The sequence below is a fragment of the Carya illinoinensis genome, chromosome 12 (assembly GCF_018687715.1).
Source record: "Carya illinoinensis cultivar Pawnee chromosome 12, C.illinoinensisPawnee_v1, whole genome shotgun sequence".
Classification (NCBI taxonomy): domain Eukaryota; kingdom Viridiplantae; phylum Streptophyta; class Magnoliopsida; order Fagales; family Juglandaceae; genus Carya; species Carya illinoinensis.
In genome coordinates, this window is record NC_056763.1 from 23443660 (window position 1) to 23515748 (window position 72089).

General features: G+C 33.0%; 5 protein-coding genes and 1 non-coding gene across 9 annotated transcripts; 3 read left to right on the forward strand and 3 right to left on the reverse strand.

The window, feature by feature from the left end:
* The first annotated feature begins 3915 nt into the window (after nucleotides 1-3915).
* On the forward strand, nucleotides 3916-17071 carry LOC122289831 (pyruvate kinase isozyme G, chloroplastic). 4 transcript variants are annotated; one of them, XM_043097158.1, is made up of 12 exons: nucleotides 3916-4276; nucleotides 6666-6947; nucleotides 7896-8061; nucleotides 8973-9107; nucleotides 9240-9350; nucleotides 9449-9537; nucleotides 11120-11182; nucleotides 14724-14899; nucleotides 15125-15227; nucleotides 15489-15637; nucleotides 16505-16609; nucleotides 16699-17071. In XM_043097158.1, the coding sequence occupies exons 1-12, from the start codon at nucleotides 4052-4054 to the stop codon at nucleotides 16712-16714; spliced, it is 1620 nt and encodes a 539-aa protein (XP_042953092.1). In that variant the 5' UTR covers nucleotides 3916-4051; the 3' UTR covers nucleotides 16715-17071. The 4 variants fall into 4 exon arrangements, with proteins under 4 accessions (XP_042953092.1, XP_042953090.1, XP_042953093.1 ...); XM_043097156.1 differs by having other exon boundaries at nucleotides 3918-4276; nucleotides 16505-16616; XM_043097159.1 differs by having other exon boundaries at nucleotides 3919-4276; nucleotides 16508-16609.
* Nucleotides 17072-18965: 1894 nt separating this feature from the next.
* Nucleotides 18966-24479, reverse strand: LOC122289830 (protein NRT1/ PTR FAMILY 7.3). Its single transcript, XM_043097155.1, has 5 exons — nucleotides 24332-24479; nucleotides 23985-24099; nucleotides 21173-21390; nucleotides 20456-21018; nucleotides 18966-20253 (listed from the first exon to the last, which is right to left on the reverse strand). The coding sequence occupies exons 1-5, from the start codon at nucleotides 24356-24358 to the stop codon at nucleotides 19383-19385; spliced, it is 1794 nt and encodes a 597-aa protein (XP_042953089.1). The 5' UTR covers nucleotides 24359-24479; the 3' UTR covers nucleotides 18966-19382.
* Nucleotides 24480-44956: 20477 nt separating this feature from the next.
* Nucleotides 44957-46456, reverse strand: LOC122289078 (glycine cleavage system H protein, mitochondrial-like). Its single transcript, XM_043096000.1, has 4 exons — nucleotides 46211-46456; nucleotides 45904-45992; nucleotides 45507-45677; nucleotides 44957-45346 (listed from the first exon to the last, which is right to left on the reverse strand). The coding sequence occupies exons 1-4, from the start codon at nucleotides 46317-46319 to the stop codon at nucleotides 45218-45220; spliced, it is 498 nt and encodes a 165-aa protein (XP_042951934.1). The 5' UTR covers nucleotides 46320-46456; the 3' UTR covers nucleotides 44957-45217.
* A 9485-nt stretch (nucleotides 46457-55941) lies between these two features.
* LOC122289991 (protein phosphatase 2C 29-like) lies at nucleotides 55942-60817 on the forward strand. The gene is made up of 4 exons (XM_043097488.1): nucleotides 55942-58022; nucleotides 59117-59230; nucleotides 59385-59649; nucleotides 60061-60817. The coding sequence occupies exons 1-4, from the start codon at nucleotides 56070-56072 to the stop codon at nucleotides 60183-60185; spliced, it is 2457 nt and encodes an 818-aa protein (XP_042953422.1). The 5' UTR covers nucleotides 55942-56069; the 3' UTR covers nucleotides 60186-60817.
* Nucleotides 60818-61609: 792 nt separating this feature from the next.
* LOC122290637 lies at nucleotides 61610-61737 on the reverse strand. The gene has a single exon (XR_006236497.1). It is a non-coding gene; the product is annotated as a U6atac minor spliceosomal RNA (small nuclear RNA).
* A 6359-nt stretch (nucleotides 61738-68096) lies between these two features.
* Nucleotides 68097-71095, forward strand: LOC122290473 (NAC domain-containing protein 71-like). The gene is made up of 4 exons (XM_043098202.1): nucleotides 68097-68838; nucleotides 69427-69704; nucleotides 69832-70152; nucleotides 70241-71095. The coding sequence occupies exons 1-4, from the start codon at nucleotides 68682-68684 to the stop codon at nucleotides 70520-70522; spliced, it is 1038 nt and encodes a 345-aa protein (XP_042954136.1). The 5' UTR covers nucleotides 68097-68681; the 3' UTR covers nucleotides 70523-71095.
* Nucleotides 71096-72089: the final 994 nt, after the last annotated feature.

The window sequence follows — 72089 nt, forward strand, 5'->3', positions numbered from 1 at the left end:
CAAATACAACATTATTCATTTTTTCAAAAAATTCAAATAAAAGGTTATTCTTTTTCAATTGTCAAAGACAACATCATTCACTTTTTCAAAAAAAAATCAAACCTAATCTTTTACTTTTGGCATATGACAAAATGAGCATACTTTCCTTTTCAAAAAATTCAAACCTAATCTTTTACTTTTTGCATATGACAAAAGGAGCACACTTTCCTTTTCAAAAAATTCAAACCTAATCTTTTATTTTTTGTATAAGTCTAAAAAAACATCAATCACTTTTGAAAATATTCAAATAAAACATGCACATGTGAAAGATGACAATCAATCATCTTTAATATTTTCAAAGTTCAACCCTTTAATCAAGGCATGCACATGCAAAAAATGACAATCAATCATCTTTCAAAATTTTCAAATTTAATTTTCAAAAATATTCATGCACATGTGGAAAATGTATTTTAATGCTTTATGATAAAATATTAATTTTGAGCATTAATCCTAATTTCGAATTTTGAAGAGATTTACAACATTACTCTATAATTTTAATGTGAACTTATTCCATTCTTGCTCATGCTTGTTTTCTTGATGTACTTGACTCCATTGTGTAGACAACTTGAGTTTGAGACTTCTTTATTTTTTGAATTCATTTGTTATCATCAAAATCTATGTGTAAATATATAATTACATAAAACTTGAAATCTTGGATTCAACAAAATGTAATTACATTAGGGGGCATATTTAGACATTAGGGTGCACACATTATAGTCATTATAAGCATTGTCGTTATTTATTTTTACCAAACAAATGTCAGTTAGTCCCACGTGTCCAAGTTTATTGTTTTACATCGTTAGTTATATATTTCATATGAGATGAGATAAAATGTTTTGTTGAAAGTTGAATAAAATATTGTTATAATATAATTTTTTAATATTAATTTTATTTTAAAATTTGAAAAAATTAAATTATTTATTTTATTTTATATGAAAATTTGAAAAAGTTGTAATGATGAGATAATTTAAGTTTGAGTAAACAAATGAGATTTAGTTCCGTGAGTTTGCTCTTTCAAAGTTACTATTTGGATATTTTATTTTATTTTTTATTTTTCCTTAATAGTTAATGAAGTGATTAATAGTAAAATTGTGTATTTTTTTATTTTTAAAAGATGTTTGGAAGAAAAAAAAAATAAAAAAAAGGTGTAATTTGAACTAATGGTAAATTTGAGGAGGTAAAATCATGGGATTGACTAGTAGCACTCTTAATAATTATAGAGTATTGTTGTTCTAAAATCTCAACATCACACATTATTTATGTGCATAATTTGATTCGAAAGATAAATTTTAAATTTTAAATCTTACAAATTAAATCTTACAATTTAAGTGATGTAAATTGTATGCATTACATATCGAATTGATAATATAATTATTTTAAGATAAAATATAATTATTATGTGGTTAATTTAAAATAAGAAGAGCATTGTTTTATTACACATTCATTTGATATAAATGATTTTATTCTAGAATGCTAAATCACATTAATACTCAATTATTCTTAAGCGATGTCAAGACGATGCAAGTTATAAGTCATCTTATCCATGACTCAAGATTGTTACCTGACGTGTACTCTAATATTATATACGAATTCGATTAAACCTTTATGTTTATTATATGAAATAACGCCATTGTGATAATGATAACATGTATTGGATAAGGATTAGTCCATTCAGCACCAAACTAATTTGTTGTGCACAAGCAAAACATGACCATAATATAAAGAAAAATAAGGTAAAATATATAGGAGTTATTATATTTTTAAGCCGGTATGTAGAGAAATAGAATAAATTATCTATATAAAAAATGATAAGATTTGATTTATACGATTTTATTTGATCATAAAATAATAATATTAAAATTTATCTTTCAAATCAAATTATATTATATAAGTATTTTATTAGATATACTATACACACTGACTCGAGAATAAAATAAATCAATAGATAGATAATTAGACTATATTACATAGTCCCGAACTCATTTTTGATTTAGAAAACGAGTTTTAGTAATTTTTCGTATAATCGTGAAATGTATAAATACTATATAATTATTTTAAAAAAAGTAAAATTTAATATTAAAAATTAATTTTTTTTATATAAATTATATATATATATTTTTAAAAATTATGTAATGTTTATATATTTTATAACTATAAATATATGCTATACATTAAGAATAAATTAAAGAGAGTCATATTTCTTTTTGTACTTTTTTTTTTCTTCCTCCCTTTTTTACTTCATTTCAGGAACTATTTATTTTTTCTTAAAAGTTTTAATAATTCTATTTGGAAGTTTCGAAAATATCGGATGAAAACCGGAGAATATTCAACATGCCGACGGGAAGCGATATGTTCCAAGGAAACAGAGAACATGCCCACGTGCTGTATTATCCACGTGTCACTTTGCCGGTGGGGGTTGTAGGACGAGGTTCTGGTTAATTGGTCTGAGAGGGGTGTCTATAGGCCGTTGGATGACATGCCAATGTACGTGGCGGGATCTAAAGGAAACATAGGCTGAGGTTGACTGATTATTCATTTTTTAATACTTCATGGGTGAATCAAAACACACGGCTGCTTAAATGCAATAAAATTCGAATCACAACCCATAATTGTTGTTGAATCTGAAAGTCTGACTCTTATGCGTATTATTTAAATTTTTAATAAAGCAATGCTACAATGTCTCTTGAAGTATATCTTTGGAGTTGCCTCATCGATGTGTCACCACCGTGGTCTTATGTAATTTATTAAAAAATATAATAATGTTAGATATATATTCAAAATAAACAACTTCATTTTGTAAAAATGTGAGTTTTACTAAAAAAATTAAAAGTTTTTATTTATTTATTTTTTTATTCCACGTAGTGTGATTATGTGAGACTTGTTTATTGAGAATTTCGACTAATTATTCCTTTTAAAGAAATTAAAAATACAAATATAAAAGGAATATAGGAATTTTTAATTTCTTTCAAGTCTTTATTTTTATGTGTTTTTTTACTCTATTTCATTTTGAATATATTTTTTTTTTACCTTTTTTTAACAAATTACGTGGCACCGGTATTGGTGCCCCGTCAATGGGATAACTCCAACCATATAATTCAGATAGGAGAGTGGAAAGATTCGTTTTAATAAGAGAATTATTATAATTATAAAGAGATTATATAAAAGTAATTTTATAATCTGATATGTAACATCAAATGATATCAATTTGTGAGTTTAGTTTTGTATAATATTTATGTGGCTAAAATATTTCCCTTTTAATAATAATTAAAATTAATATTGCATGCAATAATCTTTTCTGGATATTTTAGCAATAATTATAGGTACTATATTGCATGCAACGTAAACTTAGTAGTTTCTCAGAAAATATATAAATGCAGGAAAATGATAGAATTACAACCCTCTTATTATTTATTTATTACTTTTTTTTATTTGGTTTTTTTTTTAATTTTTTGTTTTACTTAATAATTTAGGAAGTGATTATTAATAAAATTATATATTTTTTTAATTTTTTTTTAGTGATTAAGGATGTTAAAAAAATACTTAAAAGAAAATAATAAGAAAATAAAAAATTTCAAGTCCTTTATAAGCAGTAAATAGATAGTGACAAGGTAGTAAATCTATCACTACCCATAAATGTATTAAATTTAATAATTTAATAATTTAATAATTTAAAATTGATGAACTCAGTTTGTAGAAATTTCTATATAAAATTTATTTTCTATTTTGAATATTGTTTTTAAGTGAAGATTTTTCGATGTAGATATTGTAAGTAATTATTGTTCAGAATGAGAGCCAGCAAACCGACGAAGGGCATGAAATCCAACCGTTCTAACGAGATTGTCTCTCGTCCTTGCATTCTCCTCTCTCTCTCTCTCTCTCTCTCTCGCACGAATGCGAGCGGCCACACGCGCGCGCGCGCATACAAACACAATTTCTCTACGCCAGTTTAGAAGTCTCCGCCACCTTCTGGTATATCTGTCTCTCTCGCTCGCTTTCTCTTACGCTCTCTCCGATGGCGACCATTAATCTTCATTCGAGAACGTCCCTGACGAATCTCGACTCCTCCAGGGCCTCTGACCGCCTCGCGGCTACCAAGCACTTTAGCGACTTTGTCTTCCAGTCGAAACTACTCAGAAGGAAATGCGTTCAGAAGCAAATATTTGCCGTCAGATCGATGGCGATCACGGAACCAAGCCAGCTTGGACGGCTCACTTCCCTAAATGGTCCTCCGGGTGTTGTAGGTTTCTCTCTCTCTGTCTTCTACCTGGATTTATTTATTTATTTATTATTATTATTATTTTTAAGTTGGAAGTGTCATTGATTTTTACTGGTGTTTTCTGTTTTGTTCTTGGGAAGGTGTGGAAAAAGGGGAAGAATGGAAGGTTTGAATTTTGGGTCTTTTGTTTTCTGTTTCTGGTAATTGGGGAACTAAAAAAAGCGGCATATGGTTACTCTATAGAACTGTTTTGCTCTGTTCTCTTACTGTGGAACTGTGGTAAATAAAGCATTTCGAATCGTGTGGCTTTATTATGAAAAATGCTAGTTGTACCTAAGAAAAATTTATAAAAAATTTACTTCTTCACTTGTCAGCTGTTGGGGCTGAAAATTATAAAACTTAAAATTCAAAATTTGAATCTAAACAGGACTGATAAAATGAGTCCTTGTAAGTTTTTTTGTAAGTACACGTAGCACTACTCCTTTCTTATTTTTTATATAGGCGAGCTAGCGAAGCCCAATTACAAGGATTTTATTGATAAGAAAAATGGGCATAGCCCAATTACATGAGACTAATACAAGACCAACACCTATGTATGGTTTTTTTTTTTAAGGGAAAACATAGTAGACTTTTAAACTGAGCAAAGGACATTACAATGTGTTCGATACTATATGGAACACGAACCAGATTTACTACATCATAGTGAATAGCCTCTTTTGCTAGAACACGAGCCTCTTGATTAATACACCTAGGAAACACACATACTCAAATAATAATAGAGATTTTACCATATGGAACCTGAAATTATAAAGGCCTTACCTTTTGAGAAAATCCCAATAAAACTCTTCTGGCTCATTTAGGCGATCCTAATGACATTAGATTTAGAATTTTCCTTTATTTTCTTTTCACTTTTTGGTAAAAATATGGAGGGTGAATTTATTGATATAGCTTTAATGAACAACGTACTCTACCCTTACAGACATGTTCACAAGTAATTCTAGAAAAAGTTTTGAACTTTTTTTTTTTTTTAATTTTTTATAATTAATTAGAGTTTTATTACCATAAATAGGCATATCCCAGGTACACATGAAGTATACAAGAGGAAATATCTACAAATAGCAACTAAAAAGATAGGAAAAACTAGAAAAACTCCAACACATCATCACCATTCATTACATTAGCCTTAGCCCAAAGAGATAGAGTTTTAAAGAAAAATTCCTTAATTTCGTCCAATGATTGCTCTTTGTCTTCAAAACATCTCCCGTTCCTTTCTAGCCATAGACACAACATCAAGCATGAAGGAATCATTTTTCAAATGGCTGCAAAAGGTTGACTCCGCCCAGCACCCAGCATACCTCCAACAAGCTAGTAAATTCACCACATACTTTGGCATCACCCAAGAAATACCCATCCTTCCAAAAATGGCATTCCACAAACTTTTAGACACCTCACAATGGAGGAACAAGTGATTAACTGATTCGCTATCTTTCTTGCACGTAGAACACCAATCAACAATACAAAGACCACACTTTCTTAGATTTTCAGTGGTCAGAATTTTATCATGAGACACCATCCAACAGAAGAATGCTACCTTATTAGGCACTTTAACTTTCCAAATACTTCTCCAGGGGTAATCACATACACCTTGGCAGTTTAAAGCATTATAAAAGGAGTGAACTGAGAAGCTGAAATTTCTTTCATGAATCCACAACAAGCTGTCTACACTTTGAACGTTTTTTTTTGTGATGCATTTTCATTGAAAGCTGTTTAATTTGCCTGGCTATTATAGGTCTCTCTTTTCTCTTATGTAAGAATGGCCAATTGTTTAGAGAAATTACATTTTTTTTTTTTTTTAATTTTTTGTGTGGAGAGGAATGTATAGGTGCAAAGCCTAGCTTTTATATTTTGAAGTGGCACAAGATTTTTTCTCCTGTTAGCTGAGGATGGTTTGTGGGTGTGGAATTTGATCTTTTTAATTGTGTTCTTATTGAAGAAGTGGTTAAGACATTATGCTTATGAGAGAGTTACTGGTGGGTATTAGCTGTTATCACGTATGAGAACTTGGGAGGTGGTTGGTGTTCTCATGAAGTTTTTGGGTCTTTTTGGGTTTGCCTTTTGAAGAACATTATTAGGGATTACTTACAAAAAGAATATTATGAGGGAATACTAGGTTGGTGCAGCCTAGTGGTCTAATGGTGGGCTGGAGATGAGCATTAGACTCAGACAAACTCTGTTTGATTTTACACTAGGAGTTATAGAACTAACCTTTTGGTCTTGATGGAAGCTTAAAATTGTTTCTCAATCCATGTGTTTTTCTTTCTTGTGCAATTAACTGAATATGGAATCATGTAATTCTATAACCTTCTCGTGCTCATTCTTCATTTTCTTTCATTTTTTTTTTTTTCTGCAGGGAAAGCTGAGCTCTCAGCTTGAGCATCAGTCGAGTGATAGCATCCTTGGGCAGGAAGGGTTAACCTCAAATTTTCCGAGAAAAACTAAGATAGTATGTACAATTGGTCCTTCCACGAGCACACGAGAAATGATATGGAAACTGGCAGAAACTGGAATGAATGTGGCACGTTTAAATATGTCACATGGAGATCATGCATCACACCAGAAGACCATTGACCTGGTAAAAGAATACAATGCTCAATTTGAAGACAAGGTTATAGCCATAATGCTGGACACAAAGGTCTGTTAGCCACTTTACTTATAAAATATATTAATTCTTTACCAAACAGTTTCATGTAGGAAATTAATCTATTGATGCAATTTTTTTTTAAACTAGATTATATTCACAGAGGATCAGTGTTGAGAGAATATATGAATAAAAAATGTCATTAAATCATAAGTTTTTTTATTCCTTTTCTTTTCAAAGTATCTCCTCCTTTATTTATGGTGGAGAAATTATTGTTTGGACACAGAACTTGAATTTATTTTTCTTTTTAAAGAATACATTTTTAGTTTTTTGAATTGTACTTCTTGGCTTAGAGATTGCTACTTTTTTTTTTGCTGAATTAAAAAGGTAAGAGGGTGCAACCGGAGGTGGCTTTCCTACCTGGGGTGACCATAGTAACACCCTACCCGCTAGGAACTGGATTGGAGGAGCCTAGAATTCTCCAAGCCGTAGGCGCTCTCAAGTTGGGTTTGAGCTATAACTTAGACCACAGCCCCCTAGGGAATTCATGAATCCTTAGGCGGATGATACTAATAGTCTAAGGTGAATCCATATTCGGATTTGAACCCAAGACATATTACATGTCATACCACTTGGGAGTAACCCAAGGATCATTGAGCCGCCACCCTTGGTGGTCAGGAGTGTTATTGAAGCTTATGGTGAATGTCAAAATATTGTGCCTCTATAACTCAACGTTTATATGATGTGTTAATTTATATTGTCATTCTGAAGTAGAATTAATAGATTATGCATAATTTTGATTTCATAGCAAATATCCTTTCTTACAATTTCTTGTATCTACATATCCCGCATCCAGTCAATTTTTTTAATTTTGACATCTTTTTCAAATTTTCGATTTCTTGTATCTACATATGCATACTGATTTTTTCCTTTTTTTTTTTTTTTTGTGTCCTTAGGATAAACATAAATGGAATTTTTTGATGCATCATTTTTTATATGCAGGGTCCTGAGGTTAGAAGTGGAGATGTACCTCAACCAATTATGCTTAAGGAGGGACAAGAATTTAACTTCACTATCAAAAGAGGAGTCAGCACAGATGACACCGTCAGTGTAAATTATGATGACTTTGTGAGTGATGTAGAGGTTGGAGACATACTGCTGGTTGATGGTAAGTATGGATGCGTGTCATGGAAGTTAAGTTGGTGCAAGAATTAATGGAATGTCAAGTTGTTGTCCGAACTGATAGAGAGGTTGTTATGCATATATGGTTTAAATTATTAGATATGGAAAATAGCCCTCCACTCATCAGAGTTTTACTGGATATAGGACAAAAGATGTTTCATGTATTTGAACTCACTAAACTATTAATTTTTCTGATGGGATGGTTAAGAATTCAGACTGCTTGTAGATTATATCCACTTTGTCCAATGTTTTAGTCAATTTAATGTTTTGGCCAATATTTTATGTGGATTAGAAATCTTGACCCATATTTATATTTTGCTGGCTTCAAGTTAAACTCAATTTTTTAAAGTAGAATTCATGGAGTTGAGTTACATGTGAGACCTTTTACTTTGTAGATATGGGCAAGACCTATTAATTGTATACAGGCTTTTCCTTTTAAGTGTCTTTAAAATATTTTTCCCAGAATAAATAAAATATCTTCTTACTTAAAAGAAAAAACCATTTTTTCCCAGAATAGATGACATTTTGTCCTTCACTGGTTTGGCAGATGGCTACTCTTGCCTCATTTTTATGTTGCAAGTCTTTATTTCATATATATATATATATATATATATATATTTTTTTTTTTTTTATGGATTTGAGCCAATCTCAAAAATATGTTGCATCTCATACTCTGTGATTGTGTTACCATTAATTGAAAATTTTCTTGTCATTTGTTATGACATAAATCTTCCCACTGAAATTAATATTCACTTGTGTTCAAACTTTATATATGTAAGCTTTAAGTTTGATGATCTGTTCATTAGACCTGATGAATTATCTTTTTGTCCATGAGACCTGATGAGTTTTATTCTTGTCTATGAGACCTGGTGAGATTTGTTTTTGTCCATGTGCTAGGTGGAATGATGTCTTTAGCTGTTAAGTCAAAGACGGAAGATCAAGTTAAATGCATGGTAGTTGATGGTGGAGAACTCAAATCAAGGCGTCATCTAAATGTGCGTGGAAAAAGTGCAAATCTACCTTCCATAACAGGTGAACCCTGATTTAAAAAAATGTTTCTTCAATCACTCATATACAAGGTTGTTCTATCTTGATTTGGGGCGTTAATCCTTTATCTGTATTTACAGTCACCATTTTGATCTGCTTTATGTCTCATGTCCTCAGATAAAGACTGGGAAGATATCAAATTTGGGGTGGACAACCAAGTTGATTTCTATGCCGTCTCATTTGTGAAGGATGCTAGAGTGGTCAATGAGTTGAAAGATTACCTAAAAGGTAATTCTTGTTTTAATTTTTAATCTTTAATTGTTTATGGGGGTTTTTTTACTCTTATTTATTCTTTTTAATTGGAAGTATTGCAAAACCTTCTGTAGGTTGCAATGCCGATATTCATGTGGTTGTCAAAATTGAAAGTGCAGACTCCATACCAAATCTTCATTCAATACTTTCAGCATCCGATGGGGTTAGTTATAAGTTTCCTGATTATTTGTGTTTGATTTACCAGATATGTTTGACATCCGAAATTAATGAGGGGGGAAAATTTACTGATCTATTTTGTGCCTACCCTTGTTACCTCATTGCTATGTTTATTTTTTGTCTGGATATGCTTTGGAAGCGATATATTTTAAAATAAATATATTTATATATATCAATTAGGCATAGATTTTCTTTTAGGAAAAAAACCTCTGATTAGGCAAGGAAATGAGTATTGCCTTAAGTATACAAAGGCCACGGAAAGAGAAAATTCCTTTGCTTAGCTTGAGAATATTCAAAGAGCTCTAGGAATTAGAGTTCTCTTGTAGGTGGACTCGCAATTGGGCTAATAGATTTTTGTATTCTGTAGCTTGCTAAAGGCTTATTGGTTCTCAAATTCATTGAGAAAGCTCTCACTGTTGCTATTCAAATCAGAAATTTGATGAAACAGAAATAATTTATTTTTATAAGATTTTGAAATTTCTCCTACAGTAAATTGATATGGGTTAAATTATCAAAATAGATGAGAACAAAGAAAAACAAGTCAGATGTTAGCCACCAAATTAACTCCATGAAAGCTGTGCTCGAGATGTTTTGGAGAATGTCATCGCCATTTCTGTGGTGGATGTATAGGAGAAGGCTTAAGGGTAGAATGAAGAGGCTAAGTGTAGCCTCATTAGACTGTACATCTTTCTTGGCAATTCCAGATTATAGGTAGGGGCATAACCTGGAACAATCTGGAGCTACAAAGACAGTTATTAAACCGTAAGTGCCGTCGCTAACCCTAGTTAGATTCCGGCATGATACACTTATTAGTTATTGGGAGAACCCACGTATTATAGATTCCTTCTTTTCATGGGTGAAATAGGTGGGGGCGGGGTTGGGAGTGCCAGCCATCTATTAAGTACTAAGCAGATTATTATAGGTTTTTACCTATCAAAAAAGATTATAATAGGTTGTGGAGTTCAGCGGATCAAGATGAACTGTAACAGTGATATTGGTCTCATGACCCAATCTGTTTCTGCAGTTGGTACTGTTATGGGAAGTGAAATTGACTCACTCATCTCTTGTGCTTACTCTCTTCAATTTCTTTTTCTGTTTTGTGGAATAATTTTTTTCTGGGTAGGAAATGAATATTCTAGAGTGTAATTATTTTCATTAAGAGCTAAATTTATGAGGAAAAGTGAGCTGAAGGGTGTGGTTCGCTTGTTAAAAGTTAAGAAGTGTTTCACAGGTGATCCCTAATCTCAGATTATACTGCTGTGGAAGTTTTGAATTAAGTTCATTGCCTGCTTAATATTCTCAAAGAATTAATTTCAGATGATTATTTTAAAACAAAATTCTCACAGAATTTATGGCCAAAATTTTTTATAATAGCATTGACAGTAATATCATTTCTATGGTCACCAACACCCCCCCCCCCGGGGCGGCTGCAAAAAAAAAAAAAAAGAAAAAGAAAAAAGAAAAATAACATGCTTGTACTCACTGTTTGTAAAGTAACAATCTTTTTGTGATCTTCAATCAATATCGTCCTTCCTAATGCTTCTGAACTAGTTTTCTTGACTTTGCAGGCAATGGTTGCCCGTGGAGACCTTGGAGCGGAACTGCCAATCGAGGAAGTTCCTTTATTACAGGTGAATTGATGTTAGCGATATGCATCACATCTTTGCTCAATGTATGTCAAGTTTGAGACAAAGTTGCTTGACATAAATAGCTTTGGTGTATGATCTATTCTTTTGGTGTGAGTTAAAAATGTTTGGGAAGAATAGATTTAACAATCATATGCATGTCCAATTAAACAAGTTAAAGGAAGAACCCCCATACATCTTGATCCAAAATTTGTTGTCAGTTTTGCACTTTTACTTTAGTTTATAATAATTATATAAGAGAATAAAAATTTACTCTTTTTATTTTTATTTAAAACATATTTAATACATGTGCACTAAATTTTAGCAAAGAGATTTACTTTAGCCAGGTAGTTTTTTACTCAAAACTGTGAAAGGAGAAGTAGAAGGTGGCTGATAAGTTTGAGGGATGTCAGGACATCCCTATGGGCGTCCCCCTCCCTCACAGCTGGGGTTTCATTTGAAGTGCTGATGGTGTTTAGCTCCAGGGTTTCACAAATGAATTTGTTCTAGTATAGTTTATGGGCTTCTAAAAGCTCCTTATGGAATCATAAAATGCATGGAATATTTTTCTGAACCTAGCTTTGATCCAAATAGAAGGTTTATCAGTGCTTTCCAAGGGTCAAAGAAAATGTTTTTATTTTTTTTTGATAAGTAAAATCAAAGTATATTAATGAAAAGAATAGGCAAAGCCATGTTCAGTACAATGAATGCCCTACTTCGTAGGCTCAATAGATACAAGAAAATCATGGAAATTTTGGCCATTAAAATTAACTGCAGTGGCCAATGTACAAAGAGTTCTAAAAAAGAAAGCTTTTAGTTCCTCCATAGATCTCTCTGTCCTCAAAGGTCCATTCATTACGCTCTTGCCATACACACCACATTATACAAATGGGGATCATCTTCCACATAGCCTTGATCTGTTGAAAGCCTCTCAAATCTGTCCAACAAGCCAATACCGCCACCATCGTCTCCGGCATTACCCAGCCCAAATCTAGTCTACTCAATATCTCATTCCATAATCCTCGAGCTACCTCACAGTGTGGTAAAAGATGGTCTACGGATTCCCCCCATTTCCTACACATGCAACACCAATCTACGATGATCACCCTCATTTTCCTCAAGTTGTTTGTTGTGAGAATCTTACCCAAGGACGCGGTCCACACAAAGAACGCTGCTTTGGGAGGCGCCTTATGTCTCCAAACCTTTTTCCAAGGGAACTGAATGGGGGACCCTTGCGAAAGAGATTTATAGAACGAGCGAACCGAGAACAAACCTTTACTTGTAGGCTTCCACCATAGTAAATCAGCAAGCTGGTTGCTCCGTTTGATGAGTACAAGAGGCTGTAAAATGCTGCAAAACTGTCCAATTCCCAATCATGTGCCGCCAGGCTGAAATTGATGTTCCACTGAATTTGTTCCCCAACCATCCCCATGACATCCGCTATTGAAACCTCCTTATCCCTTGCGACCCTGAAGAGGGCCGGGAATTGGTCCTTTAGGGCACTATTTCCACACCAAATATCATGTCAAAATTTAATCTTAGTCCCATCTCCTAGACGAAAATTTGTATGGCGAGAGAAAACCACCCATCCTCCTCTTATATATTTCCACAGTCCCACTCCATATGCCCCTCTCATCTCATTGGTACACCATCCCCCCCAAATGTTACCATATTTGCTCTCAATTACCAACTTCCATAGTGCATCTGATTCTTTATGGTATCTCCACAACCATTTTCCGAGTAGCACCCGATTAAAGGTTTTCAAATTTCTGATGCCCAAAGAAAATGTTCATAGCCAGGTTTTTCTATTCATTTTTGTTTGTATCTTATTTCAAATTCTTTTCTCAGCCCAAGAGCATTTTACACACCCGAGGTTCTGACCCAACTTCTGAACTATGATAGTCATGGTCTCCTGGCCTGTGTATGTCATCTTTCATTGGGCATAGTTCGTTCATTTAACCGAAAAAGGAGAAAAAAAGTCAGATATTTAGACTCCAAATACCAATTCCAATATAAATTGGATTATCAATTATTTGGGCTTAGTTATGATGGATGGGATATGTTGCAGCGTACAATTTGGTCTGTCTTCTTTGTTGAAGTCCTGATCTTATCATACTTGCATGATTAACCATACTTATGTTATCTTGACACATCTGTTGCCTCTTTTTTTCATATGATTATATATTTATCTTTGAATAAATATTGGGAGCAGCCCCTGTTTGGGAGCAGCCGGAGGCACACCTACGTGTCAGTTGTGTAATGACCAAATTGACCCCACTTTCCTTTCCCTCCCTCAGTAGTACTGTGCTCGATTTGAGTTCAAAAAAACCTCTCGAGCTCTCCTCTCCCCGGCTTTCTCCCTCCCCGTCGTCGGCATCCCCCCACCAACAGCACTCGCTCCCTCGTCTCGCTCAACCTCTCCCACTCCCGAATCTCCTCATTCTTTCGTTTCGTCTTCTTCGATCTCCCTCCCGAGTTCCGTCGTCAACATCCCCCTCTTAGCCCCTGTCTCCCCCACCAGTAAAATAATCGAATCCTTCTGTTGTTAAGAAAACAGAGGAAGCTAATAGAGAAGACGGATTCAAAGTTTGGTAGATTTTGTTCTTTTTTACGACGTATGAAAGGCTTAGTTTAAATCATCTAAAAACCTTTTCAATAGCCTTACGGAGTATACAATTTGAAAAATCCAACAAGAATGATTCAACCATCTAATTGCTAAGAGGATGAATTCCTCGTTCTCCCAAGTCCTAAATATTTAAACTTGTAGAACATAATATCTTTCCCGTCTTAGCACAGAAAAATAAAATTCTTCACCCTTTTTCCCATTTTCTCAGCAACCAAACAATAGATACAGTACTGAGAGCAAAGGTAAAGTAACGTTTTGATAAGGACTTGGGCAAGTTACAATATTTGGCTGCCATCTCCACTTGGTGTAAAAAAAAAATCAGGTCTCCCATTCTCAGAGCACCGAAATCCTTCGTCTAGAAATCTGCAGTTTCTTTTTTCTAATTAAAGTTCTGGTTCAAGGGTTTTTTTGGGTTGTGAGAGTAGGTTTTCAGGCCCAAACAGGCACTTGGGAAAGAACTAAAAATAGAAAGGGTAAGATAAAGCATAAGGAGATGATGGAGTTTTTTTTTTTTTTTACAAGGAGATGATGGAGTTGATGAGATGATGTGCGTTAATGGGTGCTCAAGATCTAAGATCTGGGATAATATTGAAGCTAAACAAGTTTTGGGAATCACTGTTTTCGAAGAAACGGAACATCCAAAACAACTTTGATCACTTGTAAATTTCAGCTGGATTAGATTTCAATCCTGTCATGGGAGAGGTAAAGAGAAACAGGAGGCCAGCACAGAGAGAGAGAGATTTCGGTGTAGGGGAAGATCATGATTAAAAAAATAATATTTAAGGTGTGCTACGGATCAGCCGTGAACAGTGGCTGATCCGTAGCAAAACTCTTTATCTTTTCCTAACTCTGAAGTTCAGCAGGTATGATTAATGTGTATTCTAAATCACCATCGATCTGAATCCTAAGTTTGTGTAACAGGAGGACATCATTCAGAGATGTCATAGCATGCGGAAACCAGTGATCGTAGCAACAAACATGCTGGAAAGTATGATAAATCATCCTACGCCAACAAGGGCAGAGGTATCTGACATTGCAATTGCAGTACGAGAAGGTGCTGATGCTATCATGCTTTCAGGAGAAACTGCCCATGGAAAGTAAGTTTACAGGTTTACAATTGGCTGCTCTCGTAATTAGTTTTGGTCAATATAATAATAGCAGTTCAAATTACAATTCACACCTGCAAACAACATCAATGGCGTTTTCTTTCCAGGCATGCACTGTTTCATGTTTGAGTTTGTTGTTTCCCTCTTCTTTTAAACGACATTTTATCTTTGTATCTGATATTGTTTATTACTGTTTATTAATAACACTGTCTCAAGGTATCCTTTAAAAGCTGTCAAAGTAATGCATACTGTGGCCTTGAGGACCGAGTCAAGTCTACCAATTAGCTCAACTCCTGCAAATCAACTGACTGCTTATAAGGTATGCATTCATTACAATGAGATGTCACAGCCTGTTTCTTATGTTATTTAAGTTGGTTTGAGTTCACATCTTACCTTTTTAAGTACTTGGGAATTAGCACATTTTACCTTTTTTAAGTACTTTGAAATTATCATGTTTGGTTCGACATAACTGGAAAAAAGGATTTCTGTTCAATGTTGCAGTGGCTTAATAACTGTTTATCAAAATCCATCTTTAGCTTCTTATTCAATATCCGATGATGTTGTGGACGTTATTTTGCAGAGCAATATGGGCGAAATGTTTGCCTTCCATGCCACGACTATGGCTAACACTCTCAATACTCCAATCATTGTTTTCACAAGAACGGGATCCATGGCCGTAGTTTTAAGTCACTATCGCCCATGCTCAACAATCTTTGCCTTCACAAACGAGTGAGTTCAGTTTCAGTATTGTGTATAATATTCTTTCAAGTCACATGTCTTGATTTCTTTTCTGATTTATAACCTGGACAACAAAATTTATATATTTTTTATAAGTAAGAAGTAATTTTATTAGAAACAAATGTATAGGCGAAGCCCACAACAGAATTTATATTAGTAAATAATCATGGTATTTGGACCGGAAATTTTTTTTTTCTTTGGTAATATGTCTACCAATATTTTACTTTGGAATGATTGACATGCATCTTTAGATTTATAAGGTTCATTCAAATATGATTGTAGTTTGATTAAACCACAGCTCATCCATACTCAATCAGATGGTGGATCTGAATATTCCCGCCCCCACCCCAAAAAAAAAAAAAAAAAAAAAGAAGAAGCATGAAGTATAGAAGAAGAAAAAAAGACGTCACTTGGATATGTCTGCCTTTTTTTTTATTTTTTTTCTTTTTCTTTTCTCTTTTCAAGTTTTTAAATAGCTGTATGACAATCAGAGATCGTTTGGTATTCTGGGCTTGCTTTCTCACTGGAAACCAACACATTCCTTCCTCTTTCCACCCCTCCCTTTCTAACTAGAATTTGAAACCATTTGGAAGCAATGAAGTTTTATGAAACTTTAGGGCATACAAGATCAATATTTTTGTGTTGAAAGAGGTAAGGGGTTTTTCATATTTATTTAACTGCATGATGGTGGCATCCATGTTGGGAAAATAAACAGAGATGCAAAGTTCTGGAGTTCCTTTTAGAGAAAACCTGCACAAAATCTATATACTTATAACTGCACAGTTTTATTGCATTATCGGCTTGAAATGTCTGCAGTCATCATTGAGAAAAACTTGTCTGACATGATTTCATGCATAGCAGAGAGAGGATTAAGCAGAGGCTGGCGCTTTACCATGGTGTCATGCCCATATATATGCAGTTTTCAGATGACGCAGAGGATACCTTCTCCAGAGCACTGAAGTTGTTAGTGGTCAGAGATTTTTCAAAAAGATATTACCTTTTATACTTGGAATTACCATCTCAAGCTAAAATATTTTAATTCTATGCTTCAGGATAAGGGTCTGTTGAAGGAGGGAGAGCATGTTACTCTTGTCCAAAGTGGTGCACAACCAATCTGGCGTGTAGAATCGACTCATCACATTCAAGTTCGAAAGGTCCAAGGTTGATTTTCACAAGTGAAGAGGCTTTTACTTCAATATACATATTTTTTTTTATAGGTAGATACTGTGAACTAATATTATTAGTTCACAGCATCTAATATTAAATAATAGTATCTTTTAGTTGTGACTTCTAACAATCTTGTGATTTCTTGATCCTAGTTTGAACCAGGGTCAATGCTAACAAATTTGGTAATCACAAAGTTTCTAATTAGTTCACAGCATCTAATATTAAATAATAGTATCTTTTAGTTGTGACTTCTAACAATCTTGTGATTTCTTGTTCCTAGTTTGAACCAGGGTCAATTCTAAAAAATTTGATAACCACGAAGTCTGCTATTTATTGGGATTTGAGTGGAGAATGGTTATCTCACTGATTTGGTTCTGCTTGGCCACTGAGAATTTTCAGATGAGAATTTTGAGTTTTAAGATTAAATATTAAAATATTATATTTTAATATTATTATTGTATTGGGATTTGAAAAAGTTAAGAAAAAGTTAAATTGTTTATTATATTTTGTATGGGGATTTGAAAAAGTTGTAATGATGAGATGAGAATTTTATGTTTGAGATAAATATTCCTTAAGGCCAAGCAGAACCTTAGAATCTTAGATCTTGCAAGGTGCTCCATTGACCTTAAATTTAGCAGTTATATATTTCTTTGTTTGATATCAAAGGTGCCAAGTCATCATGGTTTTCCAAACTTGTTTCAATTTTCTCAATTCTGCCTTTGTGGATTGTTTTTGCAAATTTGTGCCATAGTGAACGTGTATTTACTTACCTGAAAAAGGTATCTTCAATCAGTTCATGAACGTAGTTCTTTTTCACACTACCCTAAATATTCCTTTTGAGGTTCTCTTCCCCATATACTATAGAATTCATTCATATCAGCGCCATTGTGTATATACTTTATATACGAGACCAAGCTATCTTGGACTGCTTTCCCGCTAGTGGTATGTGACTCATGTACGTCTGTTATTTTCCCTGGGCATGTACGTGTCATTTGTGGTGATTCGTTGTTTTGGATTATACATAAAGAATTGGTTGATAAAACGCTCTTAATAGTTGATCCTTACGCAAGAAAAGAGAAGGAAAAGAAACTGCTGGAGCTGAGTGCAGACCGTGTAGGATTTTCTCGAGGGTCATGGCTCTGAGGAAGCTTTTACAGGGTATGCAGCATAGTCTCCTTTTATATAACACCAAACGCAGAGCTACTGCTGCTAGTGCTAGGCCTGCGAATCACTTCTTTCTTTGTTTTAGCATCCAAATATAAGCCAATCAATGAAGCACGAGAACTATTTACCTCACAATTCGCAACTGCAGTCCACAAGGACCAAAGGATGTCTCCCATCCCATAAAACAAGGCAAAGCATGAGACATCTAAGGGCTACAGGGTCGTGGCTGTGTGAGTATATCAACTTTTAACAACGTGCCATTAGGCTATCTGATGCTTCAGAATCTGAGGACCTTTGCATGGAAACGACTTGCATGTGATCTCCTATATAAGCTCAACCAGTTAGTCTCCTGACCCTCCTCACAGGTTAGCACCTAGCTCTCCATTTGGGGCGGTTATTACGAAGCAGCTCCACTAGTTTCATTCTGATTCAAATGGTTTTCTTTTACCTTCTTGGGGCTGCATATGAGAATCTTCTTGTCGACCATCACGGTTTCTAGTTCTCCAATGACATTGGCAGATCTCGGAAACCTGCTAAATGCAAGCTCTGTTTCGTATATCCGTCTCTATGAGCTGTAGGACGTCATGCATACATCAGTTACAATCTTGGAAGGTTTTTGCAATTATTTCTTCAGATATTCCTCTCTTCTTTCAGGAATTTTTAGGGTGTTTCCACTTTCCAGTCCGATTAGAGTCCTTCTATGCTAGTGTGCTAGCATTGATAGCTTTAGGTGCATTTTCACTTGGTACTCTTGTTTTATGATAATTATGGGTCACTTCGGATCTGAAATAATGCTAACAAAACTCACTGGTTTAGTTCAAAAATCTCCTGTTGCGATCTTATGCTCTGCTTTTGGAGCTGATATCATCACTCGGGTATGCCTAGCAGTCGTTCTCAAAGTATACAAATAAATCCTTCACATGCTAACGATGCCATTATAGTCTATAATCATATTTATATGATTTTTTGCCACTAAATGATCTGAAACAAATATGAAGGAAAGGGGTGCTTCTATTAATGTCAAAATAGCTCTAATAGACAGATATGATCTGCTTCTATCTATGCACAGGCAAATAGCATTTTACATAAGAACTTCTGGCAAGCAAATGCCAAATCCATTGTAGCCATGTTACCGAAAGGATAACCTCTTTAACTCAACTCTACATAACCTAGTTTGCTCCAAGAGTAAGGAGAGAAACTACATCGAGTTAGGTGTTTATAGAAACAGCAAGGAGTGATGCAAGAGACACTGAGAAAAATGGGTTTCTGTTACTCTTATCTATCTTCATTCAAGCAGAAACATGTGCTGGTGTTTTGTGGCTACCCCATTCCTCCACTTATTTTTATACAAGCAGGAACCGCAGGCCTTATTATGTCTTGCTGATGTTTGTTTTTAATAAAAACATCAGACTCTGAACTCATCTTGATCACCCTTCTCTTGGAATCTACCTTCCATTTTGATACACTTGAACCACTTAGCACAACCAACATAGACAACCAAATCTATTGTCGTCAAGGAGGCTAAAAGGAAGTAAAACCTGTCCAGGTGACCTTTGTTGAGATTTCCTGGGATCCATCCTGGCATGTGATCCTCAGTAGAGATCTTCATTACCATGCTCACAAGCAAGCTGCTCACATAATTCCCAAGGGAGATAGATGCCATGCAGAGTGCACTTCCAAAGCTCTTTAGCCCATCTGGTGTCTGTGCATTGAAGAACTCCAATTGGCCCACATACATAAAAACTTCGGAAGCTCCTATACATGCGTACTGAGGAATTTGCCAAAGGATGCTCAAGGAGCTTGAGCCTTCACAATGTGTGCAGTCTCTTCTTGCATACTTCAGCCTATAGCACTCCAGTATTCCTGCTGAAACCATTGCCATCACTGCTATAACAAGGCCGACACCCATTCTCTGAAGCTCAGTGAGCCCCTTGGAATCTGATTTCTTAATTTTACCCACAAGTGGGTCGAGAACTCGCCGGTAAAGGAAGATAAAAGCTGCTACACTGAGTATGTCGAAGCTAGACATGCTTGCCGGTGGGATTCGGAAGTTGGAGATGGTAGTTTTCATGGCGGCACCTTGCTCGACGAAGAGAGAGGCCATTTGTGTGAAGACCACAGAGTAGAGTATGGTGCAGAGCCAAATTGGGAGTAGTCTAAGAACGCATTTAACTTCTTCCACTTGGGTGATTGGGCAGAGACGCCAGGGATTCTTAAGGCCATGGTTCTGGTCCTCGAAATCCCTTGATGAGATAAATGCTGCCCTATCCAAGAATCTACAACATAGATGAAAATGAGTTAGCATCATAATGAATAGTCATCTAGCTTGCAGTGCTTTATTTCCATTCAGGTTTAGTTTAGATATATATTTGAAAACTAAGTTGGTCCAGATTAAAGTATAGTGGGGTTAAAATTCAGTATCTCTTGCTTCCATTGAAACAATGGAAAGTAAGCAATTTGATGGATCTTTAGACTTACTTGAATCCATGGGTGTGCAGTATCCTTCTACTACCATTTGTGGAAGAATCTTTTCCATCCACACAATACAAGTCCTCTGCACTTGGTGGCATCTGGACCCTCCATTTCTTCACTGCAGAAACTATGACCTGGCCAAACCTGGAGAGTGGGTTGCCGCTTGGCTTGAAGTGCCTGTACCTAGGGGTCCCAACAAGAAACAAGACCAGTGCTGCAAAGGCAGATCCCGCAGACACCCAAAATCCTAAAGCCCACATCCCTTCATCCTCAAAGTACACCAATATGGTATTTGAGAAGAGGGAACCGAGGTTTAGAGCAAGGTAAAAGTAGCTAAAAAAGGCCACCTTGGAGAGTCCCTCCTTGGGGTTTTCCTCATCAAACTGATCAGCTCCAAATGTACAAATACTAGGCTGATAACCTCCATTTCCCAGGGCAACAAGGTAGATTGAGAAGTAAAATAATGCCATCTCCATGCTTGAATGGGTACCACATGGAGTTTTCCCATCCCCACAGCCATTAGGTTTGACCAAGAAGAGGTATGATGACAGTGATAATGATACCAAACCCTGTCGACAAATGCACATATATGGGAACCATAAGATTTCGAAGACTCTTCATTCATTCATTCATTCTCGTTTTAATGCTTTAGTCCAGGAATTTGAAAAAAAAAAAAACATTAAATAAAAGCGTTCAAATTACATAGCAACTCAGGATACTCACTATGACAAAGATGATCTGAAAGATGGCACAGGTTTTGTATCTTCCCCAGTAGGAATCACTTAGGAAAGCCCCAACTAGAGAGAAGATGTAAACTGTTCCAGTCCATTTGCTGACGCTGTTAGCAGCATCAGCATTGTTTTGCTGCAACACCCTTGTGAGGAACAACACCAGATTCACTCCCACTCCAAAAAATGCTAGGGTAGCTAGACCTTGGTTCACTATTGATTTCATGAGCAAAATAATAGAGAAACACAAAGTTAGAAGTTGCAATTGCTCAAGGATATATATATATATATGTATGTATGTATGTATGTATATAGATATAGAACACTTTAGAAAGAAGCTTTTATTGCCATTAGTTAAGCTAATTGAGCTAGCGGTATTCAGTTTTAAGGTGTGCCTTGATCTGTTCGATCTAATTATTCTTTGCAGAAGAAAAGGAAAACCTCATGGAAGAAACCAAGAAAGAAATTAATGTCTTCCAGGCAGCTCACTCTAAGGATTGATGGCACTCAGATACCTAAGTACAGTCCAATTAATTAGGAGATCAAAGATTACCGAAACCCTGATCTTCAAATTAACACAAAATCAGAATATTAATGCAATATGCCTAGAAGTTACTAATCATCCTCTTCTTGTTTTCACAACCATTCTATCTCATCTCATCTAATCATTATAACTTTTTCAAATTCTACACAAAATAAAATAAACAATTCAAATTTTCAAATCTCAAAACAAAAATAATATTAAAAAATATATATTTTAACAATATTTTATTTAACTTTTAACTTTTATCTCAAGTACTCATCTGTAAAAACAAACGAGGCTGATCAAAATGAACCTTCTTATAATAATCCTATTTAATTAGCAGCTTCTTCCACTAATACTAGTCCATACAAGTGATTTTCGTGTCATTACTCATTAATTAATCAGGTTAGTGGGACATTAAAACATTCCACAGGAAAAGAAACATATCCAACACTACATATTATTAATTTGAAATTAATACTACTGCATACATATGCAGAAGAAAGAACATTCGGCCTTCCATTAATACCAAACATTCTTACCTACAAAATTAATATATTTAATTTGTCAACAGAAAAAGATTTTTTTTTTTTTTTAAAAAAAAAAGGAAACATGAGAATGCTACGTACGGTATATTTGATTGGGATTTATATAAGCATATACTCTCGATTTAATAATTATTACTTTACATGATGATGGAAACAACTATCTACACCCCCATAAACTTCGAACGTTAGACGTACAAGCTATTAAATTAAGAATATTTTACAAAGATTGAATGAAACAGGACACATGATCATCATGATCCAAAGAAAACAAAACTCTTTCACAAGAGGAAATTAAATGAGTCATTCGAGTAATAAAATTTAGAGAAATTTTATGTTTTTTTCATCTTAAATTTTATTATTTTCAATCAAATTTATTAATGCGTTAAAATTTAAGTAACTTTTTATTTAAATAATTGGCGTATAAAATCATCTAAAATTAAGTAATGCTATATACCCTCTTAGAATTATGTGCAACCTCCACTTATTTTTATTGATAAAAACATGAATTCTACTATTAAAAAATAGATTTTTTAACGTGAGTATCTATCAAATTTGAAAAGAAAATACATGAACTTGCACACTTTAAGACTATATAAATTATTTTCCCTTCTCATCTTATTTTTGACACGCTTAAGGTTTTATAATGACAGAAGTTATAAATCAATATACTAACTATAAGAACACTTAAGTTTTTTTTTTTAATATATTCACAATGACAGACCAGATCACCACTGACCAAGCACTAAAGATATTAGCTTTTGACCCTAGCTTTCCTTCTATCCTTCTTTATTTTTTTGGGACAAGGGAAGGCCAAGGTGCTGAAGTCACGTGGGATAATGTGGGCTTGGCTTCTATATTTTTCATTGCCCATGCATTCTTTTGATGCAAATTTGTGCCCAATAACACGTGGAAGTGACCCACATCATGCAAAATTAAGAAGTACTCGTTACGTGTCAAGCACGTCGACCTAGCTACTTCATATGCATCCATGCTCTCTTTCTGTGATCGAGGATTCGAGAGGCTATGTCGTTTAGTTCTCAAAGTAGGGTGGTGAAGCTCAGGCACAAAGGGTGCAACACATGGTTAGGTTTTCAGTGCCAAATTAATATTTACACCCAAACCTTCAAGGAACTGTCCTTATCTAAATATATCGATGAGCTCTTATCAAATGATCTCTTCTTATAACTGCTTATCTAAATATGTTACATCGAGACAAAAACCTCACTATATTCTTTGAAAGTTTCGAGTGTTCGTTCTTGTTCCTGAAAGCGCAGCCAAAATGATAGAAAATGGCTACACCAAACAATTACACACACGTGATATATAGCATGGATATGGCAGCATGTAAATTCTGAAACGCGTTGGGATTAAGCAATAATAAAAAAGATGGATATGCCCCCATCAATGGCGCCATCATGCATCCATAATACAAGGGAGGCTAGCTGGACGTTTTTCTCTGGTGGAGCAGGCAGAGGATCTTGGAGAGAGAGAGAGAGAGAGAGAGAGAGAGAGAGCAATGTAAAAACTACGTACGGATTCTCTGGAATATTTCTAGATTTAGGCATAGTACCACTCCGGTTAAGGAGATGGGATCATTGAAAAGGGTTTCGTCACACAAACTGGTTTAATAAATGGGAAATCCTATATGCAATGCAATGAAAGTAAGAAATCTTGTTTGAAATAAAATCATTGCCAGAATTATTTTCGATAAAAGTCATCATGTCTAAGAAGCTTACAAAGTATGATAATTCCAGCAACCCATCGTCCAGATTTTCCTCTGATTGCGGGGCGGCCATCCCAATCAACACTTCCATCAAGAGTGCATGCTTCTTGCCCTTCTTTGAATTTAACCTGCATATTCTTGAAATAATCAGTAAAACTTCCAAACTACAATCGATGTTACTATCGAAATCACAGTTCTACAGCTTTGCTATACTGCAAGAATTAATGCAACTGCGTACAATTCTTGTCGTATAAACAAGAAAATCATAAAAGAATAATATGACATGCAATGACATAAAAGGTACTTTGTGCAGAGAGAGAGAGAGATAGAACAAGAGAAGAATATGAGACTTTCACTTACTTCCTTACACAACTCTAAGCAAGCCATTAATTGTTGAAGAGTTGTGCAGATATTAATGCAGGGGAAGTGAGCAGAGGAGTGTGTGGTGATTATGGTGATTATCAAAGAAGAGAGTGGGGTGGTATAAATAGACCAAAGGGTGTGGGATGAACGGTGTAGATTTAGAGATAAAGCAGGAAACCCACTAGCAGAATCATAAAAGAATGTTACCAATTGATAAGCAATTTGTTTGGCTGAGAAGGGGATATTGGAAAGTCTTTCAAGCTTATAAATTCCTTTCAATTAATTGTAAGGTATAAGAGGGCAGAGGGGGGGTGCACTGCTGAAAGTCTGATCCTCTTAGGGCCCCTCTTTATATCCACGTTTTGTCTCTCATGGTTGATTCCTTTTACATGATTGACAGATTTGAAAATTTAACATACAATTTTCAAAAGAGCATTAACGCTAAGCTGAGATCGATTTCCCTCGTGGTTGTGGATACCACATCGTTGGTAACACTAATTCATTGGTAAGTGATGGAAGGAGGGGTAACTGAGTTCACCTCCCCTAGATAGCTAGGTGGGTAGGAAAAGAAGAAAAAGGTGAGTACTAGTTATATATGGATCAAGATATTCTTATCCGAATTTGAGGTCTCAAACGAAAAAGAAAGAGAAGTCTTATAATAAAAAGGAGATTCCATAAAAATAAATTCATAAATTGATATGATTTCATATGATACGTTAGATCTAATTTACAGTAACAATAATTTTACAATCTAATATACTATATTAAACCACATCAATTTGTAATATTTCTTTGTAGCTAAAACATTTCTCTTATAGAAAAGCTTCTCAAAGAAGTCATTTAAATATATAGATTTAATATTGTATCGTGTTAATTATATTTTGAGATCTCCCATCCCAACTTTAAACATATTTTTAAAAAAAGAACGCGATCTGAAACAAGGAAGGATCCTGAACAATGAATTTGCTGGTCAAACCTCATATATATCGATCGATCACCTTGCATGTTTGTAGAATGAGATATAAATTAATGGGAATGTCGACGAGATGAAGTTGTCACCAATTAATAGTAATTCGATCGAGGTTTTCAGCCCATCATGACACAAATGATCAAATGTACAAAATTAATTTCAGCTTATTCGGAACAGCTAGCTAGCATGCATATTTTTCTAGAGCATAAACAGCTAGATAGTTTACTCTCATTAACAGTAACAAGATGATGATTCTAAAAATAATTCATGTTATGGAATAAAGGATCAGTTAATTATTGAATTATATATATATATATATTGTCAAGATTTGCATCAAACATTTATGTATCTAAGTATCTTTCCCTCTCAATTATTAGAAAGGATAGGATTCCAATATGACAATTAATATGCTCATATCACTACATGACATTCAAAGATTACACGAGTTTTTTATCTTTCATTAATTATTAGAGTACTGAATGTTGAATTATGAACAAATAATACACTTCTTTACCACAACTTGCTAAGACATTCTCGCACACAATATATCCCATTGATATGCCAATTTGCTTGCTTTTGATCCCAAGGTCTCTTTTAAAGCACTTTTATGTACAATTATTTAGTCGATACGTCAGTCATGTTGAGGTATTTATAAAGCTAATATATATTTATTTATTTTATGATTATTTTATGCCTCGAATCTATCTAATTGCAAGGAGTAGTTAGAAAAAACGAATAGTTATGACGGATTATTTGCTAGAAGAATGACTATATACAATGAAAACAAAATCATTTTAACAATAAATAGTCATTTTCGTAGAATATAACTAACCACAAATAAACAGTTTTTTTATAATATAAGGGTTGATGATCTTTAGTTTCATCATGCATGCACAAAATTATACATATACTCGTACGTTAATTTTGATGATCCTATGATACTCTGTATTCGGACATAATGTTCATGATCTCTCCATGCCTACGTGCTTTAATTTGGAGAACACAAGCATAAGATAATATATGCTAATGTTCTTTAGTGCTTTAGATATTCCCCTAGCTAGCCTGTCGTCGATTCTCAAATTAGAAACATCATCTTCCTATTTTCGTCCACAAAATTGCATCATTTGTTTCCTGATCAAACCATGCATTTATATATATAAGCGCGACAAGAAGCTATATAGCTAGCTAGCATCAATTAAAGTTTCTCTTATACCTCTCCAAAATTCTAAATGCAGAATAATCCTTTAAGCAAGACAAGATGTACCATAAAAAAAAAAGTTGGCACTTCTGTCTAGGATTTTAGGTTCTAAAAACTCATTACACGTCTAAAGATTAAGGATATATAACAAATTCTGAAGAAGATAAAATACTATTGCTACATCTACAAAATGATTTCGGAAAAATAAATTAAAAAAATTAGCATGGATTATGTGATCAATTAAATTTACTTTACGATAAAAATAATTTTATCATATGATGCATTACATCAAAAAATGTCAGTTTGTACATTTATAATTATAGTGAAGTTCTTTGGTGGCCACTGGCCAAAGATGTACTATCCAGATTGATTTAAAATGGGGGTAATTATTATCCACATTTTCATACCTGCCCAGTTTATTCCGCAATTTTCTTGGCCACCAAATGCAGCTTTTAAATCTCAAAAAGAGAATAGCGTCAACAAAAAAAAAAAGATGTACCACGCAATTAAAGTGCAATTATCTTACCTGGCAGCTGGGGATAAGAGTACGTATGTAGTGCCCTGTAATTGTAGAGTACTTTTGTCTCTATATTCATCGTTGCCCCTTGCCTTAGAGAAATTTTTATTTTTATTTTTTTGTAAAACATATATAATTAGGAAAAAAAAAATGGCAGTGCATATATGAACTATATCTATGATCATATATACGCCTAACAATATTCTATGATCTACAACTTTTCTTTTCTTTTTTTTAGTAAATCAATCTCATTCAATGAGAAGAAAAAGCTGGTAAAGCATGATATGAAGTGATTCGTTTCTTAAGACAAAATAGAGTTGATAAAGCTGGATCCATGAATTTGAAACTAGATATGAGCAAAGTGTGACGCCCCCAAATTCTGTTTGGGATCGGACGGACATTTGAAACTTCGAGACATGCAACACAAGGTTACCTGCCCCCGTTCATGACATATAAGATGCAATATTCCTAACATGCATCTAACAATATGCAATATTCACAGCGGATAAATTTTTTCTTTAGCAATATTATGCACCAAATTGAAAATATCCAAAATGTTTAAAACATATTTCATACATAAAAATCCATTGAACAACTAAGATCACAACACTAGTCTAAAATAGTTATAATCCAAAAAGTACTAGAGATGCAACTCAATCGTACAAGTAGTAATTTACGTTAATTACTATATTGACATTTATGTCACATCGTCGCTTAGTCAACTGTGTCTAGTTGATCAGCTCCTGATTCTCCTTCAGGTCCTGTAACAAGATCTACCATTCGGGGGGAATGGTAGTTGGGACTACCAAAGTGAGATTTGATTACAAATCTCAGTAAGTTAACAAAAACTTCCACACAAGCTAATAATACATGGATGACAGTAAAAGTATAAATGCATAATCAAATTCATAAGTAATTAAAGCATAACTTGGCGTACAACATAGCATAATTGACATAACTTAAATTGAAACATAACTGAACTTGATTTGACATGAACTTGATCTGAAACTTGATTTAGCATGAACTTGCTTTGAAACTTGAATTAACATGAAAAATACATACTCCACAATTGTTGTGGCCCCATGTATTCTACGTGTAAATACATACTCCACAATTGTTGTGGCCCCATGTATTCTACACAAACTTGACTTAATATGAAAAATACATACTCCACAGTTGTTGTGGCTCCATGTATTCTACGTGTAAATACATACTCCACAGTTGTTGTGGCCCCATGTATTCTACGGAAACTTATTCTTTAACTGCTTAAATACATACTCCACAGTTGTTGTGGCCTCATATATTCTACGTGTCACAATTGTTGTGTCTCACGTAGTGTATGCGCCACAATTGTTGTGACCCCATACATAAGTAATCAAGATGAAATGTAACTGGAATACGAAATGACTGAAGCCCTGACGTAACATAACGTGACTTGAATATAACTTGAAATACATGACCAACTTGAGATAGAAACATTTCGTAACATGGCATAACATATAATAGACAACATATTTAACATGACATACTTGCAACAGTGAATATTACATGATTTGACATACATGTAATAGGTGGCATACTTAGCATGACGTACTTGTAAGGTATAGTAATATATGACAGAATATAATATGTAACAGATAAAAATTGATGACAGAATAAATTCTGTATACTAGACAATTACGTGATAACTTGGCATGGCATGACATATATGATAACACACGTATATACACTGTAGTTCCTTTACTTAGCACACATACACAGTAGACTGCTAGTAAGTTAAAAGCTAACTTACCTCGATCTCCGCGTTTCTTATAAAACTTCAAGTGCGATCACGAGGAACTGTAATTAGTGATTCTAAAAGTTAGAACTAAATCACTAATAATTTGAAATATGGAAAATACTAACTTAAAGAGTAAAATTTTCATTTTACTCTCTATATGTGGGAAAATATCCGTTTTACCCATAACTTAAGAATTTTGCATATTAAGTCCAAAAGTTTTCAAAATTTACATTCCTCATGTAAATTTTGTCCTAAACATAAATATCAACCCAGAAAAATTTAAAACAAAACACAACTATGAAGAACACACTATGGCCGAAACATCCATAAGCCATTTCCCTTGATTTTTGTTGCAATTCCTTCCAACTTCAAAACTCATATTTAAACCAAAATTTTGCAACAAACATCTTCCAATTCTAAGTTCAAAACCATACTTAAAACATCCATTTAGAAAAAACTAATAATTAACACCAAACTTTTTTGTAAAAAGATCCAAACACTTGAATCACAAGTTTTGACCTTAAATCAAAATATCTCCAAGAATTTCAAAAATCAAATCTTACTTCTAACATATTCATAATATCATCCTAACATCAACCATACTTTAAATCATCAAACTAAAGTCACCAAAATCACAAAATAACATTTGGATTTTTTTGGTCTTACACTTAGTCCAAAAACAGAAACTTTTTCCTCAACTAGTTTTGATAAATCTCTTGATCTATGACTTATAAATATATGATCTTCAAACCAAACAATCGCATGGTTTAAAAAGATGTCCTAAAACATATATAAGCTTCTAATTCAAGATCACATAGTTAGAAATTAACCAAAACATAAATTTAGCCAAGAATATCCACACTTTGGCTTATCTGAATATCTCTTTGCATAAAATTTCATATCTTTGAAATTAACATCAAATATCTTCAAAATAATAATATAACATGTATATAAGATGCTTAGGATCCTCCAATAAAATTATTAAAGTCATTATAATTGGTTTAGACCACCAAAGAGTTAAATTTTCTCAAAACAGAAGCTGTTTTTATTCTTCCAGTTTCTAAGTTTCTAAATCTAAGAAAATCTTTCATCAGAACCTTTAATCATGCAAAAATTCTCAACCAATAGTCACATATACATGTTAACAATACTCCATAAAAATTTTGGATCAATATCTATCCATTAGCTTGGTCAAAAACTCCAAACTATAACATATTCTCCAGTTTATCTCCCAGAATGACCTTTCTATAGTTTATATAATATTTGACTGACCAAATGATCTTCAAATGGGGAAAATAATATATCCATGTAAACTAGACTAAAAAAGGAACAACTTATAGGAGGGAGAATTTATGATAAAATACTTACAAAAGCTTCGAATTTGGCGTGCAAAAGAACTCCTAAAAACTGTCCGAGAGAAAGTATTTGATATTCTTTTAAAAGAACGTGTAAATGAAGTTAAGTTTGTAGGTGATGGCTGGAGCTACTTATGGACGAGATAAGGAAGATGATAAGGCTGGAGTTGAGAGTTGAGTGTATTTTTCTCCTACCCAAAATATCTATAAAAGATTATCTCATAATATTCTATCCAATAATATCTACAAAAAATCAACTTAAGATATTTTTATCTAATAATATCTATAAAAATCAATTCAAAATATTTTTACCCAATAATATTCACAAAAATTACCTCAAGATATTTCTTTTTATCCAATAATATCTACAGTTTTGAACAGACGTTTTGTCCGAAAATATGAAAAAATGTTATTGCACCATAAGACTTTAAATAACCCTCTGAGTCTAATAGCACAAACCATAATATATTTTGACATGTCTAACTATCTTCAATAATTAAAAACACACTTCTGATACTATAGTAAATAATAACACTAACTATGCAGTTAGACAAAAATCTATACGATTAATGGATTCGTGAAAACTTATGGGGTTTTCACGAGGTTCCTAAAGTTAATAGAAATTTCACAATTGAATTTCTAGCAGACTGTTACAATCTCCCCTCCTAAAAAAAAGATTTCGTTCTCAAAATCGAAGTAAGTAAGAAATAACAAGTTAAGGAATATGTGTTGCTTACCAACCTGGTGTCTATCCCCGTATCTATTTGCCTTTGAGATTATGTCATTCCTTAACTTTCTTATTTTAATCAACAATTATATTATACTTCTTTCCACAAGGTTGGTCAAGTTGTATCGACACACTTTCCAAACCTAAAACTTCAAGTAAATAATCTTCCGAAACTCTTCTTTAGAAAAACATAGGCGATATACTTTAAGTGTTTTTGTAAATACCAAAGTTAGTAGAGAATTCATTAAAATTAAGCCGTTATCCTCTCTCTCTCTCTCTCTATTTTTTTTTTTAAATCGATGGCCCTCTGTTTTAGACCAGACAACTCTGATGCGCATGATTTTTATAGGTCTTCTGTAGTTGTCAGGCGCCGCATAGCTATGACACTACTTTGTTCTTCTGTAGTTGTCAAGCACCGCAGCTATGATACTACATTGCTCTTGTCTCTTGTAGAGAAATGATTCACGAGAGATGATTCGTCATAATTTTCTCTATAAAAGAATTATTCAGTTCATCTTCTTTCTCATCTCATCTTCTTCACTTTTCTGAAATTAGTCTGCATTCTTATTCTGCAATCTCTTTCTGCTTACTCACTTTGCAATGGCTCAGCAATCTTCTCATTACCAAAACAAGAGGTATTCTGCACCTCGTTCACCAGTTGTTTATGCTTCTTCCATATGTGCTATAGTACAATCCAATAATGATCTGACTAATAAGTCAGATAATGAACTTATCTACGAGCTTGTGAGTCTCGGTACCCGATACTCATCAGCCATTATCGCATATTCTAAGCGATTGCAATCCAGGACTGGTGGGGTTGACAAACTCTACGAGAATATTTCTATCCTTCAGAGGCTTCTTATGGAATCCAACATGAAGATAGAAGCAGTAAAACAAGAGAACAGAGATTTAAAACTTTTGCTTAACTCTTCTTTTCGAGTGGCTACTCCTTTAGATTAGGAAAGGCATGCAGATTTTTGAAGAGTAAGAGCGTTTAAAGATTGAGGCAAAGAGCCTCAAATTTTTGTAATTTTGCTTTATGATAATAAAATAATACTTCATAAATATTCATATTTGTGTTTCTATCTTCTGGTAGATGTTTTATGTGCTCCATTTTATTTCTTTCAGGGATTTTCATATATATGACATGATCCAATGACTCATATAAATATGCATTTAATCATGCATATCCAAACTCTCAGTAATCTTCAAGTTAATAAAAATCTCAAGGAGTTCTACTGGTCTAGGACTAACTTACTTCTTTATAATCGCAACAATCAGTCATCTTCCTAGGTGGTACTTCGATAACTGACCAGTTAATAACTTAAACTTGAGACTCTCTCTTATGATTGTCATAACTCTTCTATCCATCACGAGTTATCAATTATTCTAACTCTAAATGATTTGTTCCTAATGTTCACATAAATCCTCAAGACCAAGATTTTACTCCTCATATAATAGTCTTCAAAAGAAGATCGATCTATATATCCATAAAGATAGTACTTTGCTGGAAATCATTTACTGGCGGTGTGGTAATACTATTATCATAAATGAATCCTACTAAGGCTAAAGCTTCTCCTAATCAAATTACTCTTCCAAACACAATTTCTATCGTATTCTCAGAATCAAAACAATTCTCCAAATATGTGGAATACTATTCATCAATCCTACATATCATTTCTCATATTACTAAAAGATATTCTATATCTACATTGATATGAACAATAATACTTCTAATGAAAATTGTTACTCTTACCACTAGGGTAACAATTCAGTTTCCAAGCTGAATTCTCAAGTACTACTACAATTAATAGAAACAATGACTCATTTGAATCAAACAATGTACAATTTACCAACTCCAATGACTTGACCTACTCCAAAATAACAATAATGCAATACTACCATCAATTGCAATCAGATCAATGTTAACTATGTTTACCTCAACTAATCCTTCATCCATCAGAAAATTCTGATCCTCTTGATTGTTATCTCCCTTAGGATTCCGAAGTATTCTATCATGAGTCATGTGTCTCTTCTTGAAACACACGAGTATATGTATTAAAACCACATACTACCTTTCATACTTTAAGAAATTCAAGCCTACTGACGACTAAAATTTCAAGCCTAATGTTTGGTGCATTTCCTAAGGACATGTGGATTTACTGCCTAGAGACGTATTTGCTCTGATACCACCCTGTGATGCCCCCAAATTTTGTTTGGGATCGGATGGACATTTGAAGCGTCAAGACATGCAACACAAGGTTACTTGCCCCCGTTCATGATATATAAGATGCAATATTCCTAACATGCATCTAACAATATGCAATATTTGCAGCGGATAAATTTTTTCTTTAGCAATACTATGCACCAAATTGAAAATATCTCAAATGCTTAAAACATATTTCATACATAAAAATCTATTGAACAACTAAGATCACAACACTAGTCCAAAATGGTTATAATCCAAAAAGTACTAGAGATGCAACTCAATCGTACAAGTAGTAATTAACGTTAATTACTATATTAAGATTTATGTCGCATCGTCGCTTAGTCAACTGTGTCTAGTTGATCAGCTCCTGATTCTCCTTCAGGTCCTGTAACAAGATTTACCATTCGGGGGGAATGGTAGTTGGGACTACCAAAGTGAGATTTGATTATAAATCTCAGTAAGTTAACAAAAACTTCCACACAAGCTAATAATACATGGATGACAATAAAAGCATAAATGCATAATCAAATTCATAAGTAATTAAAGCATAACTTGGCGTACAACATAGCATAATTGACATAACTTAAATTGAAACATAACTGAACTTGACTTGACATGAACTTGATCTGAAACTTGATTTAGCATGAATTTGCTTTGAAACTTGAATTAACATGAAAAATACATACTCCACAATTGTTGTGGCCCCATGTATTCTACGTGTAAATACATACTCCACAGTTGTTGTGGCCCCATGTATTCTACACAAACTTGACTTAATATGAAAAATACATACTCCACAGTTGTTGTGGCTCCATGTATTCTACGTGTAAATACATACTCCACAGTTGTTGTGGCCTCATGTATTCTACGGAAACTTATTCTTTAACTGCTTAAATACATACTCCACAGTTGTTGTGGCCCCATGTATTCTACGTGTTACAATTGCTGTGTCTCACATAGTGTATGCGCCACAATTGCTGTGACCTCATACATAAGTAATCAAGATGAAACGTGACTGGAATACGAAATAACTGAAGTCCTGACGTAACATAACGTGACTTGAACATAACTTGAAATACATGACCAACTTGAGATAGAAACATTTCGTAACATGACATAACATATAATAGATAACATATTTAACATGACATACTTGCAACAGTGAATATTACATGACTTGACATACATGTAATAGGTGGCATACTTAGCATGACGTACTTGTAAGGTACAGTAATACATGACAGAATATATTATGTAACAGATAAAAATTGATAACAGGATAAATTCTGTATAATAGACAATTACGTGATAACTTGGCATGGCATGACATATATGATAACACACGTACATACACTGTAGTTCCTTTACTTAGCACACATACACAATAGACTGCTAGGAAGTTAAAAGCTAATTTACCTCGATCCCCGCGTTTCTTATAAAACTTCAAGTGCGATCACGAGGAACTGTAATTAGTGATTCTAAAAGTTAGAACTAAATCACTAATAATTTGAAATATGAAAAATACTAACTTAAAGAGTAAAATTTTCATTTTACTCTCTACATGTGGGAAAATGTCCGTTTTACCCATAACTTAAGGATTTTGCATACTAATTCCAAAAGTTTCCAAAATTTACGTTTCTCATGTAAATTTTGTCCTAAACTTAAATATCAACTCAGAAAAATTTAAAACAAAATACAACTATGAAGAACACACTATGGCCGAAACATCCATAGGCCATTTCCCTTGATTTTTGTTGCAATTCCTTCCAACTTCAAAACTCATGCTTAAACCAAAATTTTGCAACAAACATCTTCCAATTCTAAGTTCAAAACCATACTTAAAACATCCATTTAGAAAAAGTTAATAATTAACACCAAACTTTTTTGTAAAAAGATCCAAACACTTGAATCACAAGTTTTGACCTTAAATCAAAACATCTCCAAGAATTTCAAAAATCAAATCTTACTTCTAACATATTCATAATATCATCCTAACATCAACCATGCTTTAAATCATCAAACTAAAGTCACCAAAATCACAAAATAACATTTGGAGTTTTTGGTTTTACACTTAGTCTAAAAACAGAAACTTTTTCATCAACTAGTTTTGATAAATTTCTTGATCTATGACTTATAAATATATGATTTTCAAACCAAACCATCACATGGTTTAAAAAGATGTCCTAAAAAATATATAAGCTTTTAATTCAAGATCACATGGTTAGAAATTAACCAAAACATAAATTTAGCCAAGAATATCCACCCTTTGGCTTATCTGAATATCTCTTTGCATAAAATTTCATGTCTTTGAAATTAACATCAAATATCTTCAAAATAATAATATAACATGTGTATAAGATGTTTAGGATCCTCCAATAAAATTATTAAAGTCATTAGAATTGGTTTAGACCACCAAAGAGTTAAATTTTTTCAAAACAGAAACTGTTTTTCTTCTTCCAGTTTCTAGGTTTCTAAATCTAAGAAAATATTTCATCAAAACATTTAATCATACAAAAATTCTCAACCAATAGTCACATATATATGTTAACAATACTCCATAAAAATTTCGGACCAATATCTATCCATTAGCTTGGTTAAAAACTCCAAACTATAACATATTCTCCAGTTTATCTTCCAGAATGACTTTTCTATAGTTTATATAATATTTGACTGACCAAATGATCTTCAAATTGGGCAAATAATATATCCGTGTAAACTAGACTCAAAAAGGAACAATTTATATGAAGAAGACTTTATGATAAAACACTTACAAAAGCTTCAAAATGGGCGTGCAAAAGAACTCCTAAAAGCTGTCCGAGAGAAAGTATTTGATATTCTTTTAAAAGAACGTGTAAATGAAGATAAATTTGTAGGTGATAGCTGGAGCTACTTATGGACGAGATAAGGAAGATGATAAGGCTGGAGTTGAGAGTTAAGTGTATTTTTCTCCTACCCAAAATATCTATAAAAGATTATCTCATAATATTCTATCCAATAATATTTACAAAAAATCAACTTAAGATATTTTTATCTAATAATATCTATAAAAATCAACTCAAAATATTTTTACCCAATAATATTCACAAAAATTACCTCAAGATATTTTTTTTTATCCAATAATATCTACAGTTTTGAACAGACGTTTTGTCCGAAAATATGAAAAAATGTTATTGCGCCATAAGACTTTAAATAACCCTCCGAGTCTAATGGCACAAATCATAATACATTTTGACACTTCTAACTATCTCCAATAATCAAAAACACACTTCTGATACCATAGTAAATAATAACACTAACTATGTAGTTAGACAAAAACCTATACGATTAATGGATTCGTGAAAACTTATGGAGTTTTCACGAGGTTCCTAAAGTTAATAGAAATTTCACAATTGAATTTCTAGCGGAATGTTACACAAAGTTTACGATATAATTGAATGAGAGTTAATGGAAGATGAATCGATAGTTTTAATGAAGAAAAACATGGATCCATGAATCTGAAATTAGATATGAGCAAAGTTTACGACATAATTGATTGAGAGTTAATGGAAGATTAATCGATAGTTTTAATGAAGAAAAACATGATGAAATTATACTTATCTATGCTTCAAACCACATAAATTAATTCTCATGTAAACCAATTAGATATATATATATATATGTAATAACATATAACTTCACTCATGAATTGCATGTAGTTAATTCGTTATAGTGAATAAATATTTGCATAAAATTAATATTGCTTGTTTTATATCTTTTTCTCTAACTCAATTAATTATTAATTGTGAGAAATGATTATAATTAATCATATATATTATTGGTGGATGATGATGATATATATAGGATATTAATGCATATATGGTGACTAACCATATAATATGCTTATAAATTATTAGAAAATGTCCATTAATTAATTGAGGTATATTGATATCCATATATATAATTTGTTAATGGGGGCTACTGTTTTATTGTATCATTAAAAAAGGGATCCACTTTTAATGAACCATGACCATCAATATCTTCTCATGGTGGCTTCCCTGCAAGCCTTTCTAATCTCGCCGCCTTTTATTTTTGGGCTTCAAGTGGTGCTATTGCTATATATGATCATCATCAGTATTACTGCTCTGCATTAACTAATACATGTACCAAGGCTTTCGCGAGACATATCATGACTTAGTTTTTCAAATAAAAAATTTAGATTTGAAATCTTTCACTCTTGTATTAAAATAAAATAAAAATTAATACACATGGAAATTTAAGAATGCCAACGTATATGAATTGACTTGTTAAGCGTAGCTAAATATGTTACATATAGTCATAGTTTACATAAATGTTGTGTATTTTTTTAAAAGAAAAAGTAAAATTATTATTATTTTATATAAATCTTATATTTATTTTTAAAAAAATACACGATGCTTGAATATAACATATAAAAATTGTTTTTAATATTATATATATATATGCATTTGGCACAAGTTAATTAACACGTACGTAGATTGTGCCTTTGAACCTAAAACACTACTCGAAGAAGGTAATACCGACATCATGATCTCATCGTTAAGCTGGATTAATATAAACGAACACATGATCACTTACGCCATGAAATCGTCATTAAAATTAGAAAAACTGAGAATATACACAAATTTTCTTTTAATATATAGTGAAAGTTTCACATGCATGATCATTAATGATGTGCAGTTGGGTACGTATATATGTCAGTAATGTTATGTACAGTTGTTAAGTGCGTAAATATTATGCAATCGTTTTGAAAAAGAGTAAAATCTATTATAAAAATAATAATTTTTTTTCAAAATAATTACACGGCATTTACATACTCATTATTGTAACTATCATTCCTCGTATCAATTTACAAATATATTTTTTTCTTTTGAAAAATAAGTACGTAGTCCTGATATATATTATATATATCATGATCTAAAAGTAGCTATATATATTTATAATTTTGGGTTCGAGGATAAAGCTAAAACCTTTTCGCTTAACATGATTTTGTCTTACCAATTAACTAGATCATAGCAAATTAAGTAGGCATGCATTCATATATATATATATATATCAACGTCCCTCTCTAAGCTGTAAATTACGTAAATATTCACATATAATATATATATATATATATAAAGACGAAACTTGCATATTGTATGGAGCGCGCGTTGAGAAGATAGAAGATTGTCAGCATATCATGTAAATCCCGATATCTGTTAAAATATAAAATAAATAATAAAATATAAATATTTCTATTAGCAGAGATCATAAGTTTGAACCCTAATTTTAGACTTTATTCTATTTAATTAAATATTCTACGAGTTAGGCTATCAATTGAGGAAGAGTTTGACCCACACGTAAGGAAAAATGTTAAGATATAAAATAATTAATAAAATCTACTTTTTCTCATTAGCTTAAATTTTTAGAATAAGTGGTAATTTCACACTTTTATCATGGTGAGTGGATCGAATGGCAGCTTAATTGGATATTTATTATTCCTTTATTCTTTTTACTTTGTTCATCCTTAAATTATTGCCATGTATAGGGGTGTAAAAACAATCGAAAAACCGACTGAACAATCCGAAATCTAGTTCGCATGCAACTGGTTCTTAAGAATCGAAACCAATTTAGTACTGAATTTGAAAACCGGTTTAAACCAAACCAATATATATTTTTAAATTTTATATTATATTATATTTATTATATGTTAAAGTACTAATTAATATGGCATGAAATTATAATCTTATTATTCATGTCAATTAATCTCATAACATAAAATTAATATAATATTTGATATAACATCAAATTAATTTATAATTTTTAAAATAACATTTGATATAACATGTAAATTTTAATCTTATAATATAAAATTTTAAACTCAAACCTAAACAAGCATTAGAGAAATCGGCTGTCAAGTCTCAACTTATGTAGTGCTGCACATGTATAAACAGTAAATTGAAAAAATGGGACCGGATTGGACCAAAACAGGAAAAGTCAAAAGTTCCAATTTTCATAATGAATCGCTACTCCGTATCGATTCTTAAATTTCCAAAATCGGTATATATTGATTTGCTTCTAAAATTTATCTAAAATTGAACCGAATTGAATCAATTACACCCACACCCCCAACTGTGTATCATGACATGGGAAACCTCAACTATTTAACTTCACATATATTAATGTTAATTATTAGTGCATGGATTCATTATATATATCACGAATAAATTAAAGCAAAAGGCTTCTCTTACTTAGCAAGTAATTATATTAACAAACTGTAAGCAAGCTATAAGCCACAGATCATAGTTGGAGAGAGACTAATTAATTTGAATGAAAATCATTTTAGTGTATGTTTAATAATTAATATGATGAATTCAACATATATAATTAATAGTATTAACTAATAATGATGGTGAAACGCAATTGCTCGTATTATATGCCCTTGCACGAACTTATCAATCAACATGACAAGAAGACCACATGATCATGATGATAGGCCATTTTGGATATTTCTTACGCACGCCTGCACTATATATATATACGTGCATTTAATTTTCCACACTAAAAAGTTATGTTGATTTTTCTTAATTAATTCTAATTAATTTGTGTCCTCCTGGCCGGGGATGGCCTCCTCATTGGCCTATCATGCGTTCTGCAACCAACCATGTTTTCCATTGCTGCCGATCATGATCATGATCTTCTTTCCATTTTTCAATTGAGTAATGCTTATTGAATCGATCAAACTGATGGTTTTGATCGATTCTATTTTTTCTCTTAATGATTAAGAAAGTGAATATTATTAAATTTATATATTTTTTGCATGTTAAAAAAATATTTAAAAAAAAATGAAAATACATTGTATCGGTTCGCCGGTCATCGGTCGGGATCAGAATCAATCCTAATATAACATTATCCTTTTCAATTCAGTAAGTAAATATATACGATCAGGTTGTCAGATCCCACTCATTTTAGTAAAAAAATATCAACATCGTGGCCAAATTTAGTTGATTGGAATACAAATAATGAATTTAATTGCAGCTGTATCATCACTACATATATTAATGATGCATACAATAACCCTAGCTTTTTCTCATCCTTAGAGGCATACTTCTAGAAATTCATTGGTTGTTCAGCTTCTTTCTGCCCCCACCTTTTCCATGAGCTATTTAAAGATCCTTCTCCTCTTTCACCATAAAAGCAGATATAATATATATATATATATATATAGTCAATCAATATACTTTCGACTGTTAGTTCAATCCCATCAATCTTCGAATTCACTTATCATGCATGCACTCATCGACATTACAAGTTTTGTATGATCTGTGGACGTTTAAGATCCACCAACGTCCCGGCCCTTATCAAATAGTATTTGGTTGATCATGTCATAGTAGATATATAATAATTACAAGATCATGAATTAGGTCATATAGTTAATTAATAAGATCAAGATTACAAGGGAATTCATCATTAATATAATGACCATATGGTTGGTAAATTATGACTTTGTTAGCCACTAGCTAGGAATGAAAATCTAACCCTGTTTGTTTAACCTTATTAATCTTCTTTCATAAAAATCTATGGTGGTGTCCGTTCATGGAAGAGGAGGATCGAGAATATTTAACGTTACCTGCAGCATGTTCTTCCATGTGTAATAAACATCGATTGAGCAAGCTGGGAAATTATAATTAGATAATGGATTTAGAGCACTAGCTAAGCTAAAAGATCATGCGCATGATCTTATGATGTTAGATCAGCTAGCAAATCCAGTTTTGGATACAGCTTGATCGATTAACCCTCAAACAAAACATTAATACATGCTTCTCAGCTAGCCTTCTACTTTTGTTTAGTATTTAACAATGATTTTGGTCCTCTTTGGTAGACGTAGACAGTGCCTGATCTCTCTAGCCACTAGGAATATCGATGCAGGAGGGTATACGAGCATGATCACAAAGCACATGTCGTCCTTGACCTATCTTTTCATCAATTAGGTCATTCCACTGTTCACAAAGTCTATGTATATATATATTCAAGTTGTTGTATGGGTCATTATCAACAATTGGAATTTCCACTATTGGAGCCTTGGATGATGCATCTAAGTCAAATTTAGATTATTCTTCGACTTCAAGGGAGGCCTTTAATATTTTAATTAAATCTTTATTCTTTAATCCATCAAGAATGATCTTCTTTTTAGAATTAGAAGATGATTTCTCTTAAGTATTTGAAGTAGTGGTCTGAACAAGTGGATATTTAAGCAAAGCAAGTGCCTTCACAGTAGGAAAATCCTTAAGATTTGAATATCTGAAGCAGTTTGAGGATAATCTCTAACTATGAAGAAAATAATGTCTTCTATGTGAGAAAATTTATCCCACCATTTGACAAAATAGTGTCTGAATAAAATATAATCATTCTTTTCATAACTCCATTTTAAGATATAATAAATCTTGTATCTTTTGCATAAATGGAGTAAGGAAGGAAATTTAGAATTATGGTGGTCCATCTTTGAGAGGGCCATAAATGAGAAATATTTTATAGCTATATGAAATATGTTAGGAAAGATTTCAGAAATAGGACCAAATTAGTTCCACCAACATTGAAACCAAAGTGGGAAAGTATGCTTGATTTTCTTGGCAAAATTGAAAAACTAAGAGTGTGATTGGTCTGGGATTTGAAACATTGTGAAGTTAAACCAAGCGTTAATATAATCATGGTAACAGTAAACTATATCTGATTGTGGTAATTTTTTAAAACTATAAGAATATGTTCTCAATTTTTCTTCCGTAATCACTTTCAGAATATAAGCATGTGGAAAATAATCTTAGTTTTATTAGTTTTGTCAAAAATAGGTTTATATATATATTTGTACACATGCTGGAAAAATAGGCCCATTGGGTGATCATCTTCATAAATAGATCGAGCTCATCTGACCATGTACGGAGTAGCTCTGCAATATTAATATTATCCAGCACTCCAGTTTTCTCCATGCTTTAATATATATATGCCATCTCGGAAAGCTCGAAGATCATCTGGATCTCTCCCATATCTGTTTCTTGACATGCATGAAATAATCAGAGAACGGGACTGTTTCTTGACATGCATGAAATAATCAGAGAACGGGATAAGATTGAGCACTGCCCATAAGGAACAGTTCATACCTTTATCTTAGTGGGAAAATTCTACCTGTCAGCTCCTAAACCTTTAGGTGATGTCATGATTATGTTCATTCGTGCAGGCGAGGATATTGATGAATAACCAAGTATATACCACCAGCTTCCAGGTAATTTAATTAATTAATTAATTACGAACTTAATTGGATCGTCCAAAGACTAGAGAATATTGGATATCATGTATTATATATATATATATATTATGGTAATGTCAATTTGGAATACAGCTTGAGCGCGCCGGCCATGGTATTAGAAACATGGTGCTTATGCTTTTTAAGCTTTTCAATTAACAATTATAAGTTAACTCCAGATGGAAGACAAAGACTTTTCTAGCCACTTACTTATAGAGATGAAGACAATATGAAACGTCACTGCAGGCGAGCATGTCTATGACCATGAGCTACCTTATCATCAGTTAGGTCATCCCACGATGGAAATCAGAGTTGCATCTATTCCTTTGCATCATTGTACTCTCTATCTTACAATAATATATATTTCCCCTTGTTTTCATTTTTCTTTGTCAATAATAAGTGATTTAATCTTCACATGATCAACTAGCTAGCTAGCATATATAGAAAAATTCTATACATCATATTACCATCCCACTTGCATCTCATTAAATAAGATATAACACATTTACCACTATTAAATTATCATTTATTGCATACTTCTTTATCATCAAATGGTGATAAATGCACCACATCATATATAGTGGGATGGTGGTGTACGTGGTATATAGCATTACTCATATATATATATATATATATATAACTTCTGTTAAGAACTGCATGCTGCATGCGTATATAATGCTTAAGAAATATAGTTGAATCCATTTAACAACATGTAGCCTCAAATTGCAAACGAATAGATTTTTTTTTTTTTTAAATAAGGAGTACTTAAGTTTCATATAATTGGCTAGCTCGATGTTGAGTGAAAATAATTCAACTGGGGATTTGGATGCCTAATGTCTTTATCCGATATTTATTGGGCATTTATTACTATTAGATAAGTTCATTTGAGTAGTTATAAATGTTGTAGGACCCAAATTATATATCTATCTCTCTACTGCTCTAAGTCCTAATGTTTGGATATATATAATAACTCTATAAGTTATCTAAATCTTAAGGTATGTTTGGACGGGCTAGTTTAGGTACTAGAGTATTCTAAAAATATTTCACTGCTATTTATTTTTTTCATTAATTTTTCACTACTATTCACAAAATATCTGATATCACCTTACTACTATTCAATATTTTATCACTACTTTCACTACTATTCACAAAATATCAAGATAATGAAAGTGTTTCTTCTCATCTCATCCTGATTATAACTTTTTTCAAATTTTCACATAAAATATAATAAGCAATTCAACTTTTTCAAATCTCAAAATAATAATAATATTAAAAAATAATATTTTATTCAATTTTCATCTCATCTCATCTAATCTCAATTTACTATCCAAACAGCACAAGTATCTCAAAGTTTTGTGCTTGTTGTGAAATGGTTTGAGTGAAGATGTTAAATTGGGTTTTGCAAATTGAGGAAGAAAAAGTTGAATAAAAATACCATAATGTTAAAAAATTGTTTGAATATTATTTTTGTTTTGAAATTTGTAAAAATTACAATAATTTTTGCGTTTTGTTTTGAAGTTTGTAAAATCTGTATTGGTTTTTGTGTTTAAATAATGATTAAATGAAAAAGTTGAATATTTAAAATTGAAAATATTTTGTATTTAAATAATATTTGAGAATGAAATTATGAGAAATCTTAAAAATTTTATGTCTCATCTCTTTGTCCAGACATCCTCTGAGTTCTCGATAGGTGACAATGGCCGATTAATTAATTTGCTTTGGACCCTCTAAATTAGTTTAATCAAAGGATATTACCGTTCATATATATTGAATGCATACTAGCTCGCCCATTCATACAAATAATATTCTTTTTGGGAGGCCTGAAGATATCAACACAAGTTCACATGAAATTTGACCAAATTAAAGGACCATGAATATCATCTATCTGCCTTAAGGTTTGAATCGTTGATTGCACAACCAGATCATGGAAGAGTGGAAAGTTGGAAACCATCGATATAATGGGCCGTTAGGTTCATTCGATTAGCCCGTTTAACTGAAGATTTTGGCAATTTCATGCGTATCTTAGACTCTACCGACCTAAAAACTAGGAGGCCCATATCCCCCAGTCTTGTATTTCAGAAGATAGCGAAGAAAATAATAGTTTTATTTATTTGTTTTCGAGCCCTCTCATACACATAATTTACATAAACAAAGCTATATTACATGCCCTTTGTACAATATTTTTCTAAAGAGAGGTATAAAATCTTCAATAAATCAATTCACAGAGCTCACAAAACTGCAAAGAATGCATTGAAGTGCAGCATTTATCTGCAACTCAACCCTTCCAATCCCCCCCCCCCCCTTCCCACCTTTCTTTTTCTAGCGAGTAATATTATATATAGTCGTGAACGTGCAATCGCTTTAAAAAAATGTGAATTTTACTATTAAAAATTTAATTTTCTTTTCATGTGAGTCTCGTATTTATTTACTTTTTTTTAAATGATTATACGGCACTTGCACACTCACGACTGCAAGTATTATTTCCTTTTCTAGCTTTTAATATATCCACTTAGTACAACATTTCATCTTCATCCCACGCTTGCCAAGTCAAGAACAATTAAAATGTTGGAATGAAAGGAAAGGGATCTTAGTTACATGAAGATGCAGAATAACAGAAGTGGGAGACAGAAAAGGTTGGAAGGAAAACAAACATGCATATTTGACTGACTTAGAGCCAGCAACTTTGTAATCTTTGAGAACAACTTTTTCCTTCCCTTTTTTTGGTTATATGATAGAGAAAAACAGCAACAAGTGATAAGAACATAAGAAATATAACATTAATCTTTTGCAGCAGAAAACAATCCAAGATGTTTCCTGCTGCAAGTTCTAATTCTAATGTGCAGCATCCTCCTCCTCACAGAATTTTGTATATTCTTTTGGACCCAACAAGGATTCCAACTCTGATGGACTGCTAGGCTTCACCTTGATCATCCATCCTCCTTCGTATGGGCTTGAATTGATCTTCATTACAAAATGTGTCATCAAAACAAAGAAATACAGGATTCAGCTTCGTTTGCAGCAAAGGAAGTTGCCAAGGAAACAAACCAAGGAAGCTTATCTAAAATATATGATACCAATTTGTATGCAGGGGAAGAAAAACAGAGGTAGGGGAAAGAATTACCAAGCCTGGTGTTTCAGTAAGCTTTGAGTTGACCTCAACAATCTCACCAGAGATAGGGGAATTGACATCACTGGTTGCTTTGACACTTTCCACTGCTCCAAAGCTACTACCTTGAGAAACAGAACCACCTGCTTCTGGCAATTCCACAAACACTACTTCTCCAAGATGGTCCTGCAACATCAAAGTTCAAGTTCCATATTTCAATTTCAATGGAGTAATTTGTGAATTTTATTCACTATATTTGATGTAATCAGTACAAACTATCATCTAGCCAAGACATATTCGACAAAAAAGAGTAGATAAAATCGCAAGATTTTGGCTCATTTACGTTATAATGTTACTGATGACACAAGAAAATTGCTAAAAATTGAAGTGGGATGTTGGGAAGAAGAATAACCTGAGCATGATCAGTGATGCCGATTGTGGCCACAGCGCCTTCAGGCTTCACCCACTCATGAGAAGATGCATACTTCAACCCATCCAAAACTGCAAAAAATCAGCACTAAGCAAATCAATTCACTCCCACCCTCATGACATGACAAAAAGAAAGAAAAGCATTTGTACGCAGAGAAAAGCAGCTCTGGTTAAAAGAACCAACCATTTCTTCTGTTGTTTGAAGCAAAGCTCAAGTCAGAACAAACTAGTTAGCCTTACTTGCACACGCGCACACACACACACACACAGATGGAGAGAGGAAAAAGTACCAGTAGAGAAGCAGCGGGAGAGAGAGAAAGCAGGGGAGAGAGGGGAACTGGAGGCACGAGAAATTTGGAGTGCATTGGCGGTGGAAGAAGCCCACATTCTGAGAGCCATGCTGCTATCTTGTATATTATCTGCGTCCTTCAGGCTATCTTGGATGAACAGAGGAGATGGTTCATATATTTGTAAAGTTATCTTTGATGAATGGTGGGCAACAAGAGCCTCATCCTAAGACCTGAACAGATCTCAATGAGCCAGTGCTTTTCTCTTCCTCTGCTTATTTTTTCTTTAGTAGTGTTTTATCCATTTAGACATTTTATAAAAATAATCTTATATATTGACATATTTTGATGTAATATATTAGATTATAAAATTATATTTATTATAATTTATAAAGTAAATCTAACGTATTATATAAAACTTTATCAATTTATAAATTTATTTTTTATAAAATCTCTTTATAGTTATATAATTTTTTTTTTATCATTTCTTTTATTTTTTGTTATAAGAAAATTATTCTACCACCTAAAATAAAAAAATTTATATTTTCCCATTCTAAATACAATTGACAAATTAATTTGGTTTGATATAGTACATTAACTTATAAAGCTATTTTATTATAAAATAAATCTAATATACTATATCAAATCATATTAGTTTGTGAATTTATATATTTATATAAAATCTCTTTATAGTTATAATATTTTTTTTATTTAATCAAAAATTTTATATACAGTCACTTTTATATATTCTTTTATACATATGATTAGTTAAATATTAAAAAAAAATTAATATATTTAATCACATTAATAAAATATAAAAAGAATATATAAAAGTTACTTCACGTAATATTCCTCTTTGATTATTTTATGCTAACAAGGCCAGGCATGCCATCTCAACTTAACAGTTACGATATGAATATTGATCAATCTGACATGCACGTACAACCGCATCACGCCGTGCAAAATGGTAACGTTCTCTTGTAAAGGAGTTTTGCTATATATAAATATAGTCGCGTATTAATCTTTATATTAATATTGATTTATTTATATTTAAAATTTAAATTAATATTATTTTTAATAAAATCTACTTTTTGACCAATTACATCATATTGATGTACAGATTAGTGCACAATTATGCTTGTAACTATATTTTTCATTTATAAAGAGTATTTAGTTTTCTTGCATTTTCAATGCATAATTTAAAAAGTTTTGTTCCTTATAGTTATTTTTATATATTTTTTATATATTTTATTGATGTAATTAATTAAAATAATTATTTTATATTAAAAAAATAATACAACAAATCATATTAATAAAATACATAAAAAAAATATACAAAAATAATTATATATAAAATTTTTATAATTCAAATACTGAAAATGGAATTCAATCTTTATCGTTATCCTAAATCTTGGATAACGGCAACCCGGTGATCATTTAAGGAACAAATTTTCTTTATGAATGATTTGAGGAACAAATTTTCTGTATGAAAAAATATTGTGAGTACTGTATTTTTGTCAGCACATTCTATTAATGTGATTAATTGTATTATGTTTTAATATAAAATAATAGATTTAGTCATTCACATCAATATAGTATTTAAAGAATATGCAAATCTAACCGTATATAACTCAAAACGTTAATTACCCAATGTTTTTTACAATGTCCGGTTCATTTGAAAATTTCACATGGTCGGATCACTCTCTGTTGTGAGAGTTTTGAAAAAAGAGTAATTCTTACTTAAGTAGTGTATATATACCATACTACACTTTAATTTCAAACTTCTATACAATGATGATGACGTGTAATTATCTATGAATTTTTAAATTTATTATTTTAAAAAATAATAAAAATTTATTATTTACCGCCGATTTTTTTTTTTTCTTGGTTTGGTTTTCGAGTAGAAATTATGTTTTTATTTGAAAAACAGAATTCTGGAAATTCAGCTCATGTATCGGGGGAAGCCTCTCAAAAGAATATCTTGTCGAGCTTCGATGACTTCCAAATTACCAATGCGTTGACTAGGATAAATCAGCTTTGACTAGATTGCTTCTTTTCATTTTTTTATTTTTTATTGTTTTTACTGAGGTGATAATAGATAATTTGAATTAATGTTATGTAAATAATAATATTTTACGGATCTTATTGAAATGTATTTAAATGTAAATAGGTTGAGATATATGTTTGGATGTATGAAATATATTAAAATAATTTTAATTTTTTTTATAAAAATTTAAAAAATATAATAAATTCTATTAATAATTGATTTGAAATTATAAATTAAATTAATTTTAACAAACAAATATAGTCTAAAACCCAAATTGAGCACAATCTTTTAAGGAGTACTACAATCTTCTCCTTTCTATATATCTTTTGTTGTGCTAGCAGTACTAGAATATGTATGTGCAGGACATACAGATTCTAGTACAGCATTATTAAAATCCTCGAGCACAACAATTCATTCTATAAAAAGTAATAATATATGTACAGTTTTTTTTATAATTTTTTTTATACAATCATATTTTAAAATGATTGTATACACCGAGCATTAATAATAACACACACTACTTCATTCTCAAAATGATTATTTATTTTGAGAAATAATAGTGAGATTTATGTATATAAACCGAGCATGAATAATGACACATTATTTATAATCTGCATATATTTAACTGTGTGTGTATATATATATCAACACTTATTACAATAAAAACATAAGTTTTTTGTTATGAAAATGATAATTTCTTATTAAAATGAGTCAACTCCCGTCACAAATAGTCTTTTTTATTTTTTTGTAGTAACTGCATCAATATATATACAACAGCCAAAAAGTCTCTTTGAATTTAATTTACTCAAATTTTATCTATATATATATATATATATATGATATAGTTTGGTCATGTTAATCAGTTTGGTCCCAATACACAAAATTCCATTCCAAAACCCCTTAGATAGAAAATCATGTGGGCCATTATTCTTATTATTCCTAAAGTAAGGAACAGATCGACCCATGCAAAGTCCCAGTTTGAACTTTGAAGAGACCCATTCAAACCGCCATGCAGCATGAATGCATGCATTTGAGATGAGATAAAGGTCAAACTTTAGCTTTGTGTGTTGTTTTGTCTCATCTTTTAGAAGGCCGGGAGTATACGAAGCATATATATATATATATAATTTTTAAAAAATTTTATACACTATACTATCATCTTACTCTTATCTTATTATATAAGTTGTGGCACATTTATCACCATTAGATAATTTTTTATTAGATGATTTTTTATCATCTAATGATGATAAATATGGTCACATATTACATATGGGATGAAAATTGGCTGGAAGTATGAAATATAACATTACTCATAATTTTATATGAGTTTATATATATATATATATATATATATAATTATCACGCGAATTTATTTGAATTAGAGACCCCATTAGAAAGGAAAACAAAAAGAAAAAGAACAAAAAGGTAATAGTTAATTAGCAAGGTCATGTACAATGAATCCCTTTCCACTTTGCTTTGGTGGTGAAGGCCAGAGAGTTTGAATCGCAATTTTCAAACAAGAACTACATGTGATGATCATGTATATATCGTTGTCTTGACTCTTGACAAACGACAAAGTAAACACATTCAAAACAACTCTCATATATATATATATATATGCACCCTTTCCACGACATATTGGTGATTGTTGACTATATATGAAATAAAATCTTTGATTTCTAGCTACCTCTTTCTATTAATTTGGTTCAAAATACAAAGCCGCCCAACATCCATTTCGTTCAAATTTCGAGTTCAAATATCAATGACCTAATTTTGTTTTAACACCAATTTTCCCTCTCTTTTGAATAAAAAATTCGATCGTTAATATTCTTTTAATATTCATTATAAGAAAAATAAAAATTTATGACGAATTATTTGCAATAAAAATAACTATTTATTGAAAGAATAGGTCATAAATAAGCAGGTTTTTTTAAAGTAATTTTAGGCTGTTTTAATTTAAATCATAATTAAACCATACATATATATATTCATGAAGTTAGTTTATATATATTTATATATATATACACTACATAAATAGTAATAAAAATTTTATATGCAGTCACTTTTATGTATTTCTTTACACACTTCATTAATGTAATTTATTGTATCAATTTTTTAATATAAAATAATTATTTTAATCAATTAAATTAATAGAGTGCGTAAAGAATATATAAAAATAATTATACATCACAAAACTAACTTATAATTTGATGAAATTTAACATGAAAAGTCATAAGGATCGGTGAGGTTTTGGAGGAAAAGTGGGTGTATTGGAATATTCACAGGATCGGAGATGGGCAGGAATCAGGATATTCAAAAGCTGATGGATGAAGGTAAACTGGGAGGAAAAAATGGGTGGAAATGTAGCAGCTGCATGCATATAGCATGCGGCGTCTCTATCATGCAATCACAGACTTTGAGGTCCATGACTGGTGGAGGAGACATCTTTTTCTTTTTCAAAAACACTATCCTGACGTGTATGGAACTGTAGCTTAGGGCATGCGTCAATTACCTTTATATAAGCTAAGTACATGAATTTCAACTCCTACAGCGTCCTAGCTTAAGTGTGTTGGCCTGAGATGTGACTTGAAAACCAAAACAAAGTGACAAATTATTCTATATCATCATCATTATACACCCACTAAATAGTAATTGCATGAAAATGAGTGTTCAGTTTTTAAGTTTTAGATAAAAGGGTATTATATTACATAGTAATAATGTTATATATATATATATATATATAAAAAAAGAGAGAGAGAAAAGCTACTATGCCGTGAATCTTTATCGTTCTATTTGATCGTTTAGTAAATTTTTATTTTTATTTAATAATTAAAAAAATGATTTTTAATATATTGATGTATTTTTTATATTTTTTAAAAATATTAAAAAATGATAAAAAATGTGAATAAAAAAATTAAATTTAAAAAAACACTACTTTTACACTAATGGTCACTTGCAGCAGTGGCACGCTAGCTTTACTCACACACACATACATACATACATATATATATACATATATATATATATATAGTTTTTGGTGCAAAAGTTTATTTTTGCATATTATTTTTATAAAAAATGAAATTTATCATTAAAAAAATAAGTTTTTTTTATGAGTATCAGATTTGTCGAATTTTTTTATCTGAAAAAATATGCTAAACTTATATATTTTAAAACTATATAAATCATTTTCTATATGATTTTTAAGGTATCTTCACGTTTTTTTCATTTTTAACCCATTACATCAAAGGTCCCTTTTTTTTTCTTTTGTTATAGAATTAAATTTTGAAAAATAAATTAAACTAGATAGATCTTGGAGATATAAGAGAAGTTTTCCTTTGAATACAAAAATTATTTCATCTCATTTTATCTTATCTCATTATTATAATTTTTTAAAATTTCTACACAAAATATAATAAATAATTTAATTTTTTCAAATCTCAAAATAATATAATAATATTAAAAAAATTATAATAATATTTTATTCAACTTTCAACTTGTATCTTATCTCAACTCATTATCTAAATTGTACTCAAGCTCATACTATCATGATCGATCGAACTAATTAATATCAGGAAAATAGACACTACAAAAAAAAAAAAAGATTTTTGTGATCAATTTATTACAACGAAAAGACTATTCGTAACTTTTCATTATAATAAATTGGTCACAAAAAATCATTTTCTTTGTAATGAGAACAATGGTTTAAGCTCTTTTACAAGTAGTAATACTAGTCAAGTTTATAATTATATTTCTTTTGAATTAAGTGAATATTACTGCATGAGCTTATAAATTTCATATTGTTATTATTATTATTATTATTATTATTATTATTTAAAAAAAAGCAGAAAATAGTAAAAAATAATATCATTAACTATCAGTGGTTGTTGCACTGCGGATCCTTGACGGCACGTAAAATGAAGAAAGTCAAGCATGTGGGAACGACAAAACTCTTTTTATTTTTGACCTTTGTGCACTAGACCCCATGCATGTACGTTCACCTACTCAGTCTTACCCTCAAATTTGCATCATACACCATCTGTTATTTATTATAATATTTATTTCATATGCACAATAATCAATATATGGCAAAACCACTAATTTTTAAACATTTCGAAGTGTTTGACGGGCTGATCGATCAATATCCCTTCCTGTGGGCGCTGGTTTAATTTTGGCTTTACTCCTACTTCCATGAAAAGGATGTTTAACCAAATGAACATTTGATTTGAGAAATGATGTGGTTATGAAAATTACGTGATTTGACGTGATATATTAAATTAAAAAATTTTTTATTGTATAGTAAATATCATATATCATATAAAATGTAAAATTGAGATATATAGCTAATTGGAATGAGGGGGAAACATGTTTTTTTGTGTTTTGAAGAAGCGGATAGAATTTCAAAATTATTGATAGCTCTTACTTATTTTAAAGGAAAACCGTAGTTATATAAAAAGACATGAAGGTTACAAATATTCACGAAATACCAAAACCCATGCCTCAAAAAATCCTAGACACCAAACTAATATACAAGATGCCAAAACCAATATAAATACACGGAAAACCTTAAAACAACCTATAATAAAAAGTCAGCGCATACAGATAATAAAATAATAAAAAAATTATATGTAAAGAAAAATGAACTCACGATTATATCTACAAACAAGAAAGACCTAGTCTGTCTATTTGAATAATACCTCTTAATTTATTAGGCAAAGGAACTCTATTTTCAAACTAATCTATATTATGTCCTCCAATTCCCTATTTTGTAAAAAAATTAACCACAACATTTCCTTCACGAAATATATGACTCATTGCATAATCCAAACATTGAAGGTAAGCTAGAAACTCCTCCCAGTAATCCTTAAGATATCAAGTCTTGCACTCTCCATTAGTTATGAGTCGGGTTGAATAAGGTTGTGCCTTCCCTTAGTGCTTTCATCTTTGCCAAAAGTATATCAAGTTAAGAGTCTCGCACTACTACAAGAAAATTATTTATTTATGGTCAATTGTTTTTTTTATTAAAATTATTATTTTATAATAAAATTAGTATATTCTTGTCACAAATAGTTATTCTTATTATTGCAAATAATTCATCATAAATACTTATTTATCTGCATTTGCTTATTGCACGATTACAAATTAACACATTCATTATTGTCATTTAACAATGACCTTCATTATTATGCTCGGATTAAAAAATAAAATAATATGAATTTGGCTTACATTCTAATAAAATTTTATTTAATATAAAATAAAGAAAAATTATAAACATAAGTCCATACATCACACACAACAATTTTTTTTACCAAATATTCGGTATATGGATAATAAGTAGAACAATTTAATTCGTTTAAGAATAATAAACTTAAATTTTGTAAAAAAAATTAAAAAAATAAAATAAAATATATAATGTGTGGACTTATTTGTAATAAAGCTCATTTTCCTCTTTTTTTTCTTAAAAAAAAAAAATTTAAGAAAGGGGCACACGAAAGCTTGTTTCAAGCACCAAACCTGCAAACAATTATACATTAATTAATGATATTTTTTTTTTTGGGGATACAAAGTCAAAATTTCGGAGGAATCATTTGTGCCGAATTCTAGAATTAAAGGTCAAATCTATATATATATTAAAAATTTTATGTGCAGTAATTTTCGCATACTTTTGTGTATTTTATTAATGTGATTGTCTGCATCACTTTTTTTAATATATAATAATTACTTTGACCAATCACATTAGTGGAGGACGTAAAGAATATGTAAAAATAACTGTATATAACAGAATATATATATAATTAATTATATATTGTAAAAAAATTGATATTACCCACTTAAAATTAATAAGTGTCCCAATTCATTTATAAAATCATGTTTTTTATTTCCATTTTATTTTTTTAAATTTTTTTATTTGATTTTTCTTTTGAATATTGTATGCCTTTATACATCAAAGTTGGAAAAGGTATCCTATAAAATTATAAAATATAAAAAAAAGAAAAGAAAAAAGTAGAGGTCAAGTATCTTTATTAAAATTGGGGTAAAGTGTGCTTTTTAAAATAACGAGATTGATGAATTTTCAATCTTCGGTCAAAAACCAATATTCTTGTCCATTTAAGAGATATATATTTTTTTAATCAAAGTTCATTAAATTATTTTGTTAAAATGCTATAATACAATTTATAAATAAGAAATATTTATGTATTTTTTTCTTAATTTTGAAAAAATTTAATTTGCACTTGCATGCTTTGATAATTAACAATTTTTGATGAATTGTAGAGAAATAACATATTAATTGTAGAAAGTATTCTTTATCTACATTATTAGAAGTTTGAGAAAATTAATAAAAATAAGAATTTATAAAATACAAACAAAAAACACATAGTCAAAAAGTTAATTTTGCTGATTTAGGTTAAGGTCAAATTTTTGTTAAAAGAAATGGAATAATGATCATGAGATTGTTTGAATGTTCCACTCACAAGATGGACCCACATAAATAAGAGCTTTGTCATAGGTGTTGACCAACTGATTCATCTGGACCCACCACATATTGTTTTTTCTGAAATTTTTATCATAAAAATAAATTTGTGAAATTTATATATTTTTTGATCAGTTCTATTACATATAATTATTTTTACATATTATTTATATAATTTATTAAATAATGATGCAACTAATCATATTAATAAAATATATAAAAAATACGTAAAAATAATTATACATAATATTTTTATTTTTTATAACCATTTTTTGGTACAATCTACATGTTTACTCTTTTAAGAAATAAATATTTGTATAATATTTTATTATCAGAATATATACATACATATGCGACAAGCAGCGTGAGATTATGTTTTCCTTGTCGTTTAGCCTCAAGAAATCACACATCCTCCTTTTTGTAACAAAATTCTTACCTTTTTACATGCATAAATTATTACTATAATTAATTAAAAAATAAAAAAGAGAACTAAAAATATCTGTAATTTTATTATTTTTAATTACGCTTATTTATATAATATATTTTAAATAATTAGTTATTTATTTATTTATTTTTTTTTGAAAGGAAATAATTATTTATTTAAATAGTAGAATTTGAGAGTTTATAAAAATAGAAGAGGACAAAAGGAAGAGATAAAGGCGGGAGGGATGAATTGCAGCCCTTTGACAGCTTTGACTAATCAGATACGGTTAGGCTGAGAGACAAAACATCTGTCTTTTGCTTGTCAGTTAAATCCTGGCCATATAAAAATTGAGTCAATGCTTGATCCAACGGTTCTCTGTCAGTATGACGTGGCCGTGGCATGTAGCTTGAAAGATTGCCTGTGAGGTGGATGTATGACTACTCTCTCTAGCAGCATTCAACTCAAAAACCTGTAAAATACCTTTTGCCAAGAAAACGTAAACAGACAGAAAGTCAGAAACACCCAACAGGACTCCCCCGTCATTTGTATAGAAGCCGAGCCCAAAGTTGCCAAATCAACCCAGCTAAATACAAAGTGGACCCCAAAGACAACCCACCTGGCATCCGACGTGTCTCTCGGCCTTTTGCTAGAGACCAGGTGTAACCGTCGGTCAACCAAGATCCAACAACTGTACACAACATCAATAAAATAAGGAAAACAAAGGCAGGTACAGGTCAGGTCACTCTTCTCAAATATAATAAAATACCAAATATATTTATATTTCATTAATATAACATCGCCATTCGTCAGTTTCTACTTTTCTTCACTAATTTTTTTTTTTTTGGTTTTCTTGCTTTGGACTTTGCCGGAAAATAGAGCCGCGATTTTCTCGGCAGCCAAACGGTGGAGTTCGTCAAATGTGATGGGAAGTGGAGTGTCGAGCCTGCTGCCTTGCTTCGGACCGTTGAACCGGACGACCAACCGGGCGGTCAAGGGACAACAGGACGTGGTGTTCGCGCCCTCCGAGCCCTTGGATGAAGCCCTAGGCCACTCCTTCCGCTACGTCCGTTCCTCCGCCCGCTTTCTCTCTCCCACTCACTCCGATCGCTTCCTCTCCCCAACTGGCTCACTACGCTTCTCTCCGTCTCACGAACCCACCGGGTCCAGGGTCAGACCTGGCTTTCCGGAGACCGGCTTCAAGACCATTTCCGGTGCTTCTGTTAGCGCCAACAGCTCCACTCCAAGGACAGTTCTTCAGCTCGACAATATTTACGACGATGCCACTGAGACCGTGCTCGGCACTACTGGTGCTGCTGGTGGCGGCGGCGTCAGGGGGAGTATTGTGAATGGCTTCGAGAGCACGTCTTTGTTTAGCGCGCTCCCTCTCCAGCCCGTGCCACGAGGCGGCGGAGGGGGAGACCCGTCCTACCCGATGGAGCGGGCCGGGTTCTTCCTCTCGGGCCCAATCGACCGCGGCGCGCTGTCCGGCCCAGTGGACGCCATCGCTGCCGCGAGCTTGGAAACCGGTGGCTCGGTCCCCTTCTCAGCTCCGCTTGGTGACGCATACGTAAAAAGGAAGAAGAAGAAGGGCATTTCGGGGATTCGGAAGGCGTTCTACGGGGACTTTTCGGAAAAGAAGCGGCCCTGGGTGGTCCCGGTGCTCAATTTCGTGGGGCGCAAGGAAGTTTCAACAATTGGTGACGATTCGGCGGAGGGGAGGAACGAAAGCGAAAACGTACAGTGGGCGCTTGGGAAGGCCGGCGAGGATCGTGTACACGTCGTCGTTTCGGAGGAGCAGGGGTGGTTGTTCGTTGGGATTTATGACGGGTTTAATGGCCCAGATGCGCCCGAGTTCTTAATGGGTAATCTCTATCGCGCCGTGTGCAATGAGCTCCAGGGCTTGTTTTGGGAAATTGAGGAAGAAGTAGAGGAAGCCGGTAATCTTACTAATAATAACAATAACAGTAGTAGCAGTAATATTAATGATGGTAATAATTATGAGAACCCATTAAATGCAGCTGTAGGAAGTAACCTATCTATGGAAAATTCTAGGGGAGAGGTCAATTGTGAATTTGGTCGAAATGGGAATGATTTGAATTTGGAATCGGACTCAATTCCTGTTGATAGAGGGCCGGCCAAGAGAGTTACATTTGAAACGGAGGGGACGGAAGTTCGGAGGCGGAGGCTTTGGGAATTTCTCGCGGAGGATGACCCAGAAGATGGTCTCGATCTTTCTGGGTCGGACAGGTTTGCTTTTTCGGTCGATGACGCGCTTAGTGTTAACAATGCAGGTTCGGCGTTGAGCAGACGGTGGCTCTTGTTGTCGAAATTGAAGCAGGGGATGTCGAAGCACAAAGATGGCCATGGTAGGAAGCTGTTCCCTTGGAGGTTTAGATTGGAGGAGAAAGAGAAAGTTGAGGTTGAGAATAGAGTGGAGGAGAGGTCTTCACGAACTGGGAGGAAGCGGAAGGAGGGGCCCGTGGATCATGATTTAGTTTTGAGGGCACTGTCCCAGGCTCTTGAAGTTACAGAGCTCGCGTATCTGGACCTGACGGATAAGGTTCTTGATACGAATCCAGAGCTTGCATTGATGGGTTCGTGTTTGTTGGTTGTGTTAATGAGGGATGAGGATGTGTATGTGATGAATGTAGGTGATAGTAGGGCTATTGTCGCACAGTATGAGCCGCAGGACGTTGGTTCAGGTATAACTGGTTCGAGGGCGCCAGGGGACAACGGGTCAAGGACGGAGGGTATAACTGAGGAGTCTTCAGCCGTGGGCGAAGAGGCAGTTAGGATGGCATGCGAGGCTCCTGCTCAAGTAATGAGATTGGAGGCTTTGCAGCTATCTACTGATCACAGCACGAGCATTGAAGATGTAAGTTTCGAATTCTGGAGGGATTATTATTTTATTAGTTGTTCCTTACTATATTCGCTGAAAATTTTAGTTTCTTTGTTGGCTGTTGATGTTGATAGTTGAACAGTCATAGCTGATAATTCTGCATGGACATACCGTTCGCTTTGAATGTGTTGGAAGGAAATATGTGCTTACATAGCTTGCTCTGTTTACAAATTGGTGTGCAAAGTCGGTGTCCCTATGACCTTTATAGACACGGATGTGTATGGACTCTAGTTTTGCCTTGAACATAGGTTGGCGCTCTTGGATTACAGATCAAAATTCATATCGATTCTTCAAGTGTCAATTAAGGCTCATGAAAATATGGCATAAAAAGATATTTAAGACCTTTTATCTAGGCAAAGGTCACATGCCTTTGTCCCATTAGTTTTTTGAGTGTACATATCTCATTTGCAATTCTTGATTTTTCTGATTTCAAAATTGTGATGTCCTCTGGTTATATTTATGGTTTACTGAACAGAACAAGTAGTGTCCAGGAGATCAATCTGCAAGTTGTGTAACCAGGTCTTGAAAGGCTCGGGGACATCCTCATCGTGTCTCCTTTGAAGTGTATGCTTTTTTGATAAATTTTTGAGGTGTATGCTTCATCATAATGAATCTTTTCTCGGGGTATGTATGACTTTTAAGTTTGTGTTATTTTCAGTAACAGTGACTCATCTTGTGTTGACAATGTTTGAAGCATCTCTCTCCGCCCAAAAAATACTATTTTTTACAGTATAAATCGTGATTATTTTGGTCACGGCTTTTGCTCAATTATTATAGCTGGCTCGATTCTATTGCTGATTCCCAGACGGTTATACATTCATTTCATGCAGCAATGAAGGACATTACTTTGTTAAGCTTGGTCTACTTCGAGCAGTTTGAGGCCATTAAATCAAGACACTTGATGATGTTTGACACCCATGTGTTCACTTGCAGCTCATTTTGTTATCTCCTTGATGAATGTTTGGGTGTTTTTCTTTTTATGCTTGTATTTTCCCATATTTATAGGTATCCTTTTAGTGACTAGGATCAGTATTGCAGATTTTCTAATCATTTCAATCTGCATTGTGCAGGAAGTCATAAGAATCAAGAACGAGCACCCAGATGACAAACAATGCATTGTCAATGATAGAGTAAAAGGTCGTCTCAAGGTTACCAGAGCTTTTGGAGCTGGATTTCTAAAACAGGTTCTCAGCTTTATTTCTGTTTGAATTTTGTCCTAAGAATTGTGCTCATGTTATGTCTACTGAATGAAGCTCTCCATATATGGTTGTTTTTGGATATTTCATTTGTTATCGGAGTCTAGAGATACATAATAATGCAATGTAAATGCTGGTGCAGCCCAAATGGAATGATCCACTGTTGCAAATGTTTCGGAACGAGTATATTGGCACTGCACCTTACATATCCTGCTCACCTTCTCTTCGTCATCATAGACTGTGCCCTAGAGATCAGTTCGTAGTCCTCTCATCTGATGGTCTATATCAATATCTGAGTAATCAGGAAGTGGTTTCTCTTGTTGAGAGTTTCATGGAAAAGTGCCCTGATGGAGATCCTGCACAACATTTGTTAGAGGAGCTTCTTTTCCGTGCTGCCAAGAAAGCTGGTACATAGTCATTTTGCCGACATTTAAATCTTGTCATTTTTTATATTTGAACTGTAGAAGTGGGTTTTGAGATAATGTGACAGTAGAAAATTTGTTTTATTTCAACACGGGACTTTATAACTCAAAATCCAACAGAGCCTTAATCCCAGCATAAGAATCTGGTGTTGGAGAATGGAGATACTATCAAATAGTGCATTAAATAACTAAGTTTTAAACCCACCCCCCCCCCCCCCCCCCCACAAAAAAAGAAAAAAAAAAGATAAAAATATAGCACACAGCCCTGTTGATATTGGCTTCAATGTTGGCGTTTTGGAAAATGCTAATCTCCTTGTCACTCTAGTTCAACCATTTTCAGTCTACTTCAGTTTCTTGCGTATCCAGATTTTAAACTTGAAGTGGTTTTCTCTGCAGGAATGGATTTCCATGAATTGTTGGACATCCCACAAGGAGATCGCAGAAAATACCATGATGATGTTACTGTTATGATTGTATCACTCGAAGGAAGAATTTGGAAGACGTCAGGGAAGTACCTGTGAAACCTTCATTCACAAGATATCGCCTAGTGAAATAGCAGTTTTCAATTTTCAACTTGAGCCACTCGCAGCAGTATCCAAAGTTACACAAATGATCCATTTTTCTTGGGTCCCATTCGCATTTTTCTCTGCATGGCAAAAGAATGTAGCTATCATAGAGAATCCCGGATGATACTGGCAAAAGGCTAATCTTAGATTTTCATCAAAGATCTCGAGCAGATGCCAAAAAGGTTTGGTTCAAGGCCTGAGAATGGGAATCTATCGATGAGGTTGTAGGGAAATGCGCTGTAGGGGAGAGAAATAATTCTTTTCTTTTCTTTTTTAATTCTTTCCATTTCTAGACTTTTCTTTTCGTTAGAAAGAAAAAAAGATAAAAAAAAAAAAAAGAGAAAAGAAGAAATTTTGCATAGTGGGGAGGGTCTTTTCATTCATTTGCACTCCCTTATTTCTTTCTCTCTTTCTTCCTTTCCGGAGCCTAGAAATTGCGGTTGTATATTGGTGGGGGGTTACAGATTTAGTTACAGAACATCACGATTCCCTTGTCAACAATGAGATACTACAATTTGGCGGTGGATTTTCACCACTACGGGTTACTAGTGTTGGAAATTTATTTGAAATCTTGATCGACTTCTGCATATGAAATCGTGTTAAAAAATTAATACAATTCTGGGTCGATCAGTCTGGAATGCGTTCGGGCACCCGCTTGAGCTGAAAATAACTCAGTGCCTCATTGCTAGTTCTCATCAAGTCTTCAAGAGCAGTTTGAGCTGCACCAACAGGTAGGGACCAAACATCCAATCTTATCAACGCCCACTTTTTCCTTGCTTAAGGACACAATGCAAAGCAACATTGGGTAGTGTAAAAGACCCAATTTAGGCCGCAAAGCAAAAGACTTCGGCTCAGCATGTCAAATCATCTATGAATGGTACAAAATAATTTGTGGATGGCAATGAAGTAAAGTTGTGTTCCCAAATAGAGCTTATCTCTTGCAAGTTGCAACACACCTAATGCCAGTTGAAGAACAAATGGGTTTTGTATAATGCTTCTATCTGTCGAGTACCAAAACTACATTATCTTTGGTGGGTCGGTGTGGGATTTCCTCAAGAGCAGCCAAGAAAGCAGCTTCAGAGTTGTCACAACCGTTGAGCTGGTGGTCGTGGATAAACTCTTGAGTTTGCTCCGGATAAAGATGGATTTCCTGGTTTGGTTGTGTCCAATTTGGAGAGGTCTTTGGGGGGAGACTAGGAAGAGCTGCATAAAATGGTAATCTTCTAAAGAGCAGAGAGTTGAAGATGCTGGTTCTGTTTATGTCCGAGAGACATACCCCGTAAAATGAACAGCCAGAGCTGTATACGGTGACGGTTTTAAAATCTGAGATGTTCTAACTCCGAATCCAATTGATATTGGGACGAACCCTGATAGGGTTAAAAAAAATTGGGTATAAGATCCACCATAGGTGGAGGGCCTTAACCGTATGTGTGGTAACAGGTAAGCCCGAAGGCTGTTCCCGTCCCTGTCAGGGGAGATGCCAACCGTCTCTCCTTTCTACGAACACAACAATTTGTGTCATCCATATTCCTTATAAAGCACTGCATGCTTATATATCTTTCCGATGTGGGACACAAAGTCTCGGCTTTCCTTGGGCTTTTGCTCCTAGACTGTGATACTGAGCCTTTTGGTATGTTTGACCCAATCTCGTGTTGTTCTCAATTCCCATAAAAGATGAGAAAAAACATTCCAAAGAGGCCAAGATTCAGAAGAAAATTATGCATATAGGTAAAACAAAAGTTCGAGACATCCCCGGGGTCATAGATTGTCTGAAGCATCCAGTGCAGGATGGGCTGATATCTTTTGTGAGGCCTTCTGCCTGCGAAAGTGTGCGTGCCTTGGCCCTTAAGCAAGGTTATTAACTTTTTTGAGTTGCATAGGGAGGGGAAAAAGAAAATGGTAATCCCATGGTTTTGTTAAAGTCTTTTAATTACAAAAATAAATCTTATCTAAGTCTTTAGAGATATGTTATTTACAAGTTGGTTTATAAACACACCCATACAAATACTTGTTATGTAATTATTTTATTATAATTACAAAATAAAAACAAAACAAAATACAAATACTTGTCTATAATTTTACTTATTCAGTCTTGATTGTAATTCTAGTCGTTGATATCTTAAGTCGGCCGATATGATGAAAATGAAAAATTATTTTCAATTTTTATTCAAACTTGTGAGTTTATAGTAAAAAGAAAAAAATATATTCATTATTTATTTTCTCATCATCTCATAATGTGATATTAGATGATAGATTTATAAATAAAATATAATAAATAATTTCTAATCATATAATATTATATTATGAAATAACGAGAGAATGATGAATAACATTACTTAAAAAAGATACTCATGATGAAAGGAGAAGTTCTGTAATAATCAATTATGCACAAAGAGAAAGAGTTGAAAGACGAAGCTAGAAACTTTGGAGAAAGAATTCAATGATCATTATGTGAAACACGAGTTAGGCACGTCAAACAATAGATGACTGCGCATACATATATGTATATATGTATGTATATCTGCACCATATAGTTCATCATTTGTCGAATTAACCTGTATTAATGGTCAAGATTTAGGTGGATTGGATCGTCAAATCAATGCTCATGCAATCAAGTCGCGACAAAGGGGCCGCCACTCATTCACACTGTATTTGTCTAGATTTTTAATCTGATTTTATCTTATTATTATAATTTTTTTAAATTTTTATATAAAATATAATAAATAATTTAATTTTTTTTAAATTTTAAAATAATAATAATAATATTAAAAAAATAATATTTTAATAATATTTTATTTAACTTTTATATAAAATTATCTCATCTTATCTTACTATTTAAATAAGTTCTAAGATTAACATTTAGAATATTTCAATATATTTATAAATAATAACGGAATGATTTGAATTAAGATGTTTGATTGAATTTTGAAAAATAAGAGAAAAATAATTGAAATAAAATAATATAAAATAAAAATATTATTTTTTGTATATTATTTAAGAATTTAAGAAAAAATTATAATGATTATATAATAATTAAAAGAAAAATTTATATATGTAAAATTGAAAAGTATTGAATTTAAGTAATATTTAGGTGGAAAATATTTTAGAATAATATACTGTGTTGATATGATGCAACTTCGCTATTATTGTCGGGACATGTCTGGAACATCAGCTGTTTGTGTGTGTCGTGGTTCAATTGCCTAGGTATGTTTTCACAAAAGGTAATGATAATTAGAGAAGGCAATTAATATTTGACAATTGGGAATGGGTAATGATAAACGAGGAAATTGATATAAAATAACAACTATTTGATAATTTAAATCACTTCACATTAAAATATTAATTTTATTTTTTAGTTTAATTCAAAATTTCCATAAAATCAGTAGCTCAAATCACATAAAAAATATTAATTTTTATTTTTAATTATAATTAAATTATAGCATAGTTGTTATTTTGTCATTTTTCCATAAATAAAGGGTAAATTCTCTTAAAAAATAGATATCACTTAAAAAAAAAAAAAACGAATTCTTTCCACTAATTTAGCCTCTTCCGTACTTTGAGAACGACAAGGGGCGATACGGAAATATTTACCTATTGTCTATTGATTATACATTTCGGCCCGACGTGAAGACTTGGATTATTAAAATGAGATGGTTGAGATAAAAATTAAATAAAATATTATTATAATATAATTTTTATTTTTAAAAATTAAAAAAATTAAATTATTTATTATATTTTATATAAAAATTTGATAAAATTATAATAATTAAATAATATGAAACGAGATGAGATAACTTCATCTATATAACCAAGCCAGCGTGTCTTGACTCGCCTCGGTGAATGAACCTTGAGGAAGAACCCTAAAGTCTCCGTCAATCCGTGATGGTACTGAATTCTCACAAACGTTTGTATTACTCAAGCCAACGTTTTGGTGGTCATGCAAGTGGTTTTCCCATGTATACATCGAAAGATGAGAAGAGACAAACAAAATCACTTTAATTTTGTTCAAAATATTTACAGCTTTTGACAACAGTGTTTGGAGGCTCAGGCGGGCCTAGATTTCCAATGTTTTACAGATGACCAAATTATTAGAACAAAGGCATGATGAACTTGGTAATTAAATACAGCCAAATTGACTTGACTCCAACCTCACTCAAAATCTATAGGATATCATGATTTGGTGGATGATAATTCACTGACTTTTCCTTTTTTATGTATCTATCAAAATCTACCACAATCTCTCATCTACTGTTTTTAAAAAGCAACTTCTCTCATTTATCTATTCTGTTTAGATACAAAATCGTTTTATCTCATCTTATTTTATTTTATTATTATAATATATTTTTTAAAATTTTCATATAAAATATAATAAAAAATTCAATTTTTTCATATTCTAAAATAATAATAATATTAAAAAATAATATTTTATTTAATTTTTATCTCAACTCATTTCATTTGAATTTATCATCCAAACCGCATCTAAAGTTTCATCCATTGATATCTTATGAATCTTAATTTGGAGCAAATTCGTTCAAAGACATAAATTTTTCTTAAAAAATGATAAATGATATCTTTTTGCTTGAACGAGGATCTAAAATAAAAGAAAGATAAATACATAAAATAGGGTGTGCATGATGTATTATTCATGTAATATTTTCATAAATGTTCTCTCTCTCTTTTCAATGAATGTCAAAGACTCAAGAGTGCTGGTGAACAGAAGACGTTGATGAAGATAATTGGCAGCCGGGTGGGGGGACAAAGGGAGCCGAAAGCAGAAGACAAACAAGGAAGGGATAAGGTGGCCTTCCTATTTTCCAGTTCCCCATAAATAAAAGTACTTCTCCCTGTTCTTGTAATTCCTGCCATTATCATGCACTCAGTCACAGTACCACGACCCATCTTTTGCCTTTTCTACTTCACTCACGCCATATATCATATTCATGCATGCAACACGATATTGTGAACCAACTCATCGCACAGCTAGGCTTCACAACTACATTTCAAATAAAAAGCTCCTTTTCACTTTGAAATCGTTCTAGAAATATCCTCTCAATCTCTCCTTTTATTTCTTCTTAGAAGACAAAGTTTTTAACAAAAGGAAATGAAAGAAAATATGGGAGTGTGAAAGGCAAGGTTTTGTTTCTAATTTTTTTAACTCTTTTTTGACAGTTGGAGAGTGGTTTCTTCTAGGGTCTTCTTCTTTTCATTTTCTTATAGCTCGCCTCCAGAAAATTCATGAGATACTGAGAGTTTCTGGTAAGAAAATATGGGGTGTCAAGCCTTCATTGATGAACAGATCTTGCTTTCAAATCTTGCCGGGTTGGAAAAATAAAACAAAGAAAAAAAGGACAAGAACTCATCCTGCTTTTGTTGTTACCTTGGAGGCTAGTACATTGACGAGGAGTTGACGATAAAGCATCTTGATAGGCCAAGGACATTTTTTACCTTGGCTTCTAGAAATGATAGAGTACTAGCCCTTGGTTCCCTTCTTCAGGATTAATAATCTAATTTCTAAAGTTGGGCCAGGTAAAGTTTATTACCAAAGTTTCAACTTCAGTTTAATATTACATAAGTTTCAATTAAGAGTTCTGTTATATATAGTTACTTTTGCATACTTATTGTTAATTTACTAATATAATTAGTTAAACTAGCTAGTTATTTTATATTAAAAAAATGACACAACCAATTACATTAATGAAGTGTGTCAAAGAATACGTAAAAGTGACTGCATATAAAATTTTTATTCAATTAAATTTTAAGATATCTTGGTTAGATAATTTTGGCTAAGTAAATGTACAATACTTCATCGAAAACGTGACAGTACCAAGATTGAGCGGAAGAATTAGATACTTGAGATGATAGAATAACCAAATGCTCCACTAAGTGGCAATAGGTTCAACAACTCCACTAGCTAGTTAACTACCATTTATTTGCTGAATCTTACCAAAGCACTGTCTAAATGGTGAGTTAAGATTAGTTGAGTTGAGATAAAAGTTAAAAATTAAATAAAATATTATTTTTTAATAATATTATTATTTTAAAATTTGAAAATATGAAATTATTTATTATATTTTATGTAAGAACTTAAAAAAATTATAATAATGATATGAAATAAAATATTTCTTGTATCTAAACCGGACCATAAGCCACAACCAACATGGAAGTCCAAACAATACAATTTTGGATTATCTATGCATCCCGGCCTTAGTCCTATCTCTTAAGGCAACAGTGTGAATTATTTCGTCTACACAAAAATCTTACATAAAACGTGTCAGTCAATTTTCTTTGAAGTTGACTTGTTAAGTTTGCGTGTAACTTAATTTTTTGTACAAAATTTGTATAGACGTAGTACCGCACCTTCATTACCTCTCTTTTCTCACTTCCTAATCCCTAATGTAGCAGAAAAGCAAGAAGTCTGGTAGTAAATAGGATTATCTTACCAAATTCTTTGTTAATAGAGTTAACCACAATATAGATGGAACACTTTCTTTCCATTTGACGTGTAATTAACAGCCACCCACTGCTACGCATTTTCCATCCCACTTCCTAAAGCAAGTCTCAAATATCCCACCTTTTAGATTTTTCTAATGTAGTAGCTAAGGTGATGTGTCCCATTAAATACTCGTATATATATACATATATTAGATTCTTTGCTAAACATTTAGGTTGTGCTTGACTAGTGAAATGATCTCAGATATTTTATAAATAGTAGTAAAAAGTATTAAATAATAAAAAATAATAATAAAATAATAAATATTACACTCAAACTCAGACTAAGTTTTTTTATTTAGTCCCACTAAATGGGGGCTTAAAATGTACATTTTATATGCATGTGGATTCCAAAAACAGGTGAAAGACACCACTTAGAAGTGCGTTTTGTCATTCCACAAAGTAAAAACTCAGCAAGCACTTTTGGTCTCAGTTTTGAATGGGGAGTGGACCCTGCTTGATGACACCAGCACCTGGACAAAAGTAGAGAAAAAAGTGCTTTGTCCTACTCAGGATGATGTGGAAGGTGGTTACACTGCAGGGCCATGGCCAAGTAAAGCCCAAATTCCTCCAAATCAATGCCGCGTTTGACCCACTTGGCATTGGGTCCCTTTGGTTACATTCACATTATGGCTCTCATCTTATGCAAAGTATATAGTTCTTAATTGGTGAACATTTCTGATAATTTTAAAATAGAATTCATTAAGAAGGTAGAATTGAGCTCATATTTGAATTTAGGATATTTGTAATTCAGATATCTTGCAATAGGAATTGCATGGGTGTGCACTACACGATCCTAAATAATTATTTTGATCAACCGTATGAAAGTTGTGGAATCCAAAACTCTCTCTCTCTCCCTCGCGAACAGAACTGCAAGATTTAAGTTTCAACATCTGCTTAAGGGTTGGCAAGTTAAGGTCTAATATGTTTTTGGAACCCTCTGTATATTCCTCATTTACCAGCACAATTTTAAGTTTTAACACAACTTATTGGGATTCCAAATGTTGTCATTATCAGTGAAATGCATTGAATGGTTCGCAATTAATAGGAAAACTATAGTCAATCAAGGCGAATGGATGAATCGAGGATCATAAAAATGTCTTGACTTCTTTTAGTGGCATGAACAGAACCTTAATATGGGTGGTATCACTGTATCACTATGCAGAGCAATTTCTTGGAGGCCAAACTCGTTCAAAGCAACAGACATCAGTTGATTTGGCGCGAAGTAACTGTTAGGTGTGAACTGGTTTGAGTTATGTGGGGCCATTCCCTTGGAATTTTGGGGTACGCTCGAGACAAGCAATCTCGAAACTTTCGGTGTGTGTGTTTTTGGACCGTTGGTTCCCCTATATAACAGACCCCATTCGCCACTCGTTTTTACTCTACACTTCCTCCTCCTCCTCTGCTACGCAGTCTTCTCTCTTTGTATCGTGTTACTCACAGATCCTTTTGTCAGTTTCTCACAAGTTCTTGCCCGGTTGCGCAAACCTATCGTTGTACTTACTTTGAATGTTTTAGCTTCTGGGTTTCTCAATAGGTTCTCATTTAGGAACTTCTAGCTAGTATTTTTGTTTTCTTGTGGGGAATTTTAGCGGTTTCGGCTTCTGGGTATTGCTTTAAAGTTTCAGTTTTCGTTCATTTCAGCTTTATTCTGGGACTAGAATTTGAGAAGGGGTTGGTGGGGGGTGACAATTTCATCATAATCACAATCTTGAATCTTATAGACGATGTTTCCGTTGTACAACGGATGCATTCTATGGAAGCTGTGCTCGGTTTTCGACAAAAAATCTGCGGTTGATAAAAGCTTTTATTTTTGGATCTTCCAGATATTTAATAGGTACAGTTTAGGCACATAGCAAGAAGTTGAAATTTGGGTGCCCAAGTTTTCTAGCTTTGCAATCTGTTCTGTTCGTTCCGTGGCTGTTTTTAGGGAAATATATAGTCTAGACGAGCGTGTAAGATATGGGAGGGGCAACACTGCCACCGGGATTTCGTTTCCACCCAACCGATGAGGAATTGGTGGGTTATTACCTGAAGAGAAAAGTGGAGAGGCTTCCAATTGAGCTCGAAGTTATTCCAGTAGTGGATTTGTACAAATGCGATCCCTGGGAGTTGCCAGGTACTCTTCAGATCAGCATTTTTTTGAATTTTGCTACACTTTAGCATTCGTTATCATCTTGATTTCCATTTGAATTTGCTATCATCTTTAGCGAGAGTTTGCAAGTATTGCAAAGTGATTATCAGATCAATCAAAGATGATAACTTAGATTTGTGTTGGGGATTGTTGATAAGTCATGGATGATGATGGGCCAATGCAAAATCAGACTGTGCATTGGTGCTCTAGACGTTTGGCAGAGTAGCGAGTGTTTGTGGTTTTAGTCATAGATTTTGTGAATTGAATTTTATGCCAATGTGAACAGAGAATACTTTAGATTTGGAAAGTAATTTTTTTCTTATTGTTTATTTGATTGTTCTATCATTATCCTTTTTGCTAAAGCCCGTTATGAGATTTCTTTTTTCTGTGGGGCCTTCAAATTGTATGCTCTAAAACAGTTCAATTTGAAGTTCTTTATTCCCAAAGAATATTAAGAAAGGGAAACTACTGCAAGAAAAGCTTTCCTTCAAGTTGTTTTCATCAAGATTTTCATTTAAAGTTAATTGTTGGGTAGATTTTCAAGAAAACTGATCTCTAAGCTGCAAATCGCAGAGAAATCATTCCTTCCTATACGAGATATGGAATGGTTCTTCTTCTGTCCCCGGGATAGAAAGTACCCGAATGGCACACGAACAAATAGAGCCACCAAATCTGGATACTGGAAAGCCACTGGAAAAGATAAGAAGGTTGTCTGTCAGACTAATGTGATGGGGTATCGCAAGACCCTAGTTTTCTATCGTGGACGTGCTCCTTCAGGCGATCGAACAGACTGGGTAATGCATGAGTACCGCCTTTGTGATGATCTCTCGCAGGAATCACCGAGTTTTCAGGTAAATTCAACCGTCTCATATGATGGGTTGGCTTTACATTTGCCTCAAGTTTGTTTGTAAAGCTTTGGTGCTTGGTTGCCTTATATAGACTGGGAGACCGATATTGTATTTGGTTATTTCTCTGTAGGGAGCTTTTGCTTTGTGCCGTGTTGTTAAGAAGAATGAGCACACACAAAAGATGAATGATTATGGAGAGCCAAAAGCTAAGAGGGCAGGGCGCAGTTTGAGTAATGGGGATCACACCTCCATGACAATTCCAAACGTGCCCATAAGCATTCCCAATGAAATTCTCTCTCAAGCAAGTTACCCATGCAATGAGAGTCAGTATTCTAGCCCTATCACTTCTCCATATGAAGTTCATCCTATGGCAGAGTCTGAGCCTGCTTTGATGAAGACAAGTCCTACAAATTTCTGGGTTCCACCAGAGCTAATTCTTGATTCTTCAAAGGTATTAAATTGAGTTGTTAAGGAACTTCAGTAAGCTATCTTTTGATTTTCTACTCTTACTTGAAAGATGTAACCTTGGCTTACTGCAGGACTACCCACAAGTGCAAGAAGCTGCATCTGAATACCCTCAACAGTACCAGTATCCAAGCTCGTCAACTTCTTGGCCACCATACGAACATGCAGAAATCGCGTCAAGTTCATCATATTCAAATTTCAATGGGGAAGTCGAAGTTTCTGATGATTTGAGCGGATATGGCTGTATGTTTCCTTACTCTGAGCATGCAAACTACATGGGCCTTTTTGGAAGTGAGGATGTTACATATGAAGGTTATGACCAGAGCAGTTCACTAAGCTACCCACGTCTCTTCTGAAAAGGGAAGAAAGATCATAGTAGCTCCTTTTTCAATCCAAGATTGGAATCTTGGGACCAAGCTCCTATTTTTAGGCAAGCATGTCAAGATTTGGGGGAACATCATGGTCTATGGTTGCAGGAGGTGCAGCAGCTTGGTGCTTGTGACTTAGGCACCTATTTTAGGGTGGGATCGATCAACTATGAGTACCTTGCATTTGTTAGTATCTAGAACAGGCCTCCAAGACAACGCCTTTTAACGTTGATTCTTGGAATCTAAAATAATGACCATAAACCCTTTATCTAACAAGCATAAAAGAGCCTGCTGTACAAGTACTTCTTATGCTGTTGTATTGAAGTTGGTTTGATAGCCAAGTCTGGCCTCAGTTTGTTATTAATGCTGTTAGTTAGTACCACCTGGTGATAATCACTATTATTGACCGCACCAGATTTTGGTTTGCTGGCAGTTGTCGATATGTTTTGATAAATTCCAAGTGTTTGAACACTTTGGTTTCCTCTTGCCTGCATATGGAAGCATCTTTATGCATTAATTCTATCTAATGCTACTGGAATACTTTCTCGTTTATGTTGCAAAGTCATGTTACTAGAATAACCTTCTCTTGTTTCTTCGGGTTCATTTTGTTGAGATGTTCCTACACCACACCTTCTATACATATAGAACAGTGATGACTGGCTGTTTGCTTAATAAATTGGCTTCTAATGATTTCTCTATTTAATCTTGTAAAATTATTAGTAAACATGTTTAATTTTGTCATTCTACAAGTTCAAGACAACGAGTTCAAAGTTGGGCATGTGTGAACTGGAGGGAGTGCTTCTGTTTGAACTTTCAACTGCCAAAGCTGCTTTCTTTTATGACTGTACTCATTAGTCATTAAGTTGTGAAGTTTTTAAAATGCATTCTCTTTATCTAAAGCTAAGGTAAGTCTACTTAAATCTACATTAATAACCACTTTATCACAACTTGCTTTTACGCACATTCTTTAACTTTTTGTTGGTTTTTTATTGCATGCCTTGGTGGCACTTGTGTTATTGGTGGATTCTGAAAATCGTTCACTACCGGAGTGGAATCTGTTTCAAGATAGATCAATTTCCCGTTATTCTTTCTTTCTTTTCCTTTATTATTATTTTTTTTCAAACTTGGGTTCATCTAACAAGACATTCATTTGAAACTGTCCTTTCTTCTAGTATCTCAGAAACGTGGAAGGTGTACGGCAGTAGGGGGTAAATCCTCCCTTCCACCCCCCCCCCCAACCCAACAAAAAAAAAATTCTGGGTTTCTAAAGCATTAGCAAAGAACTAAATTATTGTTTGGATAGCAATAATATAGAAAGAGGTCATCTCTTACCTATGAAGTACAGACAGCAAAAGTAGACTTATCAAAACGAAATCTGGAAAAGAGTTATGCTTTTGATATGATAGTATAACCTGTTCGAAGCTAAGATATGTAGCAATCAGGTAAAGATGGGAAAACTATTTGGGGGTTGTGGTAAGAGACAAGGTCTGGAAAAGGTGGTTGCAAGAGGACAACAATAAAGACACAATTCATGTAAAATTATTCATCATCGGCG

What these genes read in the sequence shown, in the direction of transcription:
- LOC122289831 (XM_043097156.1), top strand. Translation starts at nt 4,052, where the DNA reads ATGGCGACCATTAATCTTCATTCGAGAACGTCCCTGACGAATCTCGAC. An exon ending in AGACATACTGCTGGTTGATG is followed by an intron (nt 8,062 to 8,972) that starts GTAAGTATGGAT and finishes TCCATGTGCTAG; the next exon opens with GTGGAATGATGTCTTTAGCT. An exon ending in ATCTTTGCCTTCACAAACGA is followed by an intron (nt 15,638 to 16,504) that starts GTGAGTTCAGTT and finishes TTTCATGCATAG; the next exon opens with CAGAGAGAGGATTAAGCAGA.
- LOC122289830 (XM_043097155.1), bottom strand. Translation starts at nt 24,358, where the DNA reads ATGGCTTGCTTAGAGTTGTGTAAGGAA. An exon ending in TGCTGGAATTATCATACTTT is followed by an intron (nt 21,391 to 23,984) that starts GTAAGCTTCTTA and finishes TGAAATCAATAG; the next exon opens with TGAACCAAGGTCTAGCTACC. An exon ending in CTGCACACCCATGGATTCAA is followed by an intron (nt 20,254 to 20,455) that starts GTAAGTCTAAAG and finishes TCTATGTTGTAG; the next exon opens with ATTCTTGGATAGGGCAGCAT.
- LOC122289991 (XM_043097488.1), top strand. Translation starts at nt 56,070, where the DNA reads ATGGGAAGTGGAGTGTCGAGCCTGCTGCCTTGCTTCGGACCGTTGAAC. An exon ending in ACAGCACGAGCATTGAAGAT is followed by an intron (nt 58,023 to 59,116) that starts GTAAGTTTCGAA and finishes TGCATTGTGCAG; the next exon opens with GAAGTCATAAGAATCAAGAA. An exon ending in CCGTGCTGCCAAGAAAGCTG is followed by an intron (nt 59,650 to 60,060) that starts GTACATAGTCAT and finishes TTTTCTCTGCAG; the next exon opens with GAATGGATTTCCATGAATTG.
- LOC122290473 (XM_043098202.1), top strand. Translation starts at nt 68,682, where the DNA reads ATGGGAGGGGCAACACTGCCACCGGGATTTCGTTTCCACCCAACCGAT. An exon ending in CGATCCCTGGGAGTTGCCAG is followed by an intron (nt 68,839 to 69,426) that starts GTACTCTTCAGA and finishes TGCAAATCGCAG; the next exon opens with AGAAATCATTCCTTCCTATA. An exon ending in TAATTCTTGATTCTTCAAAG is followed by an intron (nt 70,153 to 70,240) that starts GTATTAAATTGA and finishes GGCTTACTGCAG; the next exon opens with GACTACCCACAAGTGCAAGA.
- LOC122289078 (XM_043096000.1), bottom strand. Translation starts at nt 46,319, where the DNA reads ATGGCTCTCAGAATGTGGGCTTCTTCCACCGCCAATGCACTCCAAATT. An exon ending in CTCCCGCTGCTTCTCTACTG is followed by an intron (nt 45,993 to 46,210) that starts GTACTTTTTCCT and finishes GATTTTTTGCAG; the next exon opens with TTTTGGATGGGTTGAAGTAT. An exon ending in TTACTGAAACACCAGGCTTG is followed by an intron (nt 45,347 to 45,506) that starts GTAATTCTTTCC and finishes TTTGTAATGAAG; the next exon opens with ATCAATTCAAGCCCATACGA.